The sequence below is a fragment of the Leucopleurus acutus genome (genome assembly GCF_964270905.1).
Source record: "Leucopleurus acutus genome assembly, chromosome: 11".
NCBI lineage: Eukaryota > Metazoa > Chordata > Mammalia > Artiodactyla > Delphinidae > Leucopleurus > Leucopleurus acutus.
This window is the reverse complement of record NC_139152.1, coordinates 56,853,115-56,925,203: the sequence shown is the minus strand read 5'-3', so window position 1 is coordinate 56,925,203 and position 72,089 is coordinate 56,853,115. Positions and strand designations below refer to the sequence as shown.

The 72,089-nt window shown below is 40.7% G+C and overlaps 1 protein-coding gene across 3 annotated transcripts; it reads left to right on the top strand.

The window, feature by feature from the left end:
- Nucleotides 1–31,490: 31,490 nt before the first annotated feature.
- On the top strand, nucleotides 31,491–71,756 carry BEST3 (bestrophin 3; the record flags this gene model as incomplete). Of its 3 annotated transcripts, XM_082850976.1 has the most annotated exons (9): nucleotides 31,491–31,642; nucleotides 35,747–35,841; nucleotides 36,305–36,538; nucleotides 47,366–47,520; nucleotides 48,936–49,013; nucleotides 49,122–49,274; nucleotides 52,249–52,329; nucleotides 53,104–53,255; nucleotides 70,582–71,756. In XM_082850976.1, the coding sequence occupies 9 exons, from the start codon at nucleotides 31,491–31,493 to the stop codon at nucleotides 71,510–71,512; spliced, it is 2,031 nt and encodes a 676-aa protein (XP_082707102.1). The 3 variants fall into 3 exon arrangements, with proteins under 3 accessions (XP_082707102.1, XP_082707104.1, XP_082707103.1); XM_082850977.1 differs by lacking the exons at nucleotides 31,491–31,642; nucleotides 35,747–35,841; nucleotides 36,305–36,538; nucleotides 49,122–49,274 and having other exon boundaries at nucleotides 47,371–47,520; XM_082850978.1 differs by lacking the exons at nucleotides 31,491–31,642; nucleotides 35,747–35,841; nucleotides 47,366–47,520; ... (3 more) ...; nucleotides 53,104–53,255; nucleotides 70,582–71,756 and adding an exon at nucleotides 43,566–43,621 and having other exon boundaries at nucleotides 36,376–36,538.
- Between the last annotated feature and the right edge of the window lie 333 nt (nucleotides 71,757–72,089).

Below are 72,089 nucleotides of genomic sequence, written 5' to 3'. Positions count from 1 at the left end.
CACATGCCGCGGAGCGGCTGGGCCCGTGAGCCATGGCCGCTGAGCCTGCGCGTCCGGAGCCTGTGCTCCGCAGCGGGATAGGCCACAGCAGTGGGAGGCCCGCGTACCGAAAAAAAAAAAAAAAAAAAAAAAAAAGTGCAGAAAAGCAGATCAGAGCCATGATATCATGAAGGTCGTGTATTAAGCAACAGTGAAGACTCCCACCCCCAAAATTCTTGGTTTGTGAGATAAAAAATGTGCTCAGTGTTTAAGACACTTTAAATTGTATATTCTGTTAGTTGCCTTCAAACCATCCTGGGGTGACTCTTTATATGTATATGTATGTGCGTGTGTGTATGTCTGACTTTATATACATAATAATATGTAATATACTATATATATTACCATCAGATACAGGGTATCATGAGAAGTTATATTTGTCTTATTTACCTTCATGTCCTCAGCTCCTAACATGGCACCTACACATTGTAGGAGGTCAACAAACATTTCTTGAATTGAACTGACAAACTCCATTCACCTCAATCTGTAATTTACATATTATACATCCAGTGGGAGGTTATAAAATAACAGAGAAGGTAAGGTACACACAAGAAAATCCAAATCACTTCTCATCCAAAAAGCTTAAGGCTCTCAGTAAAGTTAACAATAATCACCAAGCTGCATTATTTAAATCGTATCATATTGCACTGTCTAAAGGATAGCAGCAAACTGCAGTGAAAATTAAAAGATCAGACTCCTGTTTCCATATTTTTCTAGATATAACCAATTAAAAACAACTTTTAAAAGAATTCTGGTTTTGGTACAGTAATCATAGTAAATACTTGAAAAGAAGAGTATAAATAAGATATTAAGACAACGGAAATAGATGAGTCACAAACAAAGAGTTCAGGTGGGTGATGGAAGCAGCAGTTACCCCAAGTGAGAGCTATCATTTCGTGACCTAGATCAAGGCCCTTGTCCTAAACCCGGTCTGACAACCCTCCCCTTTAGTAGCTCCAGAACTGCAATAACAAAACTTAGTCAACTTTAACTTACAGGCACAAGCGGGAAAAACAGTCGATACAGGCAAATGATATTCATATATGCAATTTTTATTATCCTGGTACAATGTGGCAGGAAATATTCTAAGTGCTTGAGATTCATTAGTGAAGCAAAGGGACAAAAATCCCCACCCACATGGCGTTTATATTCTAGAACTGGGGGGGAGTGGATTGGAAGGACAGTAACCAAAAATTTCAGAAATTCATTTTAGCCCTTAGTTTCTTAGCAAGGCTAGCTCTGAAAAAAACTTGTTAAAGCAGCAGAGTTCTGTTGTTTTCTCCCCCCTTCACTCTCTAGCCCCGTCTGGCCCCTTTTGCACCATGCTTCGCAGCTTCCCCGCCCCAAAACCCCAACTACTTACTTGGGGCTGTGTGTCTGGTCAGCTGAATCTCAAGGTCTTGTGATGGAGTCCGCTAATCTGTTGCTGTTTTGTTTTGTTTTGTTTCTAAAAAGCTCTCCAGATGGCTCAGATGATCAGCCAGCCTGCTCCAGTTCTCTCTCTCCTCCTTGTAACCACCCATCAGAATTTACCCAATTTGTGTCTTTTTCCCCAAAATATGCTTACTGCATTCCAAGGTGGTGCTATTAGCTCAAACTAATGTGTTACCTCATTTACTAAGTTCATAATACTAAGGGTCTCTGATATTTGCAGAGTGCTTTTGTATTAACAGAGCATTTTCACATACAGTGACCATTTTGTTCACCCTACTACCTCCAGAGATAGGGCAGGGCAGGTTTTGTCTCCCTCTTTTTAGACTAAACCTCAGAAAAGTGAATTGTTTGCCCAGGGTCATGCAGCTGGGAAGAGCAGATGGTATGGGAATCCTTCCAGCCCCTGAACCATGCTGCGTCCCTCTCCTTTGTGCTGCTCTCTCCAGATGAAAATTTGAATTATTTTGATAACATTTCATTACAACTCTAATGGTAGAAATGCCAGGCACCAGATTGGGCTGATGGAAAAAGATTCTAAGGCACGTGTCTTTGCTATCTTAAATCAACCAGATAGATTTTCTGTTCCACCTTCAGGTAGAACCAATGCTGTCAGAATCAGTATCAAGTAATAGATATACGACTAATTAGACTAAGTAATACGGCCCGTGGGCCAGTGTTCATTGGCAACGGGCTACTTTCTGTCCCTTCGAGTACGGTTTCTGGCTCCTCCTGTGTGCTGGCTGTCGAGAGCCAGCTGTCCCTCTCCCACACACCCCTCCACTCCAAGAGTCAGCATCCAGACAGTACCACTCTTCCCTCCCCCCCATATCTGATATTACTAGGGTGACCATATAACTTATTGTCTAAACCAGAGCAATTTGGAGAGAAAAAGAGGGCACTGTGTATTAATAATTATGCCAGACAACAGGTATAAACCAGGACCCTACTTATCACCCCCCAATAAAAGGTGAAAACTTTTTTTAAAAAAACAACTGACTGAATTAACGTTTGTTGTTCTTTCTTGGTCTGCATCTGATAAAGGTGCCAGTATCTACAAATGTATCCTATGTCACAGGAAAAGAAAATATTCCTGAGAAGTTGCATGCTATAGGTTGCATAGGAAAGCTAGCGAGTTAGGGAAATTTGTGAATGCTTTGGAAATGTAAATAAAAACCCTTTCATGATGCACCTTCCCATCTCTTATGTAAAAGTGTAAAATTTAAGTTTTCTAAAACAGTTTCTTACTAGATAGTAATCTACACCGGCCAGTTACATGTAGTAGAATATTTAAATCCCACACAAACCCTGTGGTGCAGCGTAATATAGATCACATCAGACAGGACTCTGCCTTGTCAGGCATCATCCTGGATTAGATACTGCTGCCTACCCTAGCAACGAAATCCTTACTCATATTTTAATATTGTAAAATAACATATACTCGTTGTGAAAATATAGAAAAGTTAGAAGCCGGAAAACAAATCACCCACAATCACCACCTCTCAAGTAGCTATGATTAGCATTCTGGTATATTTATTTCCAAATATTTATATCTATATGACTTTTTTTTACTTAGTTGTGATCATACTATTATACATATAAAATGTATCCTGCTTTTCACTTAAATTATATTCCATGTATTTCCCGTGTCATTAAAAATTACTTATAAGCATAACTTGAAGCAACTGTACATTAATCTATTATGTGGAGAACATCTTGTTTCCTTAACTATTCCCAGCTTGTAGGGCATTTAGGTTGTTTCCAACTTCTTCTTCTTATAAATAATGCCACAATGAACACTTTGTGCTAAAAGATTTTTCTGTACTTCATGTTATTTCTTGAAGCTAGATTCCAGAAACTGAAATTATCTTAAAATATATGAACATATTTAAGATTCTTGTCACATATTTCAAAATGCTGTCCAACAGGTTTTTATCCAGTTTATAAATATTTATCCATATTCAAAAATGAATATGACCCTCAGCAGCATAGAATATTTTCATATGTAAAACATGATATATGTTTTGTGTTTTGCATTTCTTTGATTTCTAGAGAGGCTTAGCTGTTTCTCTTATCCTGGATAACTAATTGTATATTCTATTCCATGAATTGTTTGTTCACATCATTTGCTCACCAGAATTTTTACTAAAATCACAAATCAGAAATATGTATAGCATACCTTTAAAAACTTCTTTATGTTCAGACTTAATAAAAATAACAAAAAGATACACTAAGAATTATTTCATGGGTTATGGAATGAGAATAACGTACAATTTTCTATATAGAAAATTTTAAACATAAGTATTTAAGCAACAAAATTGTGAAATTCAGTGAGATCTTGATATTAATTTCCAACCACATTGAGAATTGATAAAATTCTGACCCAGGGAGGCAGCTAAGGCACTGCTCTCAGCCCTGGTCCGTGTGTCATATTCTGTATTCACAGTCTTAGTTTCCTGATTGTTCTCTCTGTGTTTGAATATTTAATCCTTTCTGCCTGCTACAATAGAAACTGAAGCAGACGTTATTGCCATCCTTGCAGATAAGAAAACAGGGGTTCAGACAGACAGGTAACTTGCTCAGGACCACATGACTGGTAAGGAGTCCAACCCTTTCTGATTCAGAACCTCATGTTCTTTCCATTAACGTGCCTTTAACCTGAAGTCACATGTTTAAAAGCATTCAGGAAAACGAGGAAGCCAAGGACCTAAAACATTTACTGAAATAGCATCTATCAAGTATTAGAGATGTCTTAGCCAGACTATACTGAACATCAGTAACAAAAATATTCACACGCTCTTCATTATCGTTTTCAATTTTTATAAAAATTCCTACCTATCTTCAGCCTAGTTCTTTTAGGTACTATTTTATCTGAAAGTTAGTATAGCACAGTGAATAAGAGTGCAGCCTCTGAAATCCATCTGCCTGCGTTTTACTCCCAGCTTTGCCATTTGCCACCTTGTAGCCTGGGAACATTACTCAAATACTCAGTGCTCTCAGTTTCCTCATGGGTTAAAAATAAAAGCAAAAAAACAGGGCTGTGATGACAATAGTACTTACCACCCAGAGTTGTGGGGAAGAGTAAATGAGGTAAGTGGTGCCTGGTACATGGAAGATATTTGAGTAATGGGAGTTGTTGCTGTCATTATATGTATTAATTTCATTTAAACTCATTAGAACCCTGTGACCTGTGACAACCCTACTGTGATCCCCCTTTTACTGATGAGAAAACAGAGACTTTATACAAATTATGAAAGCATAACATAAGATGCTGTGCAAACCTTAAAAGGATCCCTGGCTCTAGGTGTGAACCAGATTTGAAAAACACAATACAAAGTGTTTTCACATCAGTGAAATACAGAAAGTTAAGGGAAGTAAGTTATATTTTGCACCAAAAACAAAATTGAGTAACATTAGACACTAACATATAAATATTTTTATGAACATTGAATGGGCAAGAAACATTGCAGAAATTTTTAAATAGTTTTCTTTTTACCATGAAATCTTGGAAAAGAGACAGTCACTAACCTACAGGATCGACAGAGATACTGACAGATGTTGCAGTCATCCTCCTTTGTGCTATTTAAATACCACTTAGCCCTATTCTCAATAGGCTTAATGCTTGATTCAGATGCCTGTGACTCATATTTGTAAATAATAAATGTATGAAACACATATTTTGTGCATCAACATACACTTTCATTTTGAATGAAAAGTGCACATGCACACAAACACTTTTTTTAACAAATCAGTCTTTATCCTGAGAACAACCATACATCAAAACCCTAGGCAAGGTCAATATAACTTCAATATTTGTATAAGCACTGTCCTTAACAAATATGACATTAAGGGAAACAATTACACTCATCTTCTTCCTCCTATTTCCCAAATGTAGGGGAAGACCTTAGCGGAGGGATGGTCTCCTGCCGGCTCCTAGGAATCCCGGCCTGACTCAGGGAGACAAGTAAGCAGGGACTGGAGATGGCTGCAAACGTGGAGAGCTAGAAGAATTGCCAGTGAGTGGCAATCCACGTGTGAGAAGCCTAGAGAAAGAGGAGATGGTGGTCAGCGAGGAAAGAGGAAAAATACAGACATGGGGGGAAATGAGAGGAAGGGATATAGATAGAGGACTAAAATGGCATGAAAGCCAGCAGATAGGTAAGTTCACCTATCTCAAAAGGAAATCAAGCTGCTAAGAGATCTCTGGGCTGTAGAGGAGACAAATGAAATAGTTTATTTCTAAGGGTACTGAACTGTTAAGTCTGAACTGAGAGGTATAAAGTATGGCTAAAAACACAAAAATAAGCTTCTTAGGTAGCCTGTTGCTTTGTGTTTACAATAAGTACACACTCCATTGGACAGCAAGCAATCGACTTATCTATATATGTAAACTTGACCTGTGGTTTCTCCAGCTTTTCATCTGCTGGAGTGATTTAATTGCTAGGACATCTATATTTGCAAATTTGCTGAAGTGAATGTTATCATCAAACAGCCTGGATGTAACGTGAGTATTTCTTGTACCATTTGGCTTCCTAGATTCATTTCAGCCATCCTAGAGCTCACTGAGTTTCAAGTTAGTATTGAGTCTCCCTGAGAAGTGAAATAAATATTGTGTAGAGAAAAGGGAAGAAGATTCAGATGGGTGGGGCTGGAGAATGGGCCATGGGAAGGGATCAGGTTTGCTAATATACATCAGAGAGGACGGATCATTTCTCCTGACCGAGACCCTCTGAAAACTGACCCCCAAAGTTCCCTGGGTCTGTGCTATTTCACACCTTTGTATATATAGAATGTAATCTCTCCCTACCTGACAATGGCTTTTCTATATGTCTGTCTCCCCATCTAGACAGTGAATCCCTTAAAGGCAGAGATGGAGTCTTATTCATATTTGTATCCCTAGCTCCTAGCACCAAGCTCGGTGCATGGCTGCTACTCAATATCTACTTCTTGAATGAAGGAATCAAATACTCAGATACATTTTTTTCCCTTTTTTAACCTGTGAAACGTTTTTATTTATGAAACTTCCTTAAAGCCTATAAAATAAGGTGGAATGTGTTGTTTTGTGCTCAAAATCCCTTTAGCCCCTATGGCAGTCAATGGAAATTTATGTGATCTGATTATTTATAATGTCACCAAACCTCCAGAGTTGGACACAGACTGGAGGGTGGACCCAATTAAAACAGACAGAGGGACACACAAGTACTTTGCACAGCAAGTGATACATTAATATAAATAAATTTAAAGGCTATTAAAAATTCACATCTTGGGATTAACCCTAAAGTAGGTATTCTTAATTTGGGGTCCATGGAGCCTTAGCAAGGCCAAGGATGGACTTCAGGGGGCTTATCTATGAACCACAAAAAAAAATCAAAGTCAAAATGAGGTATATGAATATGTGCATTTTGCAAGGGAGGTGATGCATCGCTCTCATTAGATTCTCAAAGGTCCTATGATCCAAAAATAATGCAAAGAACAATTTAGAGAAACATGAAAAGAAATATGCACAAGGATGTTCATCACAGCACTGTTTGAAAGTAAAAAACCGGAAACGATCTAAATGGACTTCAGTAAGGGAGTGTCGACACATACATAAAACGTGTGATAGGCAACATACCTGTCACAGCATATTGTTCAGTTAAAGAGCTGATTACCACACAGCACCATATAAGATCGTCTCACTTATGGAAAATAATATGCATGTGTGTCGAGACATGGAATGGCTCTGGAAAGACCAAATGTTAATGGTTATTGTTGATTGGTGGCATTTGGGATATTCTTGTCCTTCCTTTTTACACACTCTGAATTGTTTGAATTGTTATAGCAAGCATGCTGTCATCTTAACAAAACCATAATAGTATTTTCAGGAATTGGAGAAGTTATTTAGAGAAACGTAAGGAAGGCAGAATCACAATTGGCAACTAATAGAAATTTGGAAATTATTAACCGTAAAGTTGGCATCAAAGAGATCACTGATGCTCTCCAAGCAGACAACAGGATAAGATAAATCATAAGGCTGACCAAGCGTGGCAATTCCTGTGTCCAAGTTTAGGCGGATTCAAAGCAAGTGACAAGTGGTCTTGGAAGTTCCTGGTTCCATCTAGCTCACCATGAACTGGTTTTTCTGTGAAGACACAGAGCGCCATACAAGAATAAGACGATGGGGACTTCCCTGGTGGCACAATGATTAAGAATCCGCCTGCCAATGCAGGGGACATGGGTTCGAGCTCTGGTCCCGGAAGATCCCACATGCCGCGGAGCAACTAAGCCCATGCGACACAACTACTGAGCCCGAGTGCCTCGACTACTGAAGCCCACGCGCCTAGAGCCCATGCTCTGCAACAAGAGAAGCCACCGCAATGAGAAGCCCGCGCACCACAACAAAGAGTAGCCCCCGCTCGCCGCAACTAGAGAAAGCCCGTGCGCAGCAACAAAGACCCAACGCAGCCAAAATAAATAAAATAAAATAAGAATAAGACGATGTGTGTAAGAGGTAGAGGTAATTGCATATTATCATCTGTGGTTGAACCAGTCAGCCTGGTATGTGGCACGACCAGTTCCTGGAAGAGCTCAAACTGCTCATCATTTGAGTAGGATTAGAATCTTCTTTCCTCCTTCAGGGACAAAGACCCACTTTCAACCTTATGTTTAAAATGTGAAACTTCATTTATGAGATTCAAACCCTTCTCAGAAAGACTACGTATGAATGCACATTTGCCAACAGTAAGGGCTGCCCCTTCGGTATTACTTCACTGAACCTCTCTGGTTTGCTGTCACAGGAATCTGCCTCAAAAGCTATGCATTTTCAAAATGTTGCTATGTTTGGTGATCCCGGATTTTCACATCCTGGAGTAGTGCACCACAGTAATATTTGAGATGGGTGAGAGGAAGACTTTTCTTTTGTCAAGCAAGAGGACTATTATGAAAGGGAAAGCAGGTAATTTTAGGAGAGAATATACATTAGGAAGTTGTGAGTCTGGAAAATGATTCACTTAAAACTATCCATGTCCCTTTACCCCCTGGAAACTCTCATGTGTGCTCAGGGATGTGTGTAGCCCAGTTTGAAGGCCAGTGCTTTAGTCCACCTCCTTTATTCATAGATATGTAAACTGCAGCCCAGTGCGGTGGCCAAATCAAGACTAGAACCTAGGTCTTCCAAAATGCAGACTAATGGGGTTTCAGCTCTATCACATTGCCCTTTATAGTGATTTCGGATAAATCTTTTCTCTTGTCGAGGCTTATTTTAATCACCTGCAAAATGAGAGGGCTAGACTAGCTGATCTCAGTGTTAGATACCTTTTGTTTTTTCCTCCCATTCTCTAAACTTCTCCACTCTGCTCTGGACCCCCGAGGTGGATATGTTTAAACTGCATCACTGGGCTCCCTTGACCTCTAGCTTCTGGTTGGGTGCAGCCAATGGGAGGCCCCGCCATGAGCTTGGAAGGCAGAATGGGAGTAAGATTGGACCATTTGTTAACCTGATTCCCCTGCTTGGTTACCATGGGTTGTTTGTATCCTGCCCCTGAAGGCTATAAATCGTAATATCAGGAGTTCCTTCAAATTGGTTCCTGTATCATTTTCATATACCCCATAATTTTTTAGTACTTCCTGACCTTCTGACACCATAAAATGTTCCAGGGTCATCTTATATTTTCCTTGGAATCAATCATTTTGGCAAGAAGCCTATTACCTATTTGCTCAATCCTAGTACACACGTCAAGTAGTTTCAGAATTCCTGACCCATATCACTGCAGGAAAATTTTTACTAACTAGAGTCTAATATTTGTGCACAGTTCTGTCTTTAGTCTTACAATGTAAGGTCAAAATACTGTTTTCCAAACTTAGTTGGATTTTCCCCAACTTCTTTAGTATGGTCATGATGTCCGTTGGTAATACAATTGTATCCATTTGTTACTCTTTGTATTCTAATTTGGGCTCCGCCCCCCATTCTGGTTGATTTTAATTATTTATTTTGGGGGTATTTTGGTTCTAAGAGTGAGAGCCATACAAAAAAAGAATATCAGGTAAATGTCACTCCCCCACCCCTACTACCCCATTCCCCCTTCCTTACTCTTTCCACTGCACTCCCGTCCCATCCCTCAGTAAATAGTCTCATTAGGTTTAATCCTGCTTAGTTTCTTTTGCACAGATGAACAGATACATGTATATTTTGTTACCTCTCCTTGTGTCTTTCATGAAAGGGGGCACGTTATAGCAACTCTTCTTTTGATGTTGTTATTGAAGTACAATTCTCATAATATGAAATAAATCATTTTAAAGTGTTAAATTCACTGGTATTTAGTATATTCACATGTTGTAAAACCACCATCTCTATTTTGTTCCAAAACATTTCCATCACCCCAAAAGGAATCCCCATACCGTTGAAAAGTTACTCCTCATTTCCCCCACCCCATGGTCCCCAGAAATGACTAATCTGCTTTCTGTCTCTAGGGATTTACCTATTCTGAATGCTTAACATAAATGCAATCATACAATATGTGTGACATTTTGTTTCTGGCTTCTTTCATTTAGCATAATGTTTTTGAGGTTCATCCACATTGTAGCATGTATCAGTACTTCATTTCTTTTTATGGCTGAATAATATTCCATTATGTGGATATACCACATTTTCTTTATCTATCCATCAGTTGAGAACATTTCAGTTGTTTCCACCTTTTGGCTACTGTGAATAGTGCTACTGTGAATATTCATGGACAAGTATTTGAATATCTATTTTAATATGTTGGAATAGATACCTAGGAGTAGAATTGCTGGATTGTACGGTATTTTTAATTTTTTGAGGAACCACCAAACTATTTTCCACAGTAGCTGCATCACTTTACATTCCCACCAGCAGTGGATGAGGGTTCCAAGCTCTCCACATGCCTACCAGCGTTTGTTATTGTGTGTATTTGTTTGTTTTTTAAATTACAGCCATCCTAGTGGGTGTAATGTGGTATCTCATTGTAGCTGCATCACTTTACATTCCCACCAGCAGTGGATGAGGGTTCCAAGCTCTCCACATGCCTACCAGCGTTTGTTATTGTGTGTATTTGTTTGTTTTTTAAATTACAGCCATCCTAGTGGGTGTAATGTGGTATCTCATTGTGGTTTTGATTTACATTTTCCTAATGACTAATGATGTTGATCATCTTTTCATATGCTTAATTTGCCATAAATATGCTTTTGTATTTTGGTTTTTTTACCCAATACATGCTGGAAATCACTCCATATCAATTCACAAAGATTGTTATTTCTTTTGCACCTGCATAGTAGGTGAATTTTGTGGATTACCATGGTTTATTCAACCACTTGCTTAAGTATGGGCATTTAGGTTTTTTCCAACATTTTGCAATTTGAAATAATTCTGCATTTAATAACTTGGTACATATGTATTTTCATATTACTAGAGGCATTCTTCAGGGTGGATTCCTCATACTTCAGGTGGAAATGGGATTCCATGAGGTCTAGTAGAAGCTGAGTCCTGAGTGTGCTTTTATGCAACCCATTTTTGTGTTTTTTATTGTTTTTTTTTTGGGGGGGGTGGTATGCGGGCCTCTCCCATTGTGTAGCACAGGCTCCGGACGCGCCGGCCCAGCGGCCATGGCTCACGGGCCCAGCTGCTCCGTGGCGTGTGGGATCTTCCAGGACGGGGGCACGAACCTGTGTCCCCTGCATCGGCAGATGGACTCTCAACCACTGCGCCACCAGGGAAGCCCTTGTGTTTTTAATTTAATCTAATTTTGACTCTGTGTGAAAAACAGGATAAGAATCATGAGTCATCCCAAAACTATGAGGGTATGTAGGGGGTGGTAAGGAGTGAATAGAGAAGATACACTTAATTCTCAATTTACTTCCATTTTTATGTCACAGAAATATTGAAATATATCAGAATGTTCCCTGAGATATCACTTTAACAGTGGATCTGAATATCCACATGTCTCATGTACTATTGCTCTACCATTGGGATTTAGTCATGAAAATTCCACTAAAGGGCTTTTATAATTAAATCTTCACCAGGAATCATATCTCCTAGTCCAGAAGGATTTTCAAGGTCAAGAACCCCAAGGCACCTTATGAGCCACAAGAATGATATCACCACCAGCTAGATCATCATCAAAGAACATTTACTGTAGTCATCCTTTCATTTCACTGTTATCTTAAGGGGTGTTTAATGTATTTGTCACTAGCTAAGTTAGCATTCAGTCCATGCCTGGACCAAATGATGCTATGAAGTGGTCAACAGGAAGTAGAAGGAATCAAGTTATTGCTGCCTCTACCCTTATTGCTTTTTAGTGTGCAGTGGTATCCTCAACTGAATCTCCTTGAGGTCAGTTAAAAAAAAAAGAACGTGAGAGGCACTGTTCCAAATGGGTCACATAGAAGATATCATTCTCATCCCTACTCTAAGTTCTGAGTAGTTAGCTAAGGATACAGAAACTCAGAAGACAGGTGACCACACAGAATGCAGAGAGGTAGCATTCCACAGTATAAAGAGAATGCAAAGTCAGTACTCAGGGGTCCCTAAATGAAATCTGTCTTTAGCATTCTGGAATACTGTAAAACCTATACCTCCGCAGGAAAAATACTGTCTTTTTTTAATTCTATAAAAACCATGTATATGAAAAATATGGGCTAAACATCTGAATAAAAATATATGTTCACTTATTCACTCCACAAATATTTATTAAGTGCCTACTAGATTCCAGACACTTTTCTGGACATTGGATATAAAGCAATTAACAAAAGAGTCATGGCAACCCACAGACTGGAGAAAATATTTGCAAATGATGTGACCAACAAGGGCTTAGTTTCCACAATATACCAACAGCTTGTACAACTCAATAACAAACAAACAAAACAAAAACAAACAACCCAATCAAAAAATGGGCAGAACAACTGAATAGACATTTCTCCAAAGAAGACATACAGATGGCCAACAGGAACATGAAAAGATGCTCAACATCACTAATTGTTAGAGAAATGCAAATCAAAACTACAGTGAGGATCACCTCACATGGGTCAGAATGGCCATCATTAAAAAGTCTACAAGTAACAAATGCTGGAGAGGGTGTGGAGAAAAGGGAACCCTCTTGCACTGTTGGTGGGAATGTAAATTGGTGCAGCCACTATGGAAAACAGTATGGAGATTCCTTAAAAAACTAAAAATAGAGTTGTCATATGATCCAGCAATCCCACTCCTGGACATATATCCAGAGAAAACTCTAATTCGAAAAGATACATGCACCACAATGTTCAAAGCAGTGTCATTTACAATAGCCAAGACACGGAAGCAACCTAAATGTCCATTGACAAATGAATGGATAAAGAAGATGTGGTATATATACACAATGGAATACTAGCCATAAAAAAGGATGAAATAGGAGAGACCTTCAAGATGGTGGAGGAGTAAGATGTGGAGATCACCTTCCTCCCCACAAATACATCAAAAATACATCTACATGTAGAACAACTCCTACAGATCACCTACTGAATGCTGGCAGAAGACCTCAGACTTCCCAAAAGGCAAGAAACTCCCCACATACCTGGGTAGGGCAAAAGGAAAAACAGAGACAAAAGAATAGGGACAGGACCTGCACCTCTGGGAGGGAGCTGTGAGGGAGGAAAAGTTTCCATGCACTAGGAAGCCCCTTCACGGGTGGAGACAGGGGGTGGCTGGGGTGGAAGCTTCGGAGCCACGGAGAAGAGCGCAGCAACAGGGGTGCAGAGGGCAAAGCGGAGAGATTCCCGCACAGAGGATCGGTGCCGACCAGCACTCACCAGCCCGAGAGGCTTGTCTGCTCACCTGGGCTCCGGCCTCAGAGGTCAGATCCCAGGGAGAGGACTGGGGTTGGCTCCGTGAACACAGCCTGAAGGGGGCTAGTGCACCACAGCTAGCCGGGAGGGAGTCCGGGAAAAACTCTGGACCTGCCTAAGAGGGAAGAGACTATTGTTTCGGGGTGAGCAAGGAGAGGGGATTCAGAGCACCACCTAAATGAGCTCCAGAGACAGGCGCAAGCCACAGCTATCACCTTGGACACCAGAGACAGGCATGAAACACTAACGCTGCTGCTGCAGCCACCAACAGTCCTGTGTGCAAGCACAGGTCACTATCCACACGTGACCCCTACCCCCCACCCCGGGAGCCTGTGCAGCCTGCCACTGCCACGGTCCTGTGATCCAGGGACAACTTCCCTGGGAGAATGCATGGCGTGCCTCAGGCTGTTGCAAGGTCAGGCTGGCCTCTGCTGCCACAGGCTCACCCCACATTCCATACCCCTCCCTCCCCACAGCCTGAGTGAGAGAGAGCCCCCTAATCAGCTGATGCTTTAACCCCATCCTGTCTGGGTGGGAACAGAAGCCTGAGGGCAACCTACAGGCAGAGGTGGGGCAAAAACCAAAGCTGAACCCCAAGAGCTCTGTGAACAAAGAAGAGAAAGGGAAATTTCTCCATGCAGCCTCAGGAGTAGTGGATTAAATCCCCACAAGCAACTTGATGTGCCCTGCATCTGTGGAATACCTGAATAGACAACGAATCAACCCAAAATTGAGGCAGTGGATTTTGGGAGCAACTGTAGACTTGGGGTTTGCTGTCTGAGACTGACTTGTTTCTGATTTTTATGTTTATCTTAGTATAGATTTTAGTGCTTGTTATCACTGGTGGATTTGTTTATTGGTTGGGTTGCTCTCTTCTTTTTTTAAATTACTTTTAAATTTTATTTTATTTTAATAATTTTTAAAATTTTAATTATTTTATTTTATTTGTATTTATTTTCTTTCTTTTTTTTTCTCCCTTTTCTTCTGAGCCATGTGGCTGACAGGGTCTTGGTGCTCTGGCCTGATGTCAGGCCTGAGCCCCTGAGGTGGGAGAGCAGAGTTCAGGACATTGGACCACCAGAGAACTCCCAGCCTGATCTATAACAATTGATGAGAGCTCTCCCAGAGATCTGCATCTCATTGCTAAGACCCAGCTCCACCCAATGGCCAGCAAGCTCCGCTGCTGGACACCCTATGCCAAACAATTAGCAAGACAGGAACACAACACAACCCATTAGGAGAGAGGCTGCTTAAAATCATACTAAGTTCACAGACACCCCAAAACACACCACTGGACGCAGCCCTGCCCACCAAAGACAAGATCCAGCCCCACCCACCAGAACACAGGCACCAGTCCCCTCCACCAGGAAGCCTACACAAGCGGCTGAGCCAACCTTACCCACTGGGTGCAGACACCAAAAAAAATGGGAACTATGAACCTGCAGCCTGCGAAAAGGAGACCCCAAACACAGTAAGTGATGCAAAATGGGAAGACAGAGAAATATGCAGCAGATGAAGCAGCAAGGTTAAAACCCACGAGACCAAACAAATGAAGAGGAAATAGGCAGTCTACCTGAAAAAGAATCCAGAGTAATGATAGTAAAGATGATCCAAAATCTTGGAAATAGAATAGAGAAAATACAAGAAACGTTTAACAAGGACCTAGAAGAACTAAAGAGCAAACATACAATGATGAACAACACAATAAATGAAATTAAAAATTCTCTGGAATGAATCAATAGCAGAATAACTGAGGCAGAAGAACGGATAAGTGACCTGTAAGATAAAATAGTGGAAATAACTACCACAGAGCAGAATAAAGAAAAAAGAATGAAAAGAATTGAGGACAGTCTCAGAGACGTCTGGGACAACATTAAACGCACCAACATTCGAATTATACGGGTCCCAGAAGAAGAGGAAAAGAAAGGGTCTGAGAAAATATTTGAAGAGATTATAGTTGAAACCTTCCTTAACATGGGAAAGGAAATAGTCAATCAAGTCTGAGAAGCACAGAGAGTCCCACACAGGATAAATTCCCAGAGATACATGCCAAGACACAGATTAATCAAACTATCAAAAAGTAAATACAAAGAAAAACTATTAAAAGCAGCAAGGGAAAAGCAACAAATAACATACAACAGAATCCCCATAACGTTAACAGCTGATCTTTCAGCAGAAACTCTGCAAGCCAGAAGGGAGTGGCAGGACATATTTAAAGTGATGAAAGGGAAAAACCTACAACCAAGATTACTCTACCCAGTAAGGATCTCATTCAGATTTGACAGAGAAATTAAAACCTTTACAGACAATCAAAAGTTAAGAGAATTCAGCACCACCAAACCAGCTTTACAACCAATGCTAAAGGAACTTCTCTAGGCAGGAAATACAAGAGAAGGAAAAGACCTACAAAAACAAACCCAAAACAATTAAGAAAATGGTAACAGGAACATGTGTATCAATAATTACCTTAAATGTAAATGGATTAAATGCACCAACCAAAAGACGTAGAATGGCTGAATGGATACAAAAACAAGACCCATATATATGCTGTCTATAAGAGACTTCAGACCTAGGGACACATACAGACTGAAAGTGAGGGGATGGAAAAAGATATTCCATGCAAATGGAAATCAAAAGAAAGCTGGAGTAGCACTTATTATATCAGACAAAATAGACTTTAAAATAAAGACTATTACAAGACACAAAGAAGGATACTACATAATGATCAAGGGATCAATCCAAGCAGGAGATATAACAATTGTAAATATTTATGCACCCAACATAGGAGCACCTCAATACATAAGGCAAATGCTAACAGCCATAAAAGGGGAAATCGACAGTAATACAATCATAGTAGGGGGCTTTAACACCCCACTTTCACCAATGGACAGATCATCCAAAATGAAAATAAATAAGGAAACAAAAGCTTTAAATGACACATTAAACAAGATGGACTTAATTAATATTTATAGGTCATTCCATACAAAAACAACAGAATACACATACTTCTCAAGTGCTCATGGAACATTCTCCAGGATAGATCATATCTTGGGTCACAAATCAAGCCTTGGTATATTTAAGAAAATTGAAATCATATCAAGTATCTTTTCCGACCACAGCTCTATGAGACTAGATATCAATTACAGGAAAAAATCTGTGAAAAATACAAACACATGGAGGCTAAACAATACACTACTAAATAACCAAGAGATCACTGAAGAAATCAAAGAGGAAATCAAAAAATACCTAGAAACAAATGACAATGAAAACACGATGACCCAAAACCTATGGGATGCAGCAAAAGTAGTTCTAAGAGGGAAGTATATAGCAATATAATCCTACCTCGAGAAACAAGAAACATCTCAAATAAACAACCTAACCTTAAACCTAAAGCAATTAGAGAAAGAAGAACAACAAAAAAAACCAAAGTTAGCAGAACGAAAGAAATCATAAAGATCAGATCAGAAATAAATGAAAAAGAAATGAAGGAAACAATAGCAAAGATCAATAAAACTAAAAGCTGGTTTTTGAGAAGATAAACAAAATTGATAAACCATTAGCCAGACTCATGAAGAAAAAAGGGGAGAAGACTCAAATCAACAGAATTAGAAATGAAAAAGGAGAAGTAACAACTGACACTGCAGAAATACAAAGGATCATGAGAGATTACTACAAGCAAGTATATGCCAATAAAATGGACAACCTGGAAGAAATGGACAAATTCTTAGAAAAGCACAACCTCTGAGACTGAACCAGGGAGAAATAGAAAATATAAACAGACCAGTCACAAGCACTGAAATTGAAACTGTGATTAAAAATCTTCCAAAAAACAAAAGCCCAGGACCAGATGGCTTCACAGGCAAATTCTATCAAACATTTAGAGAAGAGATAACACCTATCCTTCTCAAACTCTTCCAAAATATAGTAGAGGGAGGAACACTCCCAAACTCATTCTATGAGGCCACCATCACCCTGATACCAAAACCAGACAAAGATGTCACAAAAAAAGAAAACTACAGGCCAATATCACTGATGAACACAGATGCAAAAATCCTCAACAAAATACTAGCAAACAGAATCCAATAGCATAATAAAAGGATCATACACCATGATCAACTGGGGTTTATCCAAGGAATGCAAGGATTCTTCAATATACACAAATCAATCAATGTGATACACCATATTAACAAACTGAAGGATAAAAACCATATGATCATCTCAATAGATGCAGAAAAAGCTTTGGACAAAATTCAACACCCATTTATGATAAAAATCCTCCAGAAAGGAGGCATAGAGGGAACTTACCTCAACTTAATAAAGACCATATATGACAAACCCACAGCCAACATTGTTCACAATGGTGAAAAACTGAAACCATTTCCATTAAGATCAGGAACAAGACAAGCTTGCCCACTCTCACCCCTATTATTCAACATAGTTTTGGAAGCTTTAGCCACAGCAGTCAGAGAAGTAAAAGAAATAAAAGGAATCCAAATTGGAAAGAAGTAAAGCTGCCACTGTTTGCAGATGACATGATACTATACATAGAGATTCCTAAAGATGCTACTAGAAAATTACTAGAGCTAATCAATGAATTTGGTAAAATAGCAGGATACAAAATTAATGCACAGAAATCTCTTGCATCCTATACACTAATGATGAAAAATCTGAAAGAGAAATTAAGGAAACACTCCTATTTACCATTGCAACAAAAAGAATAAAATACCTAGGAATAAACCTACCTAAGGAGGCAAAAGACCTGTATGCAGAAAACTATAAGACACTGATGAAAGAAATTAAAGATGATATAAACAGATGGAGAGATGTATCATGTTCTTGGATGGGAAGAATCAACATTATGCAAATGACTATACTACCCAAAGCAGTCTACAGATTCAATGGAATCCCTATCAAACTATCAATGGCATTTTTCACAGAATTAGAACAAAAAATTTCACAATTTGTATGGAAACACAAAAGACGCTGAATAGCCAAAGCAATCTTGAGAAAGAAAAACAGAGCTGGAGGAATCAGGCTCCCTGACTTCAGACTATACTACAAAGCTACAGTAATCAAGACAGTATGATACTGGCACAAAAACAGAAATATAGATCAATGGAACAGAAGAGAAAACCCAGAGATAAACCCATGCACATATGGTCACCTTATCTTTGATAAAAGAGACAAGAATATACAATGGAGAAAAGACAGCCTCTTCAACAAGTGGTGCTGGGAAAACTGGACAGCTACATGTAAAAGAATGAAATTAGAACACTTCCTAATACCATACACAAAAATAAACTCAAAATGGATTAAAGACATAAATGTAAGGCCAGACACTATAAAACTCTTAGAGGAAAACATAGGAAGAACACTCTTTGACATAAATCACAGCAAGAATCTTTTTGACCCACCTCCTAGAGAAATGGAAATAAAAACAAAAATAAACAAATGGGACCTAATGAAACTTAAAATCTTTTGCACAGCAAAGGAAACCATAAACAAGACGAAAAGGCAACCCTCAGGATAGGAGAAAATATTTGTAAATGAAGCAACCGACAAAGGATTAATCTCCAAAATATATAAGCAGCACATGCAGCTCAATATCAAAGAAACAAACAACCTAATAAAAAAAATGGGCAGACGACCTAAATAGACATTTCTCCAAAGAAGATATACAAATTGCCAGCAAACAAACAAAAGGATGCTCAACATCACTAATCATTAGAGAAATGCAAATCAAAACTACAATGAGATATCACCTCACACCGGTCAGAACAGCCATCATCAAAAAGTCTACAGACAATAAATGCTGGAGAGGCTGTGGAGAAAAGGGAACCCTCTTGCACTGTTGGTGGGAATGTAAATTGATACAGCCACTATGGAGAACAGTATGGAGGTTCCTTAAAAAACTAAAACTAGAACTACCATACGACCCAGCAATCCCACTACTGGGCATATACCCTGAGAAAACCATAATTCAAAAAGAGTCATGTACCACAATGTTCATTGCAGCTCTATTTACAATAGCCAGGACATGGAAACAGCCTAAGTGTCCATCAACAGATGAATGGATAAAGAAGATGTGGCACATATATACAATGGAATACTACTCAGCCATAGATAGAAACGAAATCGAGTTATTTGTAGTGAAGTGGATAGACCTCGAGTCAGTCATACAGAGTGAAGTAAGTCAGAAAGAGAAAAACAAATACCGTATGCTAACACATATATATGGAATCTAAAAGAAAAAGGAAAAATGGTTTGATGAACCTAGGGGTAGGACAGAAATAAAGATGCAGATGTAGAGAATGGACTTGAGTACACAGGGAGGGGCAAGGGTAAGCTGGGACGAACTGAGAGAGTAGCATTGAAATATATACAGTACAAAATGTAAAACAGACAGCTAGTGGGAAGCGGCTGCATTCCACAGGGAGATCAGCTTGGTACTTTGTGACCTAGAGGGGTGGGATAAGGGAGGGTGGGAGGGATACACAAGATGGAGGGGATATGGGGATATATGTATACATATTGCTGATTCACTTTGTTATACAGCAGAAACTAACACAACATTATAAAGCAATTATACTCCAATAAAGATGTTAAAAAAAAAAAGAATGAAATAATGCCATCTGCAGCAACATGGATGGACCTAGAGATTATCATATTAAGTGAAGTAAGTCAGAAAGAGAAAGACAAATATCGTATGATATCACTTATATGTATAATCTAAAATATGATACAAATGAACTTATTTACAAAACAGAAACAGACTCACAGACATAGAAAACAAACTTATGGTTAACAAAGGGGGAAAGGTATAAATTAGGAGTTTGCGATTAGCAGATACAAACTACTATATATAAAATAGATAAACAATAAGATCCTACCCTATAGCACAGGGAACTATATCCAATAATAAACCATACTGGAGAATTATATATATATATATATGTATGTATGTATGTATAACTGACACAACATTGTAAATTAACTATACGTCAATTAAAAAAATTTTTTTTAAATAGTCATGGAATCTGTCCTCATGACATTTACAATTGCGAGAAAAAGTGGAATACTGTCTAGCCTCTTTTTAAATTTATTCATTCAATAAATATTAATTGAACTAGGACTACTGGTGGCACTTTATTATCATCAGTAAATAATACAGCTTCATGCCCTCATGAAACCTTCGGTTTAGTAGGGATAGATAGACAAAAAACACAATAAATGTGTGAATTATATGGTATAGTCAAGGGAGGTAAGTGGTGTGGATAAAAAGCAATAGTTGAGCAGGGTAAGAAGGGGGATCAGGAGGGAGGGAGGTGTGCAGGGCCAGGATGCAGCTTTTAGTAGAGAGATCAGCACCCTGAGACGATGTTTGACCAAAGACTTGGAAGAGGTGCGGGAGCCATTCCCTCAGATACCTGGAGGAAGACCAGCCGTGACTAAGGCTTTCAGGTGGGACTATGCCTGGTGTGTTCAAGGAAGGAGAGGAGGCAAGTGTGGCTGGAGAGGGTCCATAGGAGAGGTGAGAGTAATAGGAAACGAGATCAGAGAGCAAATGGGAGCAAGTCGTGACAGACCTTGGACTGCTTAAGAACTTGGGCTTTAAGCTGAGAGAAGGAGGGAGCCAGGGAGGGGTTTTAGCAGAGGTGTGACATGATTCACCTGACTTGCCTTTCACTCCACCTTTTTGTCAGAAGAGACTGAAGGGGGCAAATAGAGAGGCGAGGAGACCTCCTGCTAGAATAAGATGGGAGAAGGATCTGCTGCCCTGATGAGGTGAGAGGAGTGGAGACAGGGATGTGAGAGGAGAGAGTGAGGTGACAGACGCTGAGTAGTTTTGGAAGGTGCAGCCAACGGGACTTACTGACAGAGTGGACTATGGTATGAAGAAAGGGAGGAGCTGAGGACGACTCCAAGGCTTTTGACCTTTTGGAAGGAAGGAATTTTCACCAGTTGAGATAAAAGGTGGCAGGAGGAGCGTGTTTTAGGGAAAAAATGAGGAGGTCAGCTTTGGGCATGTTGGGCTTAAGAAGTTTAGGAGAGTATCAAGAATAGGTCTGGAGCTGGGTGAAAATCTGGGCTGGAGGTATAAATTTGGAAGTGGCATCACATAAGATTTTTTATTGCATATGATTAAATATGAAAACATGGATGTTGTTCTAACAAGACAAAATTATGTGGAGCAAAAGCTGAGTTTCTCCTTCACTCTCTTACTCCAAACCTATGACCTTTTCCAGCAGTAACATTATTAAGGAGCTAGTATGTGTTAAGAAACGAAAAATGTCTTCAGAACGTACAATGTGCCATATCGGAGAACCAGAACCAACAGTTGTTTTTCAGCTTCACATGCATTTTATCACACAAGCAAAGGTGCTTTATAATTGTTCAAGCATTTATGCATAGTTTTTTCCCCATATCTCTATATCTTCCCTTTACTTACACAGTAATATAATTTCCAGAATGGCCATCTTCCACCATTATGGTGGCGAAGTAACAGAATTTCACAGCTGTTTGGAATAAACAATATACTTGGATTTGCATGCCTTTTCTTATGAAATTAAACTCATTTTTAATTGGGCTTATCTTGCAATTTTTTCTTTATCCATCTGGAATGTGCCTGAGCTAAGCGGTACCATCCATTTGAGAAATATCATTGATTATAAAGTACAGGATACACTTTAAGCACTGTAGTAACAATTCTCTAGACTCTAGGCTTTCATCCCTAAAATAGAACAGTTTCTGTACCTTCCATTAGGAAAAGATAACCTTCAGAATGTGAACTAATGCATTTCTGTTTTGTTGAGCTGGCAATTACTCTGTGTAAAGAAAGTAATGATGACTCCTAAAATAACCAGTGTATGAGTTTAGATCTTCATCTGTAATAAAACTCAATAGTTTTTCTAGTCTTAGGAGTTCACTGTTTCTTCCCTGAAATCAAAGAGAAAAAAATTAATTGAAAAAGAAAAACAAATCAAACCCACTTCAGTTTGACTTTTTGGCAGAGTTCTGTCTCCAAGAACATGTATCAGAAACCTCCACACCTAGATTGACACATGGTTTATCCCAATCAGCTGCTTGTTATGCAGCTATTGCATCCATCATGGTATCCAGTAAATAGGAAAAAAATAAGAAAGAGTAAGGCACGAGTTCTCAAGAAGCTCACAGTTCCACTAAGCCAATAAAAATTTAGTTTTAGGGAAAAAATATCACTGTGAATGATTCTCAAGCCAACTGAACCAAGGTATTCTGCTGTTGAAAAAAACTGATGAATGAATGTTCTCAATTGAAAGCTTGCTCTATGAATTTTTCTTGAATCTTTAGCACTAACCACTGTCTTTTTCTAGACAGATCCAGCACATAGCAAAGTGAATAAGTACCAGAAGCAATAGCAGAAAAACTGAGGCTCAGCCAATCACATTCAATTCAACTCGATTTTTATAGACACATGAGCTCCTACTTGTGATTTTAGTTTCCATCCATTTTTGCTGATAAAAATGTTCTTATTTGCAAGATCAAATAAAACACATCAAAATTACATGGTGCCCTGCAAAGAACCATGTCACCTGAACAAATCTGAAATCATATTCTGTAGGTTTTGCTCTTCATGTGCAAATGGGCTCAAAGGACAAAGCAAGAGTCATATCAGACTTCTCTTTCCTCCTCCTCCTCTCCCTCCCCCCATCTCCCTCCTTTCCTTCTCCTCCAGTGGTAGTTTGCCTCTGGGTTCTCTCATACCATCCTTCCTCTGCATTCCACTTGCCAACCACCCCAGTTCATACCGGAACAACCATAATAACCTTCAAACTGATTCCCTTCCTATAATCCCCGCCCACTCAAATCCAGCACATTCCCATCTCATAGACTCACCTTTCTGCAACACAGATTTTTGTCAAGCCCTTTGCCTGTTCAAAAATGTTCACTGATTTCTTATTCCCCATTTAATAATGTCCAAAAGCCTTAGAGTCAGAATCAAAGCCTCCAAAATAAAACAATTTCTAGCATTTGGTTACTATTTGAATGCAAAGTTTCACATACACATGACTATGTTCAACCAAGTGCTCAAGAGAAATTTGGCAAAAGATTTTTCACATCAATGGAAATGAATAGCTGGCTCTCCTTTAGGAAGTGGTGTTGCCTACCTAAACTTGCTTTTTGTTTCCTTAAGGAACAAAGGGTGATTTATCTTGACATCTATGGATGAATATCAGCATTTCCATCACTTAGAAATGATCAGTTACTCTTTTTTGTGAATTGTCCTGTCACTGGAGGTTTACTGGAATCAAAGACAAATGTGTTTATCAGGGCTGTTGAAAATCATAGTGGCCAGGACTGGAAAACTTGATACTTGCTTTCAAAAGAAAATATGGCTGGTATAGTTATTTCATAGAGCCCTGACATTGCGTGTCTCTTATATTGTTTGCTATTAATTATAGGATTTAAAATATCTTCTACAAAAGCCTAAAAAGATGAACTTTATGCTAAATGAGTATCACCTCTCTAGGGTGGCATGATAGAGTACCACTCTGTTCTTTATATGTTGTTTTACATTTTATTTTTTAATACACATTACCTTTAGAATCTGGGAAAAAAAAGATGTCTATTTTAAACAAGAAACTAAAGTTTTCTTCAAAAATTCATATGAACAGTTAACTTTGAAATTTGGTATTTGTCGGATACTTGAAATTGGCTGTACTGGCTTGTCCCCTCTAATGAATTAATTTCTGAATGGCATCTCAGTACCTATTAGAAATAGCCAACAGACTCAGAGCTCAGCAATGGGAGTTTGTTCATTCAATCCAATCATTATTGACTAATTTGCATTTTAGAATGCTAGTTCAACTATTACTTAGTCATTCCTCAAAACTGTCCAATAGGAAAGATGAATGTAATTAACCCTGCTTAGAAGTGGGACCAGCGAACGGAGCCGCATAGAGGAAGCCGATTCCCCCAGGTATGCAGTCATAACTGCCGGGAATCATGCCACGTTTCAAGGCCACCACACATCCAGTAAGACACAAAAGGGCAAGATTGTTTTTAAATAGCTCCAACATTTCTATTTCATAAGCACTTGGGTTTAGATTTGCTCAAACTCTACAGCATTGATCAGCCTTGCAAACCTTTCTAAATGTAACATTGGGTCTATCCAGCCACTTCTCATGGCAACCCAAATATAAAACGTGCAGCAGTGTAGATACGCTTTTAAAATGTTCACAAACTCCCCCAAATATACTAACAGAAGTATCATAGTGACAAGGTGATAATCAGATGAGAAATAGATATTCAATATCCAGTATGCACAGGGCTCTGTGCTGGAGCTATGTACAGGGATAGGGGCAAGAAATCAGACACAGACTACTCTATTTTTGCTCTAAGGTACTTATAGTTTGATAAAGAAACCAGTCAAGTACATATAAAACTTAAGATACTATATAAAAAATTTCAAATGTATTTACTTTCAATTTTAGAATAAGCATCTTTTTTCTTATTTTTAATAGTCACTTTATTTAAGCTTAAGGCACAGCACTTAGCGCACACGTTACTTTAGAAGGTTGGAAATCTTCCGGGAATTGACCCCGAAATTATTTACTGCATTATTTAAAGAATGCTGATGAACTCTCTCTTTCAAGAAGGAAAGTATGGAAGCACAATAAACCTAAGAGAAAACATTTTGAATAACTAAGCATGTTTCTAGCTGACCGTGGAAGGATGACACATGTAACGAATCAGTGTGTTATCAGTTTCCACTACTGTATGCCATCACACGTAGTAATTGTCTATGCTCTTCTTCACATACACACAAGCGCACACACACACCGCAATCAAACATACATGCTTGTTGCTGTTTTTTAACGTATTTATTGGAGTATAATTGCTTTACAATGGTGTGTTAGTTTCTGCTGTATCACAAAGTGAATCAGCTATACATATATGTATATCCCCATATCCCCACCCTCTTGCATCTCCCTCCCACCAGCCCTATCCCATGCCTCTAGGTGCTTCCCACTAGCTATCTATTTTACATTTGGTAGTGTATATATGTCCTTACCACTCTCTCACTTCATCCCAGCTTACCCTTCCCCATCCCTGTGTCCCCAAGTCCATTCTCTACGTCTGCATCTTTATTCCTGTCCAGTCCCTATGTTCTTCAGAACATTTTTTTTTGATTCCTTATATATGTGTTAGCATATTGTATTTGTTTTCCTCTTTCTGACTTACTTCACTCTGTATGACTGACTCGAGGTCCATCCACCTCACCACAAATAAATCAATTTCATTTCTCTTTATGGCAGAGTAATATTCCATTGTATATATGTGCCACACCTTCTTTATCCATTCATCTGTCAGTGGACACTTAGGCTGCTTCCATGTCCTGGCTATTGTGAATAGTGCTACAAAGAACATTGTGGTACATGACTCTTTTTGAATTATGGTTTTCTCAGGGTATATGCCCAGTAGTGAGATTGCTGGCTCATATGGTAGTTCTATTTTTAGTTTTTTAAGGAACTCCATACTGTTCTCCATAGTGGCTCTATCTATTTACATTCCCACCAACAGTGCAAGAGGGTTCCCTTATCTCCAGACCCTCTCCAGCATTTATTGTCTGTAGACTTTTTGATGATGGCCATTCTGACCGGTGTGAGGTGATATCTCACTGTAGTTTTGATTTGCATTTCTCTAATGATTAGTGATGTCGAGCATCCTTTCATGTGTTTGTTGGCAATCTGTATATCTTCTTTGGAGAAATGTCCATTTAGGTCTTCTGCCCATTTTTTTTATTAGGTTGTTTGTTTCTTTGATATTGAGCTGCATGTGCTGCTTATATATTTTGGAGATTAATCCTTTATCAGTTGCTTCATTTGCAAATATTTTCTCCCATCTTGAGGGTTGTCTTTTCGTCTTGTTTATGGTTTCCTTTGCTGTGCAAAAGATTTTAAGTTTCATTAGGTCCCATTTGTTTATTTTTGTTTTTATTTCCATTTCCCTAGGAGGTGGGTCAAAAAGGATCTTGCTGTAATTTATGTCGTAGAGTGTTCTGCCTATGTTTTCCTCTAAGAGTTTTATAGTGTCTGGCCTTACATTTATGTCTTTAATCCATTTTGAGTTTATTTTTGTGTATGGTATTAGGAAGTGTTCTAATTTCATTCTTTTACATGTAGCTGTCCAGTTTTCCCAGCACCACTTGTTGAAGAGGCTGTCTTTTCTCCATTGTATATTCTTGTCTCCTTTATCAAAGATAAGTTGACCATATGTGCGTGGGTTTATCTCTGGGCTTTCTCTTCTGTTCCATTGATCGATATTTCTGTTTTTGTGCCAGTACCATACTTGTCTTGATTACTGTAGCTTTGTAGTATAGTCTGAAGTCAGGGAGCCTGATTCCTCCAGCTCTGTTTTTCTTTCTCAAGATTACTTTGGCTATTCAGCGTCTTTTGTGTTTCCATACAAATCGTGAAATTTTTTGTTCTAGTTCTGTGAAAAATGCCATTGGTAGTTTGATAGGGATTCCATTGAATCTGTAGACTGCTGCAGTCCTTTTCACAGTGTTCATTCTTCCCATCCAAGAACATGGTATATCTCTCCATCTGTTTAGATCATCTTTAATTTCTTTCATCAGTGTCTTATAGTTTTCTGCATACAGGTCTTTTGCCTCCTTAGGTAGGTTTATTCCTAGGTATTTTATTCTTTTTGTTGCAATGGTAAATGGGAGTGTTTCCTTAATTTCTCTTTCAGATTTTTCATCATTAGTGTATAGAAATGCAAGTGATTTCTCTGCATTAATTTTGTATCCTGCTACTTTACCAAATTCATTGATTAGCTCTAGTAGTTTTCTGGTAGCATCTCTAGGATTCTCTATGTATAATATCATGCCATCTGCAAAGAGTGACAGTTTTACTTCTTCTTTTCCAATTTGGATTCCTTTTATTTCTTTTACTTCTCTGACTGCTGTGGCTAAAGCTTCCAAAACTATGTTGAATAATAGGGGTGAGACTGGGCAACCTTGTCTTATTCCTGATCTTAATGGAAATGGTTTCAGTTTTTCACCACTGAGAACAATGTTGGCTGTGGGTTTGTCATATACGGCCTTTATTACGTTGAGGTAAGTTCCCTCTATGCCTCCTTTCTGGAGGATTTTTATCATAAATGGGTGTTGAATTTTGTCCAAAGCTTTTTCTGCATCTATTGAGATGATCATATGGTTTTTCTCCTTCAATTTATTAATATGGTGTATCACACTGACTGATTTGCATATACTGAAGAATCCTTGCGTTCCTGGGATAAACCCTACTTGATCATGGTGTATGATCCTTTTATTGTGCTATTGGATTCTGTTTGCTAGTATTGTGTTGAGGATTTTTTCATCTGTGTTCATCAGTGATATTGGCTTGTAGTTTTCTTTTTTTGTGACACCTTTGTCTGGTTTTGGTATCAGGGTGATGGTGGCCTCATAGAATGAGTTTGGGAGTGTTCCTACCTCTGTTATATTTTGGAAGACCTGGACTTGATTGACTATTTCCTTTTCCATATTAGGGAAGTTTTCAACTATAATCTCTTCAAATATTTTCTCAGTCCCTTTCTTTTACTCTTCTTCTTCTGGGACCCCTATAGTTTGAATGTTAGTGCATTTAATGTTGTCCCAGAGGTCTCTGAGACTGTCCTCAATTCTTTTCATTCTTTTTTCTTTATTCTGCTCTGTGGTAGTTATCTCCACTATTTTATCTTACAGGTCACTTATCCTTTCTTCTGCCTCAGTTATTCTGCCATTGATTCCTTCTAGAGAATTTTTTAATTTCATTTACTGTGTTGTCATCACTGTTTGTTTGCTCTTTAGTTTTTCTAGGTCCTTGTTAAACGTTTCTTGTATTTTCTCCATTCTATTTCCAAGATTTTGGATCATCTTTACTATCATTACTCTGAATTCTTTTTCAGGTAGACTGCCTATTTCCTCTTCATTTGTTTAGTCTGGTGGGTTTTTACCTTGCTCCTTCATCTGCTGCATATTTCTCTGTCTTCTCATTTTGCTTAACTTACTGTGTTTGGGTTTTCCTTTTCACAGGCTGCAGGTTTGTACTTCCCATTTTTTTTGGTGTCTGCCCCCAGTGGGTAAGGTTGGTTCAGTGGGTTGTGTAGGCTTCCTGTTGGAGGGGACTGGTGCCTGTTTTCTGATGGATGAGGCTGTATCTTGTCTTTCTGGTGGACAGGACCATGTCTAGTGATGTGTTTTGGGGTGTCTGTGAACTTCGTATGATTTTAGGCACCCTCTCTGCTAATGAGTGGGGTTGTGTTCCTGTCTTGCTAGTTGTTTGGTATGGGGTGTCCAGCACTGGGGCTTGATGGCCGTTGAGTGGATCTGGGTCTTAGTGTTGAGATGGAGATCTCTGGGAGACCTCTTGCCATTTGATATTACATGGAGCCGGGAGGTCTCTGGTGGACCAGTGTCCTGAACTCGGCTCTCCCACCTCAGAGGCTCAGGCCTGACACCTGGCCAGAGCAACAAGACGCTGTCAGCCACTCGGACAGGTACGTGGGGAGTTTCTTGCCTTTTGGGAAGTCTGAGGTCTTCTGCCAGCGTTCAGTAGGAGTGTAGATGTATTTTTGATGTATTTGTGGGGAGGAAAGTGATCTCCATGTCTTTCTCCTCTGACATCTTCAGATGGATGAATCTCATTCAAAGATTCAATGCTTACAACTTTACGTCCTCCAAATCCAGCAAAAATCACTTTCAATGGAAACCCACTGCACAATCTCTTAGGATTATTTTCTGTTGTCTGAAACTCTTCTTGTGCAAGTCTTCTGGGACTGCTGCACGAGCCTACTTCCATCTCAGCAGAAAGCCCATTCTAGACTCTCTTGTGATTCACATTGCAGGCCTCTAACTTCTCAGCCATCCTGGTTAATAAGGAGCCAATGAGGCAGAAACTGAGAAATGTGAGTCCCTAGTGGTCAGCACTATGATGGCACTCTCCTGGCCTTAAGACTCTTCAATGATCCTTTCTCTGGGTCCTTTCCAGTTGGGCCTGGGTTTTTTCTCATGCTTATTGTTTTTAATGGTAGAGCATTCTCAGTACCTCTCAAATGAATGAAAATCCTGTTTATGTTCTTGTCTGCCCCAGTTTAAGGCTTCACAAGAATTTATTCTTGTTTTAAGCACACACAGACTGTCCCAATTCCCTGTTTTTGGCTGGCGGAGCCTCTTCAGAGCACTTTAGGGGCAAATGGCTCTTTCTCCCTTGATCCCAGGGGAGAGTCAAAATGAAAATAACAGACTTAGGTGACCCAAGCTCCTTCACATTACCTCCGACTTCTCATTCAAAGTGGTGCTTTGGGCGACAGGTGGAGTTATAATTATACATGAGAAAAAAACCACATCAGCAGCTGTTGCTCCTGTTTGTTCCTGGCTATCACCGTCACCAGTGGACAAATTGGCATAAACAGTTCTCCAGACTCCGCATGAGCGAAGGGTGAGCCGAGAGTACAACACCGACCCGAAGGCACCTCTGCAGGGGGAGCCTGGAGATTGTCTTTCCTGTTGGAGACTCCAAACCAAACAAATAGGTTAGTGCACAGAGTATACCTATGCATTTTACCTCTGACCTCTACTCGATGTGATCTTGGTTTTTCTGACAGAGCTGTACCAGAAGGGTGAACTGTTAAAGGAAAGAGAGTTATTTAAGGACTGTTATTCAAAAGTCCAGTGCCCGTGAGAACAAATTATGAAATGGGTTTAATTTATTATGCTCCTCTCCCAGTTTTGGCTGTATTCACATTAGACAAAGAGACAAAGAGACAAAGTGAAAATGGAAAAATGAAACTGCTTTTGTGGCCTGAGTCCCAACCTTTCGTAATGATACCTACTTTTGCCCAAAAAATCTCTGGTTTCTTTGTTAAAATCAGTAGTTGAAGCCTTAGGCTGGTGATTAGAAAAAAAAAATACCGCTCCAGAATATAGTTCCAGAGTTTCACTTTTTTTTCTTTTCTTTTTTTTTTTTTAGGGAAACTAGGCAAATGAGAATTGGGTTTTTTCTCTACCTCTGAATAAAGACAGAAAATGTCCTTGTTTATGATAAAATGTGTGCTGTAGGCTACTTTGTATAAGAAATCTGCTATAGGATTTATTACTTATGTCTAGTACAGTTCTACCTAAAAACTCGATCATTTCAGTCTAAGTAGCTCTATAAGACTCCTCATAGATCCTTTTGAAAGCAAAAGGTTTCAAAGAAATTTCATGTTCTCTGTGTATGCTTTGTGTTAGAAAGCTGTGAAGCAGGATTTTCAAACAAAGATTAGCTTTGGGGCATCTTCTCAAAACCTGAATGTTTAGTGTCTTGGTGAAGAGCAATGAAATTCCAGAGAATCCACTAAAAACTAGGCTTTGGGGCCCAGTTCTCAACCCACCCACATCCATGGAACAGTCCAGGTGGAAAGAGTCCTAAATAATGGCCTAATTTTTTCAGCTCCAAACAGAAGGTGCCCCATCCCTAAGCATTTTATGTGGGACTTTTCAAAGGGAAAATGCACCTTACTTAGTATCACTGTGGCCCGACGTTTTGTCTACCTTGTGAAGTGCACAGATGGCTAACTATGCACTCAGAGCTCCACTAGAGAGACAATTAAATTAAAACAACCAAAAGTAACCCATCAATTAAATTCCCACAAGGGGCTGGCTTCTCCTGATTTCTAAGAGAGCCATAACTTTCTTTTAGGAAATTTAAGGGTGAAGTAAATACCTCTTTACACATTTTAGCAAATAAAGCCCCAAACAATAAGTTTGACCACTGCTTTTGAAAAGGTCAATTACTATAGCATATCAATTCCTTAGATCTTCCCATGGATTCAGAAAATATATGACAGATCATAATACACCATCTCTCATATATCTCGTTTAGTCATTCAAATATTTATTGAGTAATGGCTATATAATCTCAAAATATTTAGAAATGAAGGCAAGCTTAAGATTTCTAATATTTCTTTTTCCAGACACTCCTTTCTTCCCTTTTTCTACTAAAAGATTTAGCACTGAGTTGGTGGTTATCTCCAAATTCCAAATTGTTCAAGCTGAGAAAGGCAAAAAGTAGAGATGGCTGACTGGTTGCTGGTTAGGGTTTCTTTTGAGATACAGATTTATGCTCTGTCTTAAACATTGCTTTTTACTTGTGTGTTGTCTTCTTGCTCTTCTAGAAAAAAAAGAAAAACTATCCAAGATGACTGTCACTTACTCCAGTAAAGTAGCAAATGCGACTTTTTTTGGATTTCATAGGTTACTCCTCAAGTGGAGAGGCAGCATCTACAAACTACTATACAGGGAATTTATTGTTTTCGCTGTACTTTACACAGCAATAAGTTTTATGTACAGGTACTTTCCTTTGCATGTGTCCTTAAATGGCCATTAGATAGCATATATGAATACAGTCTCAAAAATCCAAGCCCTTTGGCTGCCGCTGACTTTTGCGTTATGTAACCTCCTCCTTTGCATGATCCTCTGTTGCCTACTTCTCCCCAGGACTGGGTATTTTAATCCACACCTAACCATTTTTAGGGTGTTAAATAGACTCTAACCGTCATGTTCAGGTGGCTCTCATTCCAGCCCCACTTTAATTGGTCATGATGAGGTATTAGTTGTGCTTCAAGAATTTTGCTATAGGCATAAAATGAAAGATTTATACCTAGAACCTCACTAAGTGATGATTTTGAATGGCAAAGTCCACAGACAAATAATTATTTGTGCTTCTCTGAACTATGTTATTCATAGTTTGAGTTTCTGATTTGACAGCTTGCAGCGACTACCTACATAGTTAACATGTTTGTGAATAGTGTGTATCAGGCAACTTTCCTTCCTCTTTCCTGGAATGACAAAATCTTATCCAAGTTGGTGCCCCCAACTTACCAATATCTCAATTAAAGAAAAGGCCTGAAAACTAATTTATTTTCTTTATATCTTCTGAGTTCAGGGCACATTATATTCATAAAAGACGTTTATTCTTTATAACCTCACAAACTTTCCCTGTCAGATTGACAGGAAATATGAGTAACATCATGTCCAAGAAATACTTTTATAACTAAAAATTATAGTCTTAATAAAATTTTATCAGTATTATAAAAGGGAAGCTTTATTAGTTTTTTTAATTAATATTGATTGCATACATTTCTTCTCTGGGGAAAGTTAAAACTTAAAAAAGCTAAAGGTTTTTGAGGCTGTATTTCCACCTTTACTGTGTTCATCAGTTTGTTCTTTTTCTTCTGCATACAATGGATAAATTTGTGTATCATTGTTTTCACCTACATTCTTCCTTGCAGCGACAGGACACCATGTGAAGAAGAGGGACCTTAATTTGGCTATAGCTGATAATGACCAAAAGTAGAATAGGAAGAGTTACTTTGCTCCATATCAAAACTACAGTTCCAAACAACTGTATATATTGGTATACATTTTGGCAAAATATCTTTACAAGGAAAGTTTTATTAAAAACCTCTAATAATTTTTCAGATTTGTCTTCTAAATATGGTATTATTTTGATGATTTATTTACGTGTCACCTACTCCTTCAGAATATGAAATGGTGGAAGACACATGACGTTTCAGGATAATTAGTTTATTTTTACTAATGTGAATTTATTGCTGCTACTGCCTCTTAGAATAGAAGAGCTCTTAGAACAGTTGCATTGTAGCCAGAAATGCGCCATGGGGCCTTAACTTTGACTCCAATATCTTATTTATACCCCACAAAATTGTATGCACATATGTTTTCTAAAGACCAAAGAGGGCTTACATTTATAACAATAATCATTAGTTCAAGCCATTTTTCATTTTTTAAAGTTCAAATGTAAAAGTTTTTTAAAATAGACCCTTATATGTTGATCAAAGCGCTACCAAGAACTACAGGTTGAATCTGTCGAGAAAGTCAGACATATCTGTAGACAAATACAGACATAGTTTCATTCTCATGTCTACTAATGATGCTAAGTTTTTTAATCCTGTTATAAGCAAATAGTTATACCTAGCAAAAAAATCATAAGACAGAACCAGAATTCACTAGTTTGATTATACCTCTTTTTTTTTTTTTTTTTTTTTTTGCATTATGTGGGCCTCCCACTGCTGTGGCCTCCCCCACTGCGGAGCACAGGCTCCGGACGCGCAGGCCCAGCGGCCATGACCCACGGGCCCAGCCGCTCCGCATGTGGGATCCTCCCGGACCGGGGCATGAACCTGCGTCCCCCGCATCAGCAGGCGGACTCCCAACCACTGCGCCACCAGGGAAGCCCTATACCTCTTTTTATTTGGGGATGGATTTGACAAAATACTCACTGTGGTACTTTCTAGCTAGTAAAATTTCTATGTGTCTATCAGCTAAATATTTTTTCCTTTGGCCAACTATTAATAGTAACAACCACTTTATTATTGATTAAGTGTGACAACATATGCTAAGTGGTTTTATATATCATATATTCTTTAATCCTCATAACATTCCTGATACATATCAATAGGTATTAATTATCCCCATTTAAAAATGAGAAAACTGAGACTCAGAGAGATTTAAAAATATGCTCCAAATCCAAATCTGTTAAGTGGCAGATCTGGGATTCAAACCTGGCTCTGTTAAACCCTACGGTCTGTGCTCTCCACGTTTAAATTCTGTCCGATCATTTTTATTTGAGTACCAGAAACCATTCTAGCTGTAACTTGTCATCAGCATGACCTTGATAGGCCTGTCCACCAGGTGATGCCTCTCTTGTCAGCTTTTCTTGATTTCAGAATTTCTGACACCTCTTCCAAGCTGAGGCAGGAACTCCAAGCCCACCCTGCACCCACACACCTTCTTGGTCAGCACCAGCTCCCAGGTCTTCATCTGCAGTCTGGTCGGTGGCTCACGGTCACCTCATTATCTCTCTGTGTCCTTCTTCAAAGTTCTACTGACCCAAATAGGCCTCTGACACATGCTATGGTGAGTGTTTTCAAGGGATTCCTTCCTCCCTTGGAAAAGCTGCATTCATTCATTTATTCAAATTCATCTGTGTTTTCTTTCTGGATTTTGATCATTATTATTAACCTGCCTTGAGATAGTTCTTCTGATTCTGAATCTCCTCCTTGCAACATAAATACCAATAATAGCTTCATTAAATGGATTTATGTTTAACAATACCAGAAAATGGGTTTGTGTCAGATCCATAATATAAATTTTTATATTTATACTATAGAAATAAAAACCCACCAAACATAATTATAAAAATTTCACTACTAATTGTTAAATCTGTGTTGTTTTATATTTTAAATGTATATTTTTAATTTTTTTATTTTGAAAATGTTTTTTAAGATTTTTTTTTTTGATGTGGACCATTTTTAAAGTCTTTATTGAATTTGTTACAATATTGCTTCTGTTTTATGTTTTGGTGTTTTGGCCCCAAGGCATGTGGGATCTTAGCTCACTGACCAGGGATCGACCCCATATCCCATGCATTACAAGGCAAAATCTCAACCACTTGACCACCAGGGAAGTCCCTTAAATAACTGTAGGCTTTAAAATAAACAGTTATAGGGCTTCCCTGGTGGTGCAGTGGTTGAGAGTCCGCCTGCCGATGCAGGGGACACGGGTTCGTGCCCTGGTCCGGGAAGATCCCACATGCCGCGGAGCGGCTGGGCCCGTGAGCCATGGCCGCTGAGCCTGCGCGTCCGGAGCCTGTGCTCCACAACGGGAGAGGCCACAGCAGTGAGAGGCCCGCGTACCGCAAAAACCAAAAAAACCCAAAAAAAACCAGTTATAACATCCCTTGAAGTACAACATGTATAATTAAGAATGTACTAAGTAGCATATTCATGAAAAAGTAAGATCAGGATGTCGAATCCAGGGTTATTATTCAATAATTACTTAATAAGTGTCATCCACTTAAGGCACTCTTTTTTTAAGTACATATGATGAATAATTGGAAAATGGACTCTTTTATGAAGTATTTTGCTCTACATCCAATGCATTAATCATATAAAAAATTTTTAAATATAAAGTATTTAAAAATAAAACGGTTATTATGTCCCACTGTGTAATGACCAACAACATTTATGTACTAAAAACGTTAGTACTTAAAACATTCAGCAGTTAAAAAGGTTTTGAGGGGCTTCCCTGGTGGTGCAGTGGTTGAGAGTCCGCCTGCCGATGCAGGGGACATGGGTTCGTGCCCCGATCCACATGCCGCGGAGCGGCTGGGCCCGTGAGCCATGGCCGCTGAGCCTGCGCGTCCGGAGCTTGTGCTCCGCAACGGGAGAGGCCACAACAGTGAGAGGTCCAAGTACAGCAAAAAAAAAAAAAAGTTTTGAGATACATCAGCTTAGGTAGAAAAGAAAAAGTTATTGCTCCTTAAAAAAAAAAATTGAGGTTATTTTTGCTTAATTGTTTGCACTGAATGTCACCTGCAAAGCAGGTGCAGAAGTATAATATCATAAAGGGCTGTGCATTTTATTTTTGCTCCAGATTGTTACTTACAGGAGCCCAAAAACGTTACTTTGAAAAATTATCAATTTACTGTGACAGATATGCTGAACAAATTCCAGTAACCTTTGTGCTTGGTAAGTATAGGTCACATGCAGAATGCAGCCACACAGCTGTCTCCGTTAGGATAACACCAATGACTCTGCATGGGAGTGTTTCCAAGCTGAGAGGCATGCCTGAAAAGCCACTGCTTGCAATAGAACCAGAATCATCCATAAGGTTTACCTTCAAGGCTGCTTTCGCTAAATTAACAACCAACAAGTTTGAGGTAATAATCTGCTCTTGGACAATTCGGCTTTCTTTTCAATAACTCTCCATTTTTGCCGTCAATATTTGAGTTCTAATACCCACTTACTGGGTGCTACAGCATTGCGGGGCACAAATTACATTTTTTTTCTGGAGGGCAAAATCATCAGATATGGATAACAACATACTTTTTACACCCCGATCCCTTAAAAAACTAAAATTCTGCTGAAAGCATCAATGTCAACAATATGTCTACAGTAAGAAATCGCTTTACAATTTCCTGTTATTCTACAGGGTTTTATGTTACTCTGGTGGTGAACCGATGGTGGAACCAGTTTGTGAATCTGCCCTGGCCAGACAGGCTGATGTTCCTCATCTCCAGCAGTGTTCACGGAAGTGACGAGCACGGGCGCCTGCTCAGAAGGACCCTGATGCGCTACGTCAACCTCACGTCCCTGCTCATCTTCCGCTCGGTGAGCACGGCCGTGTACAAAAGGTTTCCGACGATGGACCATGTGGTTGAAGCAGGTATTGTAAATGACTTTTCCTTCCATGGGTCTCCTCTTGACCTCGATCAGAACTTTCAAAGTTCCTTGGAAAATGCCTTTTATTTATTCATTCATTCAAGAAACATTTACTGGTTACCTATCATGTGCCAGAAACAGTCTTAAGAGGTAAAAATGAATGTCATGGTTCCTGCCCTCAAGAAGTTTACTTGGGGGGCAGAGCAAAGGAAACAGCAGACAGTCAACCTCAAATTAAGTTGTAAACAGTCACATGGCCCATAACATAATAATTATCATATTTATTCAAACCTTCTGTAATATCACCTTACATTTTCTAGCACTTTACAGTTTATGCACTTTCATAAATATTATTTCATATGGACCTCAAAAAAACCATGAGAGATTCAGAGAGGTTATGACCTGTCCTGGATCACATAGCTCATTAGTGGGAGAGCCAAAATTTCAATTCAGGCTCAGAACTCCTAACTTAATCCTTCCCCCCGCACCTACCAAACACAGAAGATTCTGGTAGGAACCAGAAATGCGGCTTTTCATCTAGGCAGAGCCTGAGAGGTGGCAGTAAAAGGCTGCTTTAGTGGGGGTCTGTTGTCTCTCCTATTCCTCAGAGTAGATGCAGTTTTGTACCTGGGCTTCTGGACACAGGATGCTGAGAACAAATCACGTTTGAAGAATGGTTCTCTTTGGTGTGTTAATACTTGGCAAAGAAGCTGTTAAACCAGCCTTCAAGGGGATGAGGATTAAATGAGATCATTGTTGGCACGTACAGAATAAAAATGGGGTTTTGTGCTGGGTTGTCTTTGATCCATCTGAGAGTATGCTGGAATGTATAAATGAATATATAGTAGATATAGGAACCATGAGATGATTCTGCCTTTATATTGAGTACAGTCTCGAATTAGGTTGCTTTATCCAGTCTCCTTTTCTGAAATGTCCTTGAAAATATATCTATATATTTAAGAGTAGCATGTTTTGTTCGTTTTGGGAGGTTTGGGGGCTTTTGTTTGATTTGGTTTTGTCTTCTCAGATGGCGACATAGAGAGTGACTCAGAACACAGAGTAAGAGTTCAAATCCTTCTCTATCACGTACCGGCTACATGACCTTGTCTGAGTTACTTTACCTTTCTAATGCTTCAGTTCCCTCATTCATTGAGTGAGTTTAGAGTGATTTATAATACCTTTTACCTCATATACCTCATAGGCTTGTTGTGATGATTAAATAAGTTAATACTTGCAGTGTCTAGAGCAGTACCCGGCACATGGTGTGACATGAGTTCTTGCTATTAATAATGAAATCATCTAGTACAACAGCATAACATAGTCCTTTGGTCACTTTAGAAGACTCATTTGATATGACATCCTAGGTCTTCTTGATCCCCTATGACCAGGAGACTGTGAAAGGTAAGGTGGAAATAAGGAAGGAGGAGTGTAGAGGCCGTTGTTAGGGCTACAGAGCAAGATGTGAGAAAGTAATGGGGAGCAAGGAGTCGGTTACAGATTCAGATGAAGGGTACAAAAGGCTTGGCAAATGTACAGGTATATTATGATGTAAAACCAGTCGGAACTTAAGATAAAATTAACTGCCACCCTTCCTCCGAATTTAAAAGTGGAATACTGCATCAGAATGACCAAGTTTAAAATGCCACTTGATAACTTATTTTGCTTACCCTAATGTCTAAAGGATCAAATGTGATAAGCATTTCGACCTATGAAAAAAGTCATAAAAACAAACGAGAAACGTTTGGCCCATTCCAAATGGATGAGTGACAGCTAAAGTTTACTTGGATGAAGGAAGGTGACATTTCTGTAGTCCTGACACATTCTTGGAAAGAAGAAAGCGCATTGTGACAGCAATCAGACTCCAGGCCCAATTCTCAGAGCGAATCTATCCTCTCAGCATCACCATCATATTAAAAGCAGAGGGGGTGGCTGGTGACAGAGAGGCCTTTAGGGCCTCTGGTTAGACGTGAGCTCAGCAAGGCCTGAGTTGTGCTCAGGTCTGAGGGGCAAGTAGAAACGGCGAGATGAATGGGGGAATGATCTGAGTTCATTTCCTTTAGGTGCACTTTTCATAATACCGACACTCACTCCCTATCAAACTTACACAAACACCGGTCAGTACTTGCATCGACACTTCCCCCTTTCCAAGGCATTTGGAACACTCAAGTACTCCTCTCTCCCGTACCACCAGTACCCCCAACCATTCCAAGGGCATAGGAGAATCATTTGCTCCTTGAGGTGCATTTACTTGAGTATGTATCAAGGTGTGATCCACAAACCCATGGGCCCTTTACATCTTGAATAACTTGAGTTGTTTATTTAAAATGCATACTCCTGGGACTTCCCTGGTAGTGCAGTGGTTAAGAATCTGCCTGCCAATGCAGGGGACATGGGTTCGAGCCCTGGTCCGGGAAGATCCCACATGCCGTGGAGCAACTAAGCCCATGCACCACAACTACTGAGCCTGCACTCTGGAGCCCGCAAGCCACAACTACTGAAGCCCAAGTGCCTAGAGCCTAAGCCACCGCAATGAGAAGCCAACGCACCGCAACAAAGAGTACCTCCGCTCACCACAACTAGAGAAAGCCCATGCACAGCAATGAACACCCAATGCAGCCAAAAATAAATAAATAAAATTTATTAATAAATAAATAAATATAATAAAATAAAATGCATACTCCTGAGCCCCACGTCAGACCTACTGAATCAGAACCATTGTATGTAAGGCCTGGAAAACCTGCATTTAAACATGCTCTTATGTTGCTCTTTTTATATACTGCAGTTTGAGAAGTAAGGAGTCTTTTCTGGGATGCTTATTTTTTTAACGCTTTTTCTCACCCCCGGGGTAAAAGGTTTTGGCATTTGTCAAATAATTCATTACTAATAACAAAACTGCAACAGTTAAGAAAAGGGTGAATTCAAGGTTTCGACCATGCTGGAGGCTCCAGAATTGCTCTGGATGGTAGCCTCTGAGCAGTCTGCTCAGAGACTACCATCTAGGGGACTTGAATTAGACCTGCCTGGACACAACGAGCATCATTCTCACTACAAGTTTTTGGTCAGTTTTTGTGCCGCGTCTGAAGGAGGAAGAGTACTGAGGGCGACAGGAGGGGGCTGAAGCCTTGGCAGGTGCCCTCTGGGGCCATCACTGATGATTGCAGTGTAAAGGTCTCTACTACTCTCTTTCACCCCTAAGTGTTTTCTCGAAAGGCAGAAGAAGGGGTAGTGGACCAGCATGTGCCCAACAGGAACACAAGGTTTGCATGCTAGGTGGTGGGACAAAGGTTCTGAGCCACTGCCTTCCAAGCTGGGGGCCATGATTCACAGGCAGGGTCCTTCCTGGTCTGCCTCATGGCCACCCACATGGATGGGCACAGACTCTCTGTCGGCTGGCCGCACAGACTTACCAGACTTCCCGCTCCCCAGCAGAGAAGGCTGACTCATTCTGCACGTGGGGTCAGTTTCCAAGCTCTCCCAACTGGGTACGTGTCTCCACCTCTCTCTGTCTGTCCTTGGCCTGTGCCAACGTTTCTGGGAAGAACAGGAAGTTCAGGGATGGCGGAAAATGTTTGGCAGGTGCCCTGAGCCCAGAGCCAGGGCACCTGCTCCGCCTGAGGGCAGAGAGGGCTGGTGGTAAAGCACAGGGGCCCCAAAAGTGTAGGGGCAAAGGCAGGAGGCAATGCTGAGGGCGCAAAAAAAACCTCTTGTCAGGTGACTCCCTACATAAACCCACCTGTCTGGGAAAGTACATGTTCTCAAACTTCAGTGCACTTTAGATAGTGTTAAAAACTCAATACTGCTAGGGGCTTCCCTGGTGGCGCAGTGGTTGAGAGTCCGCCTGCCGATGCAGGGGACACAGGTTCGCGTCCCGGTCCGGGAAGATCCCACATGCCGCGGAGCGCCTGGGCCCGTGAGCCATGGCCGCTGAGCCTGCGCGTCCGGAGTCTGCGCGTCCGGAGCCTGTGCTCCGCAATGGGAGAGGCCACAACAGTGAGAGGCCCGCGTACCGCAAAAAAAATAAAATAAAAAATCAATACTGCTAAAAACGCAGATCCGAAGACACCACCCCCAGAGATTCTGATTCAGTAGGTCTAGGCTGGGGTCCAGGAATGAGTGTGTTTAACAAGCCTCTGAAGACTTTGAGGAAGGGGGGTCCCTGGATCACACTCTGAGAAACAGGGGGCTTTTAAGACAATGGGAGTTGCCCTCCAAACTCTTTGTATTGCTTCAGGGAGGGTCCCTGTCACAAAGATTCAGGACTAGCAGGACAAAAACAGTGAGAGGATGGAGAGAATGAAGGTCAGCACCTCCTTCTGAAGCATCTGGCCATTGCTTGACTACAGCTGGTGAGCTAGGTCACTTACCCGCCGGTCCCTGACATTCCTTGCTGTTAAGCTGGACACTCAAGTTACATTATTCTGGGAAATACATATGCTTTGATGTTACAGGTTACATTTCTCAAATTAAAATTTCTTTATTTATGCTCCCATGAAAATAGAAATGTAACAGCTGAATGCAAAATAATGTGTATTCTGCTGGAAATTCCCTGAACTGGTCTGTTATCAAACAGTTACTTCGCAGAGGAGCTGGAACCCAGGAGTCTCTGTTATTTTCCCTCTTGGCTACAAGCCTGCCCTGGAAAATGCCAGTCGTTTCAATCACCTGCCTTGGAAGATGTCACTCATTCTAAGTCAAGTCGTGTGCACAATTCCAGATCTTTGCCAATTTAAGTGATGGCCTTAATTGGGTGCTTACGTTATGGTATGAGACTGAATCAAAACATTTTATCTGGGGTTTCACAGTGATCAGGAGAGAAAACATTTTCCTTCAAAATTCTTCACCAGAAGCACAAAAAAAGGAAATGGGAAATTATATGCATTCCTCTAAAAGAAATGTTACTAAATCTGTTACTAAATCTGTCATGCTTTTGCTCATTTAACAAAGATTTACTGAGTGTATACGGTACGCTAGGCATTGTGCTGACCACTGGAGCACAGCTGAAAGTGAGGTCCCTGTCCTCGAGGATCAGTAAAGATTACTACAAGTGTTTTCTTCTATGAATCACTTTCAGAGACAAGCATAGATATATTTACAGCTGAACTTCACATCACTCCATTGCATTTCTATTTCTCTAAAATAGTTTCCTTCTGTGCTTGGTAGCCTGTAAGAGTGGTTAAAAGACAGTAAATTTTAAGGAAAGGACACTGTTTTGTTTTCTTAAAGGCCTGGAATCTTAACATGAAGTTCCTTGAGCTTCCGCCCTGACGAGAGAGAGCCTGTGGAGACCCCATCAGGATTCTTAGTGACATACAGTTAACAGGCATAAATACAACCGAACGAGCTCCCAATTGTCAAGTGACTGTTGAGATAAAAGTTCTAACTTTAGATGCACTGTCTGGAAGGCTAGCCCCACACTTAGATCATTTAATCTGTAATCTTCTCTCGCTAAGTAAAATCGAATGGATTTTGTATAATATTGACTTTCTGCCCTGTGATCTGCTGTTCACGTTTTTCCTGATGCATTCTGTGCTACTGGGGTTCCCTGGTCTCTGAAATCTCTCACTGCTCTGTGTTACAGGAGAGATGATCAAGGGGATGGTGGTATTCATGGCTGTGCCAGTTTTTCCTCTGTTGGCTGAACTTTTACAGGCTGAGTCAGTTACCCCTATAGTCTCACGTGATGAGCCCAGAACAGACTGAATGTCGTCTTGTGAGTGCAACTTGACTCACCTATGCGCACTAGCTCTTCATGGGAGAGAAAGTACACACCTCCTTGCATTAGTGCCATGGATGGGCAGTCTCCGCCCACTGTTTGAAGGTTCACCACAGCTCTGTTTTAGGAGTTAAATCATGGCTTGCCAATCAATGCTTCTCAAAGGATGATCGTAGACCACCACATTCATTGAATTATCAGGGTGTTTACTTAAATTGCAGGTTCCCAGACAGCCTATGAAATCTGAATCTCTGGGGCTTGGGACCCAGAAATCCACTTCTAAACAAGCTCCCCAGAAGCATTATGTTTGAGCCAGAACAAGGATGCTAAAATGGCCAGCTTGCTGTGTGACTCTGTACTAGGTGCAGTTGTTCCCAAACTTTGTTACAAGATGGAGTCGCTAGGGATCTTTTAAAAATACTGATGGTGGCTCACACCCCCAGACATTAGGATTCAATAGGTGTACGGTGCAACCTGGGCATCAGGAGTTTTTAAGCTCCTCAGACCATCCTAATGTGCAGCAAAGTCTAGGAACCACTGCACCACAGTGCATCTATTAACTCCTCCAACTTTATCTGCAAATTGCCTCAGATCTATTTACCCAAAGCAAATGGAATTCTGGGCCACCTGGACAGGCCAGGAGTTAAGAGCACTGATTTTGTGAATGATATTTCCTGTGCGTCATGTGTAGAAGGCAGTGAACTACCAAACAGGATACTAATTTAGAGACAGGAATACGGCTGACTAGAGATGTTTCACTCGTGTTTGACTCATTAGGAAAATAGAGGAGTTTCTCTGTCTCCGTTCAGCATTGCTAACCCAGAAACTGATTTTAATCAACCATATCCTATTTCAAGCTTTTCAAACTGTGGGTTGTAAATTATTATTGGGCTCTTAAATCATTTTAATGGCTTTGAGCCAGCATTTTTTATGGAATGGAATGGAACAGAACAGAAAATATCAGAGAGCACCTCACACAGAAGAGCCAATAATTGTTTTGGGAACCACAAATATATCTTACTATAGTTCATGGTTAAAAAAATATATATATATTTCAATACTGCCCTCCACAATGCCTTGACAGTGTGATTCCATCTCTCTCTGAATCCCATTTTGCCTCCCTTTGATTTTCCCGGTTGACAGGGATTTCTAAATGTCTACCACTGAATTTAAAGAATGGCTGCAGTTGAATCTGGTGGCTTCATTCCATTCATTTGGAAAGTACAGAGAGGAAAATGAGCCAGGCTTGTTGCAATGTGCCTGAAAAAGTCATCTCTGAGAAGGGCTCAGATGCTGAATGCACAACTTTCTCTTTCAGAAAGAACTGGCAATAAACCCATCCTGCCTAAAAGTTTTGAGAAGCAGAGCTTTTAGCTCTTCTCCTAACAGAGCCTCATGTACCACTCTGCTTTAAAGGCAAAAGACATCTGCCTCAGTTTCAACTGAATCTGCGATTACCGGAATATTGTTTATTAATGGACTTAATTGGTCCTTCGGTTTGAAGGCAATAAAATTTTGCCTTAAAGTAGCAGATCCTACTCCATCAAGCCACAATTCAAGACACAAGTAAATACAAACATATATGTGTGTGTGTGTTTGTGTGTGTGTATATGTGTGTGTGTATATATATATATATTTCTTTTTACTCTGATTTGAAATATTAGAAAGGGTTCTTCGGGATATGCAATATGAAAATTGCTGAGCAGAGCTGAACTAGCCAGAAAACCAGAAGGAAAAAAGATAGCAAGAGAAATTCAAGGCAAATGTAATGGCAAGATATTGAATAAAATAGCAATGTCAGGGTGTGGATAGGGTCTGAGGGAGCGTGGCATGAAGACAGACATGTGAAGGAGACAGGGTAGTGTGAGGACCAGCCAACTGATGGTGCATCCAAACTGTAGCAAATCAATACCTGTGGTTAACATAGCCTTAGAGATGAGGATAATGACCACATTCTGAATATATCATCAGTCTCTGGTTAAAATGGCCTGAGGCGCTGATGAGGATAACATTCCATGTAATAACAAATGCTCTTTGAATTGATTTGATTAACAATCTAGACTTTTCTTTCAATGGACCAACAACTCAATTTCCAAAGATGGGGTTACTTTGGATAAGATGTGTAACCCTGCAGGAAATAACAAAAATTATTCTGCCTGTACACTCTTGGAGGATACAATAATGTCTAGTTCATCTTTCACAGCACCTAGTAAAGTACGCAATAAATTTGGGCTGAACATTTAAACGCCCCCCCCCCACCTGCTTTCCTAGCTCTACATGTCCCTTTCCAATCAGTGGGTGTGCTACACGGCAGGGACTGGGGGGAGGTTACCTAACTCTCGCTTTAGGGTTCGCATTAAATTAACCCTCACTCTGCATATTTGCTTTTTGCTAAGAAGCCAAGAAAGGACTTGCCAGCTTAAGTTGATACATATTCCTGAATAAAAAATAACCAGAGGTAAAGTTATTCTTTGGTCAAATGACAGAGATTGCAGCCAGTATATAAATGCAGGCATTTTTGGAAACTGCACTATGAATCCCAAGACTATAACTGTTAGACAACTGATATGAAATGTCTGAGAACAGTCTTCCAGGGAAAAGGTGAAGGGTTGCAAGTCTTCAAGCACAGAGCCAAGACAGGTCAAGTTCATCTATTAACTTCTTATCATCAGATTTAATCATACTCTGCAAGTCTTAAAAAAAACCAAACAGATTATCTAGATCATGCAACAACTTTGAAATGCACTGAGAAACAAGACAAGAATTCTCAGACTCATTCTTTGACCACCAGAGAGAGTCCAATTCCCCAGGCATGGGCAGACCCCTTCAAAGCTAATATAAATAACCTGAGTTTTATCTAAAACTAGCCTCTTGTTGGTAAATATTGGCTCTGTAGTTGTTACTCTGTTTATTTCAAATACTGAATAAACAGAATCTTCATTCAGTGGGGCAGTGATTTTTGAACATTGCTGTAGGTCAGAATTTCCTGCAGAGCTTGGTAAACATGTAAATGCCTGGACCCAATTACATTAAATTACCCAGGAAGATTAAAAGGATGCTTACACCTGGACCTCACTCTAGACCAATTGAATCAGAATCTCAAGGGATAAGGTGAAGGCACTGGTATTTTCTAAAAGGCACTCAGGATAAGGCAAAGGTGCAACACTGGATCAAGAACTCCTGCCCTATTGAGTCTGGTTTAGCAGGTGATGGTAGAGCCTAGCCCTCTCCATATATAATAGGTGTCACAAGTGATTCAGACACCCACGACCTGTGGACCATATTCTCAAAGCACTGGCCTGGATCACATCAAGGATCTAGGTAACTCCAAAGCTCTATGGGTCAGTGACTTTCAAAATTGCATATCTCACTTCTCCTTTGAGTTCTTTTCTGTTATAGCAACACCTCTTAAATAAAACTCAGTCTGCATGGTAAGGAGGGAGGATTACTTTAAGCAGGAAAACCAGATTCATAAACCGATTACAGATGGTTAAGGATACAAACTGTGTCACATTAGGGCGAAAGTTGATTTTCATCTGAATGTGTTAGAATTTCATAAGCAAATGATTGCATTTCTCAATCAAAAGTAACTCAAAATTCATATCTAACAAAAATCAGTTTTAGAAACAAGCTTTAATTCAGAAAACATTTATACTAAATCATACTGAACATTTAAAAGTCCACTTAAAAAGTCAAGGTGGGGGGACTTCCCTGGTGGTCCAGTGGTTAAGAATCTGCCTTCCAATGCAGGGGATACGGGTCCGATTCCTGGTCAGGGAACTAAGATCTCACATGCCGTGGGGCAACTAAGCCCTCGCACCGCAACTACTGAGCCTGTGTGCCACAATGAAAGATCCCGCGTGCCACAACTGACCCGATGAAGCCAAAAAATAAATAAATAAATAAATAAAAGAAAATGATTCCTCATGCCCCTATATAATCCTTAAAAAAAAAAGTCAAGGTGGTAAGTACAAGGATAGTCACTGCAGCATTATTTTTAGTAGCAAGAAAATTAAAACAACTTAAAACTCTATTCAAAAGAGAGCTACTTATATAAAATACTGTACACAGTTAACTAGAATGCAGCCATTAGAAAGAATGGGACTTGCCTGGTGGCCCAGTGGTTAAAAATCCGCCTGCCAATGCAAGAAACATGGGTTCGAGTCCTGGTCCAGGGAGATCCCACGTGCCACAGCTACTGAGCCTGTGCTCTAGAGCCTGCGAGCCACAACTACTGAAGCCCGTGTGCCACAACTACTGAAGCTGGCGTGCATAGAGCCCGTGCTCCACAGCAAGAGAAGCCACCGCAATGAGAAGCCCACGCACCGCAATGAAGAGTAGTCCCCACTCACTGCAACTAGAGAAAGCCCGCGCACAGCAACAAAGAACCAATGCAGCCAAAAATAAAATAAATAATAAAATTTGTAAAAAGTATATGCGAAATGCTGTGGGGACTACGAACATAATATGCTCTTTGCCCTTCCAAAGGGTCTTAGCAGGGGAAACATTTGTGTCTAACATTATCATAATACAAGGCAAGAGAAAGCACCGTGGTAGAGCTTTGAAGGGGAGAAATCCCCGGGGAAGGAGAAGGAAGGAATCAAGGAAGGCTTCAAAGAAGAGGTCCTGGTTAATTAGGAGTTTGAAAGGAGGGGTCAGGATGAAACGTTATGCGATTCACATGTTCGGCACTGTACTAAGTGCTTTGTATACATTATCACGTTTTATTCTTTTAATCCAAACAATTCTAAGTATTCTTGTTCCCAATTTTAGATGAATAAACCAAAACCTAAAGAAGAGACCTTCCCCAGATGTCCTAGTCCACATTTAATGTCACCTCACTTCCTACTGGCCGCCTCTGTTAGGGATTGCTCACATGCATTGCCTCCTATACCGATATATAACTTGTGTGTGTGTGTGCATGTGTGCACGCGCGCTCGTGAGTACATATTCCTTATCTCTGATACAAGTAAAAACTACTGGAGACAGGAACCTTTATTTTATATTTCTTGAATATCCCCCATTATTTGCTCACATAGTAGACACTGAAATATATAGGGTAATATATTAGCGCTAAACCAAGTCTGTATAATCTAGCTATTTTTATTTTGTGTAAAGGTTTTATGACAGCAGATGAAAGAAAATTATTTGAACACCTCAAATCTCCTCATCTGAAATACTGGGTTCCATTCATCTGGTTTGGAAATCTTGCAGCTAAAGCCCGGAAGGAAGGTAGAATCAGAGACAGTGTTGATCTGCAATCATTGATGACTGTAAGTACATAGTAAACTGTCAGTAAAAGATGCTAATCAGAGACCAACAGGGACCTGGATGCAACAGGTTGGACCTGGACGAGTCCAATTTGTTCAATCCTGGTTCCAAAGGAACCAGAAAGACTGGGCTAGTATCAGAACCTTCAAATGCAGGAGGAGAATAGTACCCAGTTTAACTCAGATTGATTGCAGGTGGTTGCTTAGAGGCTCTGTTTTAAACAGAAGTAGGCTTTGTAATAGGCTCTGTAAGAAAATGTTCTTTGATTGATCAGCAATGTCTGCCAGGGCTCGGAAGGATCTGGCGCCCTCAAGGCACATTTGCCATTCCTAGCTCCAGGATCCCAGACCAAATCTGGAGTAGAAATAAGCCCCCCCCAAGTCAGTTCCCCAAAATAGGAATATCCCAAAGTTAACCCAGCTTTCCAGATGCTCCAGGAAACAAAACCATGTTTTCATTAAATGAAATAATCCTGAATTCATTTGAGAAACGAATTTATAGAAGGGCTAGAGAGATTTGTGTCATGACAGTCTCCTGCCTCGATTAGGCTAAAAGGAGTGAATGATTTAAAAATAGCTCCTGGGCTTCCCTGGTGGCACAGTGGTTGAGAGTCCGCCTGCCGGTGCAGGGGACACGGGTTCGTGTCCCGGTCTGGGAGGATCCCACATGCCGTGGAGTGGCTGGGCCCGTGAGCCATGGCCGCTGAGCCTGTGCGTCCGGAGCCTGTGCTCCGCAACGGGAGAGGCCACAACAGTGAGAGGCCCGCGTACCACAAAAAAAAAAAAAAAAAAGCTCCCAATTTAACGTATACTCTTTCTCCCAGTCTTAAATAATAACTTGTGTTCAATAGAGAAAAAAGAAATCAATGGATCCCAGTCCTTCCTGCTTTAAACAGGGATAGATTTTCTGTCAATAGAAGCATTCTAAAGTCTTCATTTGTTGGGGGAACGGTTTAGGATGTATTTAGTTCTTTTTTCTAAGATCTACAGTAAGCATGTTTTCAAAAGCAATCGAGGAAACAAAAAATAATCTGCTCTCCACATAATTTAGAAACGATTTATTTAAAATATTAACCACTGCCTTCCTACCACCACTTGGGGCCAATATATATGTTGGAAATTATGAATTCAACAGAGTAGGGGATATTTCTATATAGTCCTGATTTATCTTAATATTTTTTTAAATGTCCAACTATACTTAATCCCTTTTGTACATTGTTGAATTATGTTGATAGCTTGTCATTTTCAAAATTTTCCTTTTGGAGTGGATTTCAGAACCAGTTTCTAGCCTTTCGAAGTCTCTCTCATCATCTTACAGGTGTATTCCTAAAAGTCATGGCCATATTCTGAATCCCAGTAAATATTTATTACCACACCCATCACCTTAGTAAATCGTGTTTAATTTGTTTCTGGCTTAGGAAATGAACCGATTTCGCTCCTGGTGCAGCCTCTTATTTGGTTATGACTGGGTTGGGATTCCGCTGGTCTACACCCAGGTATCAAATCCTTGGCACGTGATTTTTCTTTCTACTTGCCCACTTTGGCATGCTGTCTCTCTCGGGCAGCCAGCGCTGTGCTCTCACTCGGGTTTCTCTCTGTTTCAGGTTGTCACGCTAGCTGTCTACACCTTCTTCTTTGCGTGCCTGATTGGACGCCAGTTTTTGGATCCCACCAAAGGCTACTCAGGGCATGACTTAGATCTTTACATTCCGATCTTTACGCTCCTACAATTCTTCTTCTATGCAGGATGGCTCAAGGTAGCCAACAGTCTTAGTGCCTGAGACCTGCTCTGTAATCTCTGTCATGTTCCAGACTCTGCACACTGATCCCTTTACTGAATCACTCATTCATGAGCGAGTCAAAGGCAGATTTAACCCTTAATAGCTCGGAGATGTTATTACTTTTCAACCGGGCATTAAAGTGGCAGGGATGTGGTGAGTACTGTACTGTAGGGGTCTGAAGCAGCTCATTTATGCAGACGCTACTCTTTTATGGCCACTGATTGTTTTAAGTCTTTGTGTGCTCGCATTAGGATTACAATAATGTAATTAAAGTAATGAGTGTACCTGCATTGATACTTTATACCACAACAAGCAACTAAGCAGAGTAAAAGAGAGTAAATAAGAAGCCTTGTGTCTCAGACTGAAGCATTGAAATTATATTATTATCTTGGTTCTGCTCAGCTCTGTAGATAGTTAGCTTCTATCCCCTGAAATCCCACTAGCTGTGCCACGACATTAAATGCATTCCATTTTCAAAACCAGAACTGAGATTCAAAGGAATTCATCGGAATCAAAACCAGAAACCCCAGGATTAATGACAATATTTGGTTTGCCAGGAAATTAAAAACAGGTCAGAGCAGTGAAAACAACTAGTCCAATCATCAGTGTAGAATTTTATTTGTTCCCACTACCATCTTCCCCCAACCCCAGATGTATGTAAAAGTGTCAGAGGCCTGATTCTTCCATCTCTTTTGTATGTGACAGAAAAAGATCAAAGACAATGGCTTCATTAAGTTAACTGAAATCTAAAGACAGTTTGAAGATAATTTTAATAAAATAGAATTTCAAATGTTTGACCTTCCAAACTGCCACAGTGCATCGTCGAGGCCTTCCAGGTTGTGGAAGCATTTTCTCTGCAGATGCCTTTACTTTCATTGGTTTGAATTTTAACCAGGAAAAATAAATATGTTGGCACTTCAAGTTATCCTCCAAAGAGTAAAGGCATTTCCTTTACAAATGGCAAAAACAGTTTTAACCAGATGACAGTGATTTAATTATTTTTACCCATTTAAGACAGAGAAAGAGTAATAGAAACTAATAGCTCTCATTTCCCATTAGAGAAAAAAGTAGACTCTACTTCTATAAACACAAACTCACCACAATTGGCCCAAACACTCAATCACTCTGGTCTTCTATTGTCCTTTCCCCTGAGTTGTGCTGAGCTTTTTATTTTTCACTTTGTGTCCACATGAGATGTTTGGCCAGCCTGGAAGGAAGAGCCAGCAGTTCCTGCCTTCTGAAGTGCTCTCTAAAATATTAACAGTCTTTTCCTTTATAAAATATTTTGAAGGCAAAATATGAAAAGACAATCTTAGCCCTATTAAGAGACAGGTAACCCTAAGAGAAGGGAGTTTTCCCACCCAGTGGACTGGATCTCAGTTTCTAAGCAGTTTTGTCTTGACAATTCTAATATTTATAAACCTTTTCAAAGTGTGAAAACTCATCTTAATCTTACGAATGGTGTATTACTCAGTTGTTTGCTGGAAATGGAGACTCCAAGTGAGTAAAGGATACTTTTGTGACACAGTCAATTCAGAAACATGGATATCATTTTTGTAGTTAAATGTAGACTCTAATACTATATGCAGGATGGATCCCATAAAAGTGAAATTCTGGATGTAACAAAAATATTTTCAGGACCCATCCAGTGGCCCATTTAATTTAAGGAAAACCCCAGACAAGAAAGGTAGACAGCCCCTTGGAACTTGCAATGAAGGACTCTGACAATGGATATTGCTGTGACTGATCCAGGGGCATGGGCCCTGCCACAGGCTGTCCCTTAGAACAAAGGGATGTCCTTCTCTAAGTCAGTGGTTGTCAACAATGGCCACACATCAAAAACTCCTGGGAGCTCTACTCAATAATGATGCCTGGGCTCAACCTCACACCCATTAAATCAGAATCTCGGAGGGGGGTGGGGTGCGGACCCAGGCATCAATTTTCTTTAAAAGCTCTCCACGTGATTTTGATGTAGTGGTTAGACTTAAATCCTAAAAAAAAGTAGGTAGATTTTCTACCAAATAGTCTCAGAATCTAGGAACTCAACTAATCAATGGCGCCTTTGTTTTATACACTTGTAAGTTTTTTACATCTAGGCCCAATGTAAAACCACACACACACACACACACACACACACACACACACACACACACACACACACACACACGCGCGCGCGCACACGTCCAGGTAATAAAAATCAAAGGGAATTAATGAAAATAGAGACTAACAGGTGAGACATATTTGGCATATAAATCTCTCATCAAGAAAGGTATTCAGTTCAGGAACATGGTAAGAACATCTAATACTTACCAACTGTTAGAAGATATATGATAAGAAGTTACTTAACTTCAAAGTAACTTACTAGATAGCCATGAATCCTTTAAGGTAAAACTAAGTAAGAAAAATTCCAGCTTTATGACTTACTAGCTCTGTGACTCATTCATTTAGCAGTTATGTCCAATAATTATGAAATCTCCTTGTATTATTTTGTGAAGCCTTTCTTTGCTGTTTAACCTTGCCCACATTTACATTTTATCTCATCACCTGGCCCTCTGTAAATTCTTTCAGAGCACAGGCTACGTACCCCTCAAAGTGCCTAGCGCAGTGCCTATCACAATGCTTTTTTGATATCTGCTGGCTGATTTGTACCTGAGAATCAGTCATTTGGCTCCTAAACAGCCCATGGCTTCTCCTAGTTGGGGCCTGCATTGTCATCAGCTGAATAGACAGAGTTTTTGGAGAGCAGACTCTGCAGGTGCGTGACTCACGGTCTGAGTCCATTCTCACTGGCTGATAAATATCTGCATCTGCAGAACAACCCACTCCGCTCTAGGCTTCCTATTATGAAAGGTGACCCAAGAAAGCAGAGAGTGAAACAGGAATCCTCTTCAACCTTCACTCTTAGTCTTCACAGCATCACAGTGGACTTATTCTATGTTCTCAATTGCAGGTAGCTGAGCAACTTATCAACCCTTTTGGAGAAGATGATGATGACTTTGAAACTAACTGGTGCATTGACAGAAATCTGCAGGTTAGAGGAGTTTTTCTTTCCTTTACAAACATTAATAATCTAAACAGACTCTGAATGCCGGCCCCTGAACTTGAATGCTTTAGCCACAAACAAAAGAGGTTTGGCTATTCAGTATGTTGTTTCGAGGTTACGGGTCCTGGATCTCAGTTCCGGTAAAATTTAGTCCCTTTTTTTTTTTTTGCGGTACGTGGGCCTCTCACTGTTGTGGCCTCTCCCATTGCGGAGCACAGGCTCCGGACGCGCAGGCTCAGCGGCCATGGCTCACGGGCCTAGCCGCTCCGTGGCATGTGGGATCTTCCCGGACCAGGGCATGAACCCATGTTCCCTGCATTGGCAGGCGGACTCTCACCAACTGCGCCACCAGAGAAGCCCAATTTAGTCCCTTTTAAATACAATTTCAAGCCAGTTTTCTTTGTAGGTTTCTTTACTAACTTTACATAGCCACTTCCATCTCAGTACAGACCAATATTTTAATTCATTCTTTAATCTATTTCCTATTGCCACCTAAAAAAATTAACAATGACATGAAGTGGCAGCCACACAGTTTTATGGCGCCACTTATCCCCATTGCCAAGTGCTCTTATGCAGTGAACGACATGTATAACTCTCTGTAGCAGCACTGGTTGAAGCAAATATGAACTAGAGACATTTGTATATTCACTCATTCACACTGTGTTCTATCCCATTCCAAACCCCAGCACCCACTAAACTTATTCTTTCTTTATAAATACAATTCACATCTGAATTATTCTAACACTATAATGATGATTTTAGGTCTCCCTTTTAGCCGTGGATGAAATGCACATGAGCTTACCCAAAATGAAGAAGGACATTTACTGGGACGATTCTGCAGCTCGACCACCGTATACACTGGCAGCTGCTGACTACTGCATACCCTCATTTCTGGGGTCAACAGTTGAAATGGGGTAAGCGCCTTTTTAAAAATCATCAATATTTAGAAGTCACTGTTCTGATCTTTTTGTGATGTGGTCCTGAAGTTACTTTCATAAGAACTCTCAATTATTAATATCTTACAATGGTAGCCTTTTCAAATTTTCAGACATAATTAATATGTCCAAGAGAGTGAGAAATTAAAGAGACTGTAGTTTCTGATTTAAATATGGTGTGTGTGTATGTGTGTTTTGAGGTAATTTGCATTGTACCTTGCTTTTATACCACAGCAAATTTTCCAGTAGTTGTGAAACTATCCTCTGTCTTTCCTTCCAACTTGAAGAGTAGTTTACTATTTTAATTATACAGTTGTTTATTATTTAATTATGACTATCATAATGAAATGCACCTTAACAAGTATTTGTTGAGTATATACCATGTGTAGGCACTGTGTTAGACTATTCTGAGACAAGCAAGCCTTAAGATAAATTTTATCAAAAGTGTTCTCTAAGATTATATTTTGATCAAACTGACTTGTTTAGTATACAAGCCAGTGTCTGTTCAGCTGTTTTAACATAACAATCTGTCCCTATGTACTATGAGCTTTAAATAAAGGGGCTGAGGCCTGCAGTAAATCATGCACAGTTCTTGAATAATTTTATTAAATCTGATACTGTATCTGATTTTGGAGAAATGTGTGAATGTGGGGCAAGTTTAAGTATATTTGCTGAAGGCAGATGCTACAGTTTCCAAGTAACTTAAAGAGAAGAGTATGGACAAATTTAGAAAAGTAAAAAGAGCCCCTCCAAAAAATTACAGAAAAAAGAAAAACTTCTACGGAGTTTTTCTTATAACTTTTTGGCAAAACTATGGTTCGTTCTTCCCTGAGGTCAGTTCTAAGCAGATTTGTGAAGTGAGATCGTGTCTAAAGTTGCCACCTGTGACCTTCTTTCTCTTCCCCCAATACAGTTCAGCCCTCCTCTTTCTCTACTGTTAAAAATCAAAATTCAACTGAGTAAATTTTAAAGATCTCACTGCTTTATTCAACAATTCATGAATTGGGCAGCATCCAATCTAGCAAAGAGAAAGGAGCTTCAAGGGGCCATACAAGCGAAAGACTTGTGTAGACAGAAGGGGGCAGGAAAAAGGCTGTTACACCAGGCAAAAAAGTGGGTTGGTTATTACAAGGTCACTTTCCTATAGGAGATGGCAGGGGTCTAGAAGGCAGACTACCTAAGCAGTGCTGATCAGGCAAATCCTGATTGACTGGTTTAAGATTCCATTTCTGGAAGAACCGAAACCATGTCTCCGTTTGGTGACATGGGGCTTAGCATAAGCGACTCTATTTTGGGCCTGTTGTCTTGTTTTTAATACTAGTATGAGAATATCTAGCTTCAATCCTATCCCTATAAGGCTTTATTTTTAGCTCAATGTCTCCTAATCCTCAAAAATAATGGTTTGGGGTGCTCCTCCAAAATAACCTCTGAGGCTGAAACCTCTTCAAGACCCAAAGAAAAAGATGACTGGAAGTGGAATCTCAGGAATTGTGGCAAATAATGAGATGATGCAGGAGCCGGGACGCTCACCTTGCTGCCCTCAAAGCACAGCTTGGTGAAGGTTGCCTACTCCTTGCTTCGGCTTCTAGATGCCTGCTAAGCCTAGGCGCTCCTGTCCAGGACCTCCTCCAGACCAAGGTACTCATCCCTACCCCAGCAGACTGCTCAGTCTCCATAAACAGTAATTTCCTGCTGTGCACTTCTCAGCCTTTTGTAATATTGGGCTGGCAAAAACGTTCTCAGCCTTTTGTAATATTGGGTTGGCAAAAACGTTCGTTCGTTTTTTTCCGTAAGATGGCTCTAGTAGCGCTTAGTTGTCTTTAGTCCTCATTCAAAACAATTTTGTTAGGTTGTATTGTGACAGCTGTCATATCAGTGTGCATTTAAAAAATACCGAAATTGGTGAAATTTTGTGTAGCCATTTTAATATTGAAGATGGAAGGAAAAAAGCAGCATTTTCGGCATATTATGCTTTATTATTTCAAGAAAGGCAAAAACGTAACTGAAACGCAAAAAAAGATTTGTGCAGTGTATGGAGAAGGTGCTGTGACTGATCAAACGTGTCAAAAGTGGTTTGCGAAGTTTCGTGCTGGAGATTTCTCGCTGGACGATGCTCCACAGTCGGGTAAACCAGTTGAAGTTGATAGCAATCAAATCGAGACACTAACTGAGAGCAGTCGATGTTATACCACGAGGGAGATAGCACACATACTCAAAATATCCAAATCAAGCGTTGAAAATCATTTGCACCAGCTTGGTTGTTAATCGCTTTGATGTTTGGGTCCCACATAAGTTAAGCGAAAAAAACCTCTTGACCGTATTTCCGTGTGTGATTCTCTACTTAAATGTAACGAAAATGTTCCATTTTTAAAACAAATTGTGACGGGCGATGAAAAATGGATACTGTACAATAATGTGGAACAGACGACATCGTGGGGCAGGTGAAATGAACCACCAAAAACCACACCAAAGGCCGGTCTTCATCCCAAGAAGGTGACGCTGTGTATATGGTGGGATAGGGAGGGAGCCCTCTATTATAAGCTCCTTCCGGAAAACCAAATGATTAATTCCAACATGTACTGCTCCCAATTAGACCAACTGAAAGTGGCACTCGACAAAAAGCATCAGGAATTGGTCAACAGAAAACGCATAATCTTCCATCAGGATAATGCAAGACCACATGTTTCTTTGATGACCAGGCAAAAACTGTTACAGCTGGGCTGGGAAGTTCTGATTCATCCACCGTATTCACCAGACATTGCACCTTCGGATTTCCATTTATTTTGGTCTTTACAAAATTTTCTTAATGGAAAAAATTTCAATGCCCTGGAAGACTGTAAAAGGCACCCGGAACAGTTTTATGCTCAAAAAGATAAAAAGTTTGGGGAAGATGGAATTATGAAGTTACGTGAAAAATGGCAGAAGGTAGCGGAATAAAAGGGTGAATACGTTGTCCAATAAAGATCTTGGTGAAAATGAAAAATGTGTCTTTTATTTTTACTTAAAAACCAAAGGAACTTTTTGACCAACCCAATATATTCTGCAGTGGCAGTTTCATGGATATCTGGCAACCCTCTCAATTTTGAAAATTAATAGGAGAGGTTTTTCTGTGAGTTTGTTTTTAGATCACTGAGTAAGCTTTAAACTTCCCCTCCACTCCCGTCATTAATTAATGCAAAGTATCTGAAGATCTACCTTGCAAAAGAAAAGAGACCAGCACCATTGATAGGGCCGGGGAATCATCGTAATGACTATTTGGACTGCAAGTACCACTTGTTCTCCATTTCTAATGTCCATTGAATTGTTTTTGCATGATGGTTAAAATGATAATTTATTTTGGTCCTCAAGATTTTTATCTTGATCTACATATTCATCCTAATCATCATAATTTTACATTCCTTTGCAAGTGTCCATGTTCTTTAGAAAGAATTAAAATACATATTTCTCCTATTTCTAAATACAGAAACATGCATTAGGAATTTACAAGACCTTGGAGAAAATATATAACCCAAATGATTACTGGGAAGATTAAACTAGATGGTAAGCATAAAAACACTCTAGATATAAATGTAGAGCATTATTATCAACTAGTACAGATTTCTTATTTGTGGATGTCAAACTGAGGCACAGAAAGATTAAACAAATCTAAGCTATTTTTCATATTAAACTAACCTTGGAAATTTGGGAAAGAAAATAAAATGCTTGAGAGGAAACCAGGAGGTAGGGTGTTTAAGAATGGAGAAAAAGGGACTTCCCTCATGGGCCAGTGGTTGAGACTCCACGTTTCCAATGCAGGGGGCATGGGTTTGATCCCCGGTCAGGGAACCAGGATCCCACATGCGCACGGCAGGGCCTAAAAAATAAAAATTATTTAAAAAGAAAGAAGGGACTTTCCTGGTGGCACAGTGGTTAAGAATCCTCCTGCTAATGTAGGGGACACGGGTTCTAGCCCTGGTCCGGAAAGATCCCACATGTCGCGGAGCAACTAAGCCCATGTGCCACAACTACTGAGCCTGAGCGCTAGAGCCCGTGAGCCACAACTCCTGAGCCTGCGTGCCACAACTACTGAAGCCTGCACGCCTAGAGCCCGTACTCTGCAACAAGAGAAGCCACTGCAATGAAAAGCCCGCGCACTGCAATGAAGACCCAACGCAGCCAAAACAAATAAATAAATAAATTTTAAAAAAAGAAGTAAATGTTCTAGTTCTAGAGTCACAAAATGTTAGTGAAAATAAACAGGTCTATGATTTTTAAAAAGAAATAAAGACTCATCACCTACTTTAAAAAAAAAAAAAGAATGGAGCAAAAAGTTACCAGTTGTCAGAGAGAATCCTGTAGTTAAGATGGCCTATTTACTAGCAGGATGGACCAGGCACAGGCAAAGGCCAGGGTCTATTAGGGGAGGCTTTAACTGGACTCTGCTAGAACCAATTGATCAAAGAAACAACTAGGCAAAAGCTCACTTGATCTTGACTTTCTGCATGAATGAGGATCCTAAAGGGGAGCCTCACAGTCCAGGAAAGGTCACTGCAGGAATTCAGGCTTTTGGAAGCCAGCATTCACAGGAATGCCCTCTTTGATCCATTAGTGTCGATTCTTTCAATGATTGTGCTATTAGACAAGATGTTTCTGGTTGCCTATGACAGAAAACCAACTCAACTAACTTAAGCAACAAGGGGTTTCTTGGGTCACATTCAGAAAGTAGTCTAGCTTCGGGTGTGACTGGATCCAGAGGCTCAGATATGTCACCAAGACCCGCATTGCCCTCCCTGTCCCTCAGTTCTACTTTTCTCTCCACTGGCTCAGGTTTCAGGAGGCTCTCCCCTCCTGACAGCAGAAAGGCAAGATGGCAGCCAGCAGCTCCAGATGTCCAACCTATCTTCTCAGCAAATCCTATGGAAAGAGCACACCTCCTTGCTAACTCTTAAAACTAAAGTACTGGATTTATTATGATTGGCTGGGCTTGGCTAACATGCCCATTCCTGAACTAATAACTATCAACAGGAAGACACAATATTTTGATTAGCTAAGGTTGGTTCGTGCATCCATCTTTGGACCAAGGAGTGTGGTCAGCCCCAACCAGCCATACGGAGTAAATGATACCTTAAGAAAAATCACAGTGCTATTACCAGGAGAAGGGTGAATGGTTTTCTGGGCTGGCAGAAACAATAGATGTCCTCTAAAATCTTAAAAGCTAATTCCCTAAGCATTGAATTGTTCACTCAAATACAACATCAATACCAAGTAAACAATCTGAAAGAGGCTCAGGGAAAAGGGAAGGTAGAAGTAAGGATTACTGTAGCACAGGTGGTTGATGATGACTGAGCCAATGAGTTCTCTGCATTAGGATGAAGACTAGGTGTCAACATAGTATGGAAGCAAACATTTCAGTGTTTGCTGCTTGATGCACATGAAAAATCCTTTCCTGGATGAGTTTTTTTATTTTCTTATTCTATTTAGAACATATGTTCCCAGCATATTTAATTCAGAAATCAGATTTGCCTCATCTTTTCATATCAATGTTTCAGGTTTGTAATCACAATTCCCATGACCCAGAAATTCCAAAATCGAGGCAATGCCCTTCAATAACTGAGCAAAAGTACTATCCAAGGGCAACCTGAGAAATTACGCTGCCTCCTACATTCTTTCACATTCAGCACACTACTCATTTCCATATAAAAAGGGAATTCCCTGGAGACAATTCTTTTGTTCTCTATATTCAGGAACATGGCCAAAATATTGCCCTATTTTCTACACATTTACCAAATATACATTACTGAAATAAAGTAATTCCCCCCTCTCATTTTTATCTCAAGTGCAAATTTAAATTATCACGTTTTTCCTTGTATCTTCACATGTGGAACGTACTCATTCATTTATTCAGGCAATATTTTCTTTTAGGGCCTAGTATATGGTAGGTTCTATGCCAGATGCTACAGACAGGCAAAAACAAACAAACAAAAAAACACACCTTTTAAGCTCACAGACATAATGAGGAGACAAGTCACAATACAATGTGGTAAATGCAGCAATAGAGAAACGCTGAGAGTCTTATGGGAACACAGTGAAGGTACACTTCACAGGGTCTGGTGAATCAAAGAAGGCCCTTAGAGTTGGGGAGTCTAATGTGCATCTTTAAGAATGAATTTAGGGGCTTCCCTGGTGGCGCAGTGGTTGAGAGTCCACCTGTCGATGCAGGGGACACGGGTTCCTGCCCCGGTCCAGGAAGATACCGCATGCCGTGGAGCGGCTGGGCCTGTGAGCCATGGCCGCTGAGCCTGCACGTCCGGAGCATGTGCTCCGCGACGGGAGAGGCCACAGCAGTGAGAGGCCCGCGTACCGCAAAAAAAAAAAAAAAAAAAAAAAGAATGAATTTAGAGCTAGCACACAAGAGTGAGGGGATTCAGCAGAAGGTACATTCCAGGCCATATGAGCAAAGACAGAAAGGAATGATAGTGTATTCAAAGTGACAATTTTTAAAATTTTCAGCTTTTTTGAGGTATAGTTGACATATAAAATTATAAGATAATTAAAGTACACATTGTGGTGATTTGATATATGTATACATTGTGAAAGGATTCCCCCATCTAGTTAATTAACACATCCATCACCTTACATATTTATCTTTTTTTTTTTTTTTTGGTGAGAACATTTAAGTTCTCTTTTAGCAAATTCCAATTATGCAACAGTGTTATCAACTATAATCACCATGTTTTAATTAGTTTCTCAAACCCTATTCATCTTATAGCTGAAAGTTTGTACTTTTTTACCTATTTTCTCCCTATTTCCCCCAACCTCCTAGCCCCTGGCAACTGTCTTTCTACTCTGTGCTTCTATTAGAGTAACAATTTGATATGCAAGCAGAAAAGCCAAGAAATGAATCTGGAGGGGGAGGTAAGGGGGGATTATGGGGGACTTTACAGCCTGAGTAAAGAGTTTCAGCCTTTTTCCAAAGCTATTAAATGACATGGTCACATTTGTGTTTTAGGCAGGTTGTCCTAGCAGCTGGCTGAAAGATGGATGCCTGGGGATAAGACCAGAGCCAGAGAGCCAGTGAGCAGGCCCTTAGTATAGTTTAGACGGGAGAGGATAAGGGCCAGACTAGGGTGGCGCTTCCAGGGATGCGGACAGTGGAGATGGCAGAAGGGACAGATTCGAGAAAGGAGAAGGAGTGAAGTATGACGGGGTGGTTGGTAATGAACCAAGGATGATAGAAAGTAGCAAGGAGGAGCTGCTGAAAGGGAAAGATGATGAGCTTCCTTTTGCGTGGGTTGCCTTTGAGCCATCTGTGGGCAATTCACATGGAGGTGGCCAGCGGGCAGGGTGCACAGAGACAAAGTCTAGGCAGGGGGATGCATTTGACTGCTATCAGTACATGGGTTGTTACAACCTAAAGAGTGGGTGCGGGCTTCCCTGGTGCCGCAGTGGTTGAGAGTCCGCCTGCCGATGCAGGGGACATGGGTTCGTGCCCCGGTCCGGGAGGATCCCACATGCCGCGGAGCGGCTGGGCCCGTGAGCCATGGCCGCTGAGCCTGCGCATCTGGAGCCTGTGCTCCGCAACGGGAGAGGCCACGACAGTGAGAGGCCTGCGTACCGCAAAAAAAAGAGTGGGTGGGAGCACCCAGGAACTGTGTCAAGTGAGTAGGACAAAATACAAAGGGTAGAACACTGTCACTTAAAGGGTGGTCAGAGGAAAAGGAGTCCTTGAGAGAGAGCACGAATGATCACTACAGGTGCAGGAGAATAACCCAGAGAATGCCCTGTCATAGAGACCGAGGGTGGAAGTTCCAACATAAAGTCTGTAAAACACCATAGGAGTTTGCATTTTAAGGTCATTGGAGACTTAAGTGAGAGTGCTGAGCAGAAGCTAAATTGGGAGGCAAGGAGATCAAGATTGCCAACGAAAACTGTTTTCAAAATAATTTTATAATGGAAAAATTCAAACATATACAGAAGTAGAGGACAAACTATAATGAACCTCACGTAGCCATCACCCACTTTCAACTATCAAGTCATGGCCAACCTGGTGTCACCCATCTTCCCACCCACCTTTACAGTACCCACCACTGAACCATTGTGAAGCAAATATAAGCACAATATCATTTTCATGCCTAAAAAAAAAAAAAAAAGACCAAAAAGTCACAATAATTCCTTAACTCATTAACTATCCATGTACTATTTTTTTGAGAAGTCTGGACTGGGGGGAAGAAATAGACCAGACAGTATCCAATGAGACATAGTCGAGGGTAATGTCATATTTTTTATTTGTTTTATAACATTTTAGGATGGGAACACCTTAAGCATGTTGAGAGGGAAAGAGGAACCTGCCCTCCCCACCCCACCACCAATCCTTGGAATTACTTTAACCATCTCTACTGAATTTCACTTTACCGTTATGCCCCGGCCTTGTCTGGACAGACCCATTAAGACTCCCTGTGGTATTTACTGTAGTTCTGTCCACTGTATGACTTAGCATCCCTTTTATCAGAGGTCCTACAGGGGAAAATTTATCTCAGACATCTGTGGGAAAAAAGAAAGTTTTGCCTCTTCTGGGTAACTCTTACACTATTTCTCTTACAGACTGTGAATTTTATAATTGAGGAGGGTCTTTTCATTTTGGCTGCTGAAAGCTGAAAACCCAAGTTGTAGACCACCTTTAGTCAGTCTGTGAGATTTTTTGGCATGTTTCTTTTGGTCTCATCTTGTTAGTGTTCCTTATTCTAGCTCTATCATCTTAGCCTAACTTTATATATTATTGCATTGTGTTTATTTGTATAAGCTACCTCAAATCCTTTATAAGATGAAGCAAGATGTAATAAAGAAATAAATTGATAACTCTTGTTGCTCTGAGAAAGGAACAAAAAAGGACAGGCAGAGTGAAAGGAGCTCCCTGGAGGAGAGGGAAGACACAGGAGCCAGAGGACTTGACAGAGAAGGGCCTAAAGAAGACATGGGGCGGGGGCGGCAGGGAGAGAGGAGGCCTCAGAGCCTGAGCTGGAGGGAGGGAGCTGAAGATGGATGTTGTAAAGGGCGATGGGGAGATGGTGCCTGTTCAGCTAGTGAAGCAGGAACTAATGTTCTCACCACATCCAAGCATCATCATGTCTTAATCCGAAGGAAGTTATAACTAACAAAGCCCATCTTTCTCTGTTGAATCTAAGACCAAAAGCTTCTGTTTTAAAACAGCATTTTATCATTTCTAACACCAAACCAATGCTGAAGTTCCATCTCCCAATCTTTGTATGTGGCATGTTAAAAATCAACTTCAGGGAATTCCCTGGCGGTCCAGTGGTTAGGACTTCGTCCTTCCACTGCAGCTGGCATGGGTTCAATCCCTGATGGGGGAACTAAGATCCCACGTGCCACATGGTGTGGCCAAAATAAATAAATAAAAAGCACTCAATTCGACAAAATCAGCTTCAGAATGACCACTTTGAATGAAAAAAGGCCAGTTGAAAATCTGAACTGAGCACCCAGAATAGAAATGCTTTCATAGATATACTTGTCTTAAGCATTTAATAAACCATGTTAATTATTGTAATAAACTACTAATCTCCACTTAATAAACCATCCTATGAATTAACTGAACAATGAAAAAGAATCTTTCCTATTTAAACTCTGTTCCCATTACCACACCTGAGATAATTTCAGTTGAAGCTCTTTAGTTTGTTCTTTGTCATAATATAGAATGCTTTCTGATCTGCTATTTTAATTAAGGAATCTTTTCATTAGCTTAACCATGGACACACTAGTAACCAAGATTAAGAAAACACTCATAAGCTGCCAGAAGAAGAGTTGTCCAGAAGTTGCCTATCAGGAAAACATGCACAAGCCCTAAACTGAAAAAGGTCTTCTTTGGGAAACGGTGGACACTTATGCTTGATAAACCTCACTTAACCAAAACAAACCTAGAATGCTCAAATGCAAGCCAACATTGCTGAAAATAATTTTTTTTAAAATGAGGTCCCGGCCCAGCCTACCACAGCTAGCTTGAGGTAGAATGCTTGTCTTCACATTATAATATCATGAGTTCACTCCAAAATTCTTATTATTTTTTAAATACTTGGGATTATCCATTAGCACGGATTTTTAAGGCTCTGAGGAATGGAACACATGGAAATTAAAGACCTGAAGTCTCATAACTCCCTTTAAATCCTGTCTTGGAAATCCAAACAGCAATAATTCCTTAAAGGCATAGGAAAAACCCTAACGAAATATCCATCCATAACAGCTAAAGGATTTGAAATTCTGGAGGAGAGAGTCTGCAGCTGCTTATGAAATAGATCACTTGAGTGTGTCGTGAGGGGTGTCTTCGTGGGACTGTGCTCACTCTGCCCTGCTAATCTAAAGGCAGGCTCTCAGCCTGGCAACCTAAACTGCTGACTGCAGTCCAGTTCATAAAACACTGTTGTATTATTGGCCTTTCTGCCATGGTTCAAATATGTCCAAATTTCCTCACGTTGGTAGTGATCTTAAGGAATGGGTATGTGAATTAAGGATCCACTTAACAAAGAGGAGTAATATTCAAATTTTTGTAAGAGTTCCTCCTGGTTAGGGGTTGAGGAAGTTAAGATTTATTTGGTTCTGTGAAACTACAACCACATACCCAGAAATAATGACTTTTACATATCTATCTTCATTCCCAAGGTCCTAAGAATATGTAGAAATAATACAGTACTTTTTTTGCAGTGAAACGTATATGTATTTAATGTGCACAAAGCATTTAGGATTTTACAGTAGAGTCAGAAGTATTCTTAGTGATATAATACTTCAAATATATCAAAATACATTTTCAAGCAAGCAAAGACTTTATTAAAGTGTGGTTAAATATATTTCTAGATGGATGTTTTATTCAGTAATCCCTTCTTAGCCAACTATATTCAAATATTTTAACTTTACAAGAAAAAACATAGTCTGAGTATATACACACACACACACACACACACACACACACACACACACACACACACTATTGCATGCTTGTGCCATAAACAGCCAAAAATATCTCAAATTCTGAATCACTAACTTCTACAAAAACGTATTCTTGGAACATTGATTTTCACTTAATGTACCAGAAGGGAAAGGAGAGATGGAAACTCCCAAGGAGATGAATGTGCATTAAGTTCATAATTTTAGAACTTGCTCAGGGATTCTTTCATTTACCGGCATGGGGTCACCACTGGTGCTTAGTTTTCACCTTCTAAGTGGTATGAGAGGTATAGATGGCTTACTTTCCTTTTCTAACAAAACTCTCATAGGATACAAGAGTACGGAAAGGTGGGGACTTTAACTTTGGGCCACAGTTTCTTTTTGTGACAGCCAATGGAGGCCAGGTGAGACTAATGGTAACGTGAGGCTAGATATGCTTGTTCTTTAACCAGATTTGCCATAATCCTTGGTCCAAACTATCAGAAAGGCAACAGAGAGGCAGCGGGTAGGTGGTGTTCAGCTCTCTGGCCTCAACAACCTCCACTGATGCTCCACAGCTTGAAACTCTTTCCTAGCCGGTGGGGCAGGGCGCTGGGGGAAGGGGCTCGGGGGGGAGTGTTGCTGGGTGGATACAACGTTCTGTCCACTGGAGTTTTCTCACAACACTCAGCCCGCCCCTCCCAGCTTAGCATGAGGGTTATTTACTCATTTTATAAACCCCCGGCTACAGCTTTGACGGTGATTCTGTAGTGCAGAAGGTTAAAAATTACAATGTGTGCCTCTAATGGGTTTGAAGAGTACATTTTGCTTTGCCCATGAATAAAGGCTCCTGCACATGTGCCTCTGCCCCGACGGATTTTCAGGCAATTACTGGCTTCCTCCAAGGCAGCCGCCTGACTTTGAGTACACAAGCAATTTGAAAACAATAAATCTGATGTGAGAAGTAGAATTCATCGTATTAAGTATCATTTTCCTAAATTCCTCATTTCAGTTCTGTTAAAATGACCTATCATTGGAATTTAAATTGTCAAAATTCCACTTTAAAAGTGGCCACAGGGAAGGAAAGACAAGGATCATCTAGTTTTATTCTTCAGTCTTTGAAGCTCTATAGTTAGTTACTTGATCACACTAATGAGAAGGGGTTTCCTTTGCAAGAAGCTTGCTTTGAAAAAAATACATTACAGCCATCTTCCACAGTCCTGTGTCCTGCCTCTTTGTTATGGTAACAGGAGGTGACAAGTATTCTTCTGCACCCCTGAGCATCCAAGCATCTTTTCAAGAGGCCTTAATTAAATCACAGCTGCTGGAGCCCTCAGACATTAGTCATTGGCAAGGGAGACTGAGGGGTTGACCGTTTGTAGGTGCTCAATAGGCATCTTGAAAATTGGGGGTCTTTTTTTAACACTTGAGATTGAAATCAGAACACATCCCAATCCTGACATCGATTGGACCTGTAGAAATAATGCATGCTCTGCCTCCTTCCAGACTCAACTAGAACCAACTAGCCCGCCGAGCTTAACATAATCTATTCTCTCTCCCGCCACGTACACTTCTCCTCCCTTTCACAAATAGCCCAATACGTGCCACAACCTTTCTCATTCTCACTTTTTCTGCATTGATGATGTATATTGTGCCACCACCTGACTGGTCTTATCTTCTTTCTCTCAAAAAACCCAGCTTCCTCTCATCCTATATTTCCCCTCCACCTACTCAGTACCCTAGTCTCATCAATAAACAACTGTTGGAGTCATCCCTTCCAACATGTTAATTGTTAGGTGGCAGCTTCGAGGTGTAGCAGCATTTTTAAAGGACACGCTTGAAGGAGAAAAGGGAGTGACTTTTGGACAGACACTATTATTTCCTCTAACCATGCGTAGTCGATGATGATTTGGAAACCATCTCTGAAAGTGTGCCAGTCATTGACAGAGTTCTTTTCATATCGTCTACTTTTCAAAGCGTTTCCATGTATATTATTCCTTTTGAACTTCCAAACACCCTTGCAAAGCAGGTAAAGTAAGTATTGTTGTACTCAAGTATGATGCTAAGCCACAGGGAGGTTAAGTGACTCTCCGAAGGTCATACAGCTGGGGTCAGCCTAGGCAGCAGTAAACCTGGCTCTGCAAGCCCCCAAAATAAATCATTCTCCTCACCACAGAGGCAATTCTCAAATTCCACCTGCTGGACACTAATGGCTGCATGGCACTTTCCATGCACATCCTCCAGTCTCTAATTACCTGCCTATCTCAGTCTGAGTGAATTCCAGAACATCAGACCTAGGTTTTTCAGCTGATCTTCTCTAAAATATAGCAATATAATGAGGGTGCTTACATTCTATTATACAATGTTTCTGCTATAATTGTTTTGGGGCATTTTAAGTGGTGTTATATTTGGGCCTCAGGATTGTACTAATCCTATACTAAAGGTCTTTAAAAATCAAATAAGGGGCTTCCCTGGTGGCACAGTGGTTAAGAACCCACCTGTCAATGCAGAGGACACGGGTTCAATCCCTGGCCCGGGAAGATCCCACATGCCACAGAGCAACTAAGCCCGTGCACCACAACTACTGAGCCCTCGTGCCACAACTACTAAAGCCCGCGCGCCTAGAGCCCGTGCTCCACAACAAGAGAAGCCACTGCAATGAGAAGCCTGCGCACCACAACGAAGAGTGGCCCCTGCTTGCTGCAACTAGAGAAGCCCACGTGCAGCAATGAAGACCCAACGCGGCCAAAAATAAATAAATAAAAATAATAAAGTTCCCTTTTAAATATAATAAAATAAAAATCAAATAAGGAGGAGCAGAAAGTCTCAAAGGACCTAAAAGGTACATCCTTTCAACTGGGAAAAAAATAATCTTTAATGTATTCTATTCTGCATGTTTTCAGGCTTAAACCATTTTGTCCTCAAACCTCAGTTTCTGCTGTCATATTGGGAACCAGAGAAAGGAGATGGGTCTTGTGTGTTGGCAATGAAACCTCCATCACAGAAACATTTGGAAGAAAGGTCATTAGGTCTGTCACGCTGGGGAGTTTCACTTCTGCACTTTGATAGCGTGAAGAGCTGGAGGACTTCCTTCATCACTCCAGCATGAGATTCAGAAATCTGCCCCCCCAGATCACAGACCACCAAGTGTTCTTCCAAAGACCCACTAATGGGTCTTTCTGACTAATGGTGTGGAAAGTTCCCAAGTCATTGAGATTACCTCCCCTTTTTCCCCTTTAAAAACTTTCATGGCCAAGCAGAATCTCCAGAGCTGGTTCTGGGACTCACGTCCGCCTTCTCCCAGGTTGCTAGCCCCCTGATTTTTGTTTTGTTTTGTTTTTTTGCTGTGCCACACGTCATGCGGGATGTGGGATGCGGGATCCCGACCAAGGATTGAGCCCATGCCCCCTGCAGTGGAACAGCGGAGTCTTGGCCACTGGACTGCCAGGGAAGTCCTTCTCTCCTCTCATTTTCCTCTTTGCTTCATTCCTATCAATATTCATTTTATTTGCCTTATTTCTTAATAACCCTTTAAAAATGTTCACCCTGCCAAGACCTGTCTCTTGTTTCTTAATTCTCTCCTTTGCCTTTCCCAGTTTTCTTGTTTTTTTTAATAAACAAATTTATTTATTTATTTATTTAAAAAAAAGAAAGAAAGAAAGTTCCCAAGTCATGTTTCTTATCCAAAGCATTTCTGGATGAGAACATTCAACAGTGTTGCTTTCCATGTAGCTTTTCCCACTTGGACACGACTACCAAATGACACAATTCTAGTTATGCCCTCCACTCGCAAAGACGACCCACAGCTGCCCACTGCCTCTGGGGGAAAGCCCTAATCCCTCTACCTGGTATATAAGACTCTTCATGACGCAGTCCAAGGCTACCAGTTTTATGCCTGACACTATTCTGTACACTAATCCAAGTATTTCCCAGTCCTCACAAACACCTGAAGTTCCCTGCTGTCTAATTTTCTCAAGTCACTTCTTCCACCTGCAATATTCTGTCCCTTCTCTGCTTATCTGTTTCCTTTGCAGTGTCAAAGACCAGCTCAACAACTTACTTTGCCCCCAATTTAGCTATTTATATACATGCCTTCTTCCTCCTTCTAAACTATGTTATACAGAACTTAATGCAACAAATGTGTTCACGGCAGATGCTCAATGCATTTAGCTGGCTATGTGGATAAATCTCACGCGTCCACACCACAGTCTCAGAGGCAGGAAGGTGCAATAGGACCTCATGGGCAGTCCTGCCCGACGTCGGTGGGTGAATCAGTAGAACATCATCAAGAGCACTGGCCTGTTTGCTCTCTGCAACTGGTTTGTTTTTCTCCAGTGTGTGACCCAAGGCCTTAATCCTTTGCCTCAGTTGAGTGTACATATCCACTACATCAGTGCATAGTTAGAAAGTTTTTTCCTTAGGGTTCACGAAGTTTTGAAGTAACCATAATACAAACATTTTTTTCCTAGAAGATTTTGTCATTCTTACAAGGTTGTGTGGCTTAAAGAGTAATTAAGGAAGGCAAATCCCAGATAAAACGTGAAGATCCCAAATGGAGGACAGAGGCCTGTCCTATAAAGAGACACTGCCAGCTCCACCTCGGATTCCCAGAGCACATCCGGCACAGCAATCTTAGTGACCAACTGCTCTGGTGTCTCCGTAACGAAATGGGCTCCTGAAGTGTGACTGGAGATCTGACCTAATGAAATGCAACAAGCAGCGTCACCAAGGCTGCTGAAGCATGAGTCTGCGTTTCTCAAGCCAGTGTAACAGAATCCGAGCCGTGAACAGTGGAAGGTGGGCCAGAAGGCTATCTGGTAGCCAAGGGCACTGCCAAGGCTTTAGAATAACAGCACAAGGTTGTAACCGAATGCTATCCCAGGACATTTAGCCAGTTAATCATCTCAATCATCCATCTTTTATTCATAAACATGGAGGAACAACGTTTTCTTTGGCTGCTCACTTTGCCCTTTCAGGTTACACCAATATTATGCTGCTCCAAGTTTTCCCTTTATGTCCCATAAAATGCTCCTGGTTAAAGCATCTTGTCACCACGGATGTCAGTGCGAACACTGGACTAGGCTGGCCTGATCACGGGCAGGGCTTTAAGCATTTTTTCCTGGAACTTCGTTAAGACTGTATATCCACAGGGATGTGAGACAAATAACCACAGAATCTGAGGCAGGAGCCTGCCTTACTAACCAACATCCCTTACTGTTTTCTCAGTTATCCTTTTATCCCAGCCTTGAAGGAGAAGATTAAAGATGGGAGGATTATGTGTTTTATGTCTCAAATGTTAAAAATTCAGCAGGATATTCTTAGCAATAACAAATCCATCAGACTTAATCACCAGCGGAGCCCAAGTGCATTGCGAGTCCACATCCGCTTCATGGATGTACTCTTTCCCACAAGCACAGAAGTGCAAAGCATGGACCAGGAATGTCAGCAGATGACCTCTGGGCAAGGACTGTATTTTACACATTATTTTGCCCCCGGGCTCTACCTCATCTCTTGACACCTACGTAGCAGACTTTATATAGAAGAGATTAAGAACAAAGGCTCTGGAATCAGACTTCTGGGTTTAGCCCTCACTAGCTACATGGCCTTAATGAATCTCTCAGGGCCTCAGTTTCCTCACCTGCAGAATGTGAATAATAATGATGCTAACATACACGATTACTGTGATAATTGAATGAATTAATACATGGAAGGTGCATAGTCGGTAAATGTTAGCTGTTGTTTGGACTGTCTTGAATTTAGCTGTGATCCATTGTTTTGGGGGGTTATATGGGTCCTGGGAAAACATGACTTTAGTTCACCTGTAACAAGGGAGAAAGAACACATACTATATCTTTTTTTTTTTTTAACGTCTAAGTCTCTAGATCAGTGATTCTCAAAATATGGGCTGGGGACCTCTGGAAATCCCCAAGAACCAAGACCCTAAGACCCAAGTCCTTAAGGTCAAAACTATTTTCATAATAACATGAAACGTATCTGCCTTTCTCACTCTTGTCCTTTTGTGAGGTGCGGTAGAATTTTCCGGAGGCTATGTAGTGATGTCATCACTTAGTTAATGGAATGAGTGCTTGCAGATTCTTGTGCTTTTTCATATTCCTCAGTCATCATTTCTCACACAGTAACTAGCAATAGCTATAACCACATAAACAAATCTCGCCAGGGTACTCAGTAATTTTTTAGAAGTTTAAAAGGGTCCAGTGACCCAAAAGTTTGAGAACCTCTGCTAGATTATCTCCAGTTAAAGTCCCCCTGCCTCCTCCCTTCCAAAATCTGTAATGTGAAAATACCGAACTCAGTCCTTACCTTTGAGCCTCTGGCCCCAACACAAAGTTAGGCCCCTGAAGTTGCTCTGCCTGCATTTTGTCCTTGTGTGTTTCAGGCTGTCGGGGTCCGACCTGCCTGGCGAGGACTGGCTGTGGGATTACGAGAAGCATGGCCATCGCCGCTCCATGATTGGAAGAGTCAAGAGGTTCCTGAGCACCCACGAACGCGCCTCCAGCCCCAGGAGGAGAAGCTACAGGAGACAGGCCAGCGACAGCTCCACATTCTTACCCCCGGGCGACCTCAGCCCAGCCAGGGACCTGCTGCACGTGCCCTCGAGAAGTCCCCACCATGCCTCAGCCACCTGGAAGCACCCCTGCACCCCAGAGGGGAGCCCCAAGCTGCACGCCAGCCTGGGAGAGCTGCCCACCCTCCGACAGGCCAGCCTGACTCCACCGTCCAGAGTGAGGGGCTACCCCACCAAAACGCCATGGGTCCCTGAGGTACTGGTCACAGCAGCCGAAGCGGCAGTGTCCAGGGCAGAGGACGACCACCACGACTCCACTGCCTCTATCCAGAGCTCTGACTTCACTGGGGTTCAGCCGAGCAGGACTGGGCAGCAGGAAGACCCTGTGGGGTCAGTCCCGCTCCCCTCAGAGAAAGGGGCACCTTCTAGGGACCCCAGTTCCCAGACTGTTCCAGCCAAAGCTGAGAGAAACCTCCTCCAGTTTGCCTCTGAGGAGGACCCTCATGAGAGTGACAAGTCCCCAGAAAGGTGGAGCCTCCCGAGGTTGGTGGAGTCCAGCCGCACCTCCCTGGCAGGCCTAAGTCCGGATCCCGTGAGCCCTGAGCCAGTTCCTTTACTTGACACAGAAACATCCTCAGAGACCGGTGGAATCAACATTGTGGCTGGTTCTCGAGTCTCTCCTGATGTGCTGTATTTAATGGAAAACCTGGACACCAAGGAAACGGATATCATAGAGTTTAACCACGAGCAAACGGAGGAGTCACCCAAAGGAAGGCCAGAAAGTTCTAGGACCTGGCTCTAGCCTAGATTCTTACTTTCCCAAAAGTTCAAGTATTAGTTCCAGAACATCCCTGGGGGCTGGTCAATTTTTTTTTTTAAATGATCATACCGTATAAGCTACTTAAAACTTTGAAGGGCATTATGATCCTGACTTTTTGAGACCTGAGAAAATCAAACACATTCACGCCACCCACTACAAAGTGACTTTCATGGAAGTTACGCAGACCACAGTGAGGTATCTTAACCAAATAAGGAACCTTAAATATATAAATATATACGCCTTATAAATTCATAGATTGTTAGCTTTGCAAAGGGCTTTATAGATCATGGTCCAATCCCCTAGTTTTGCCAATAGAGAAACAAAGGATTCTCTCTTCCCTTTTATTTTTTCCCTTTCTTCTTTTCTTCAGTTATAAAGACAGGCAGATGGATCATACGATGCCTCAAAAGCCCCTTCCTAATGCTGATTCCTTGTTTGAGGCTTTCTAACCATCTCACTCCACTTTCTATAACTCTTATCTTTCCTAATTCTTAAGCCTCATCAGCATCAGGAAGCTCCATCGCCCTTCAATTTCCTTTCCGACCTCCGACCTCCCGGA